This window comes from Urtica dioica, chromosome 3 (genome assembly GCF_054948205.1).
Source record: "Urtica dioica subsp. dioica isolate 48M chromosome 3, U.dioica_male_clone48M_v1_H2, whole genome shotgun sequence".
In the NCBI taxonomy this organism is placed as follows: Eukaryota; Viridiplantae; Streptophyta; class Magnoliopsida; order Rosales; family Urticaceae; genus Urtica; species Urtica dioica.
In genome coordinates, this window is record NC_142758.1 from 33,800,502 (window position 1) to 33,872,590 (window position 72,089).

Genomic DNA, 72,089 nt, shown 5'->3' on the forward strand with positions numbered 1-72,089 from the left:
AATCCCGTCGAGTTCCTCAAAGGGACCCTTGGCCGCCCCCCCAAAATCTGGGAGAGGGTAGGAAGAGTCAACCTTGGGATCATCAACATGGGAAAAAAGCTCACTCCTCATTAAAAAAGGGTAAAAAGTCGGCTGCCCAGAGGGAAATTTCAAACTCAAAGGAATTTTCCAATTACCCAAAGGCTGCCAGTGTGAATAGAAAGGGAGGGAGCTCTCCTATTTATAGGAGAGGAAGGAGCAAACCCTGCTCCTTCCCCCCCCCCCCCTCCCCCCCCCCCCCCCCCCCTGCGCGCGCGACACAAGGCCCGGACCGCAAGCTGGCATCGCGCGCGCGCCAGTCCGCCGGCGCCAGGCCGCGCGCGGGCATTGCTGCCCAGCCGGCCTGGCCTGACCCCCCTGGGTCCGGCCAACAAAAAAAAATGTGTGTGTGTGTTGCGTTCACACACAACCAAAGGTAAATGACCTCAACGCCCTCTCTTTTTTTAAAAAAAAAAAAGTTCACGACTTGCGTCCCGCGAGCCGTAAACTTGGGGGGCTAATGTTACCTGTCGTTTTCGGGATACCGAAAATTCAAAAACAATTCAAGACCGGCCAGGCTTCGCCGGCCGGAAGCCCAACGGGCCCTGGCCCACCAGGCCCGAGCGCCCTGACGCACCCACGGCCCAACAGGGCCTGCGCGCGCACACCTGCGCCCCCGGCCCAGAGGCCACATGCACGCGCACCCGCGCCCCCGGCCCAGTGGTCATGAGCGCATGCCCTAGCGCGCCTGGACCGCGCGCGCCCTGCGCCCCTGCCGTCCCGTCCCGGCCCGGTCGCGCTCCAGCGCCCCAGGCGTCCCGGCCCGCGCGCGCTCCCGCTCCCCGGCCGTCCCGGCCCGGTCGCGCTCCAGCGCCCCAGGCGTCCTGGCCCGCGCGCGCTCCCGCGCCCCCGGCCCAGTGGGCCTGAGCGCGCGCCCTAGCACATCTGGCCCGCGCGCACCCTGTGCCCAGGCCGTCCCGGCCCACGCGCGCTCCTGCGCCCCGCCCGTACCGGCCCGCGTGCGCTCTCGCGCCCCTGGCCCAGTTGGCCTGAGCGCGCGCCCTAGCGCGCCTAGCCCGCGTGCGCCCTGCGCCCCGGCCATCCCGGCCCATGCGCGCTCCCGCGCCCCGGCCGTCCCGGCCCGCGCGCGCTCTCGCGCCCTAGCGGGCCCTGCGCCCCGGCCGTCCCGGCCCGTGCGCGCTCCCGCGCCCCGGCCGTACCGGCCCGCGCACGCTCCCGCGCCCCGGCCGTCCCGGCCCGCGCGCGCTCCCTCGCTCCCGTGCGCCCCGGGCGTCCCGGCCCGTGCGCGCTCCCTCGCTCCCGGGCGCCCCGGGCGTCCCGGCCCGCACGCGCCCCGACCGTCTCGGCCCGCGGGCGCTCCCGCGCCCCGACCGTCTCGGCCCGCGCGCGCTCCTGCGCCCCGGCCGTCCCAGCCCGCTCGCGCTCCCGCGCCCCCGGCCCAGTGGGCCTGAGCGCGCGCCCTAGCGCATCTAGCCCGCGCGCGCCTTGCGCCCCAGCCGTCCCGGCCCACGCGCGCTCCCGCGTCCCCGGCCCAGTGGGCGTGAGCGCGCGCCCTGCGCCCCGGCCGTCCCGGCCCGCGCGCAGTCCCTCGCTCCCGGGCGCCACGGGCGTTCTGACCGGCGCATGCTCCAGCACCCCGACCGACCACCTCTGCTGCCTCGGCCGGGCGCCCCTGCTGCCCCGGCCGAGCGCCTCTGCTGCCTCGGCCGGGCGCCCCTGCTGCCCCGGCCGAGCGCTCTTGCTTCCTCGGCCGGGTGCTCCTGCCGCCTCGGCCGGGTGCCCCTGCTTCCTCGGCCGAGCGCCTCTGCTGCCTTGGCCGGGCGTCCCTGCTGCCCCGGCCGAGCGGTCCTGCCGCCTCGGCCGAGTGCCCCTGCTGCCTCGGTCGGGCACACCTGCTGCCGGGCACGCCGCGCCCGGCCAAGTCTCATGCCCTGCGCGCCCCGCGCCCATCCAGACGACGCGCCCTGCGCCCTCCTACGCGTTGTGCCTCGCGCGCCCCGCTCCCGGTCACCTGGTGGGCTTCAAGGGGGACGGCCCAAGGCCTCCTCCAACACTATAAATACCCCCCGTAGGGGGAGGGAAAGGCATCCATTTTTCATACACACTTTCTCATTGGGAAATCCACACAACACTTTTCTCCCACTCGAGAATTCTCTCATCTCCCGTGCTCTTGTGACAATCCAAGAGCGCGCGCTCCTCCTCCCTCGGCTCAAAAATACAAGGACCCCCTCCACGAGAGGGAGCGCGGTCCTTTTCTGCGACCCAAGCTTCTGCAATAGACACTGCTCTCCTGCTTCTTGGCCCTTGAGCTAGAACTCCGAGCTACGAGGCAAGCGACCCCTCTAAAGCCTTCACTAGAAGCTACGAGCCGGGTCCTACTCTAAAGCCTTGGATTCTCAAGCCTCTGAGCCCAAGATAGCCCCCAATACACAAATTGAACTACGTTCTGACCTGATCCCGACTAAAGGGTACGTAGGCAGCCAACCTTTGGCACGGTCACAACCCCCAAAACATACCTCAAGGTCTGGAGGGTGCAGCTCGGTCTACGAGCTCCCATTTTTGGCCCGGGCGCGGTCACTTGGTCCGGCCATGGATCGAACTGCCCGAGGTATTTAATCGTTGTTCATTTTCGTGCGACAACAGTGTAAAGCGGACCTATTTTGGTTTCTTAAAGAGAAGGTGTGGAACAAAGTTCGGAGTTGGAAGAGCTCTTACTTCTCTATGGCTGGAAGAGAAGTCATCATCAAGTTGGTCGTCTAAACGATCCCAAGCTACGTCATGCATTGCTTTAAACTCACCAAGAGCCTTATCTCTGACATCCACCGCAAGGCGGCAAATTTTTGATTTGGTGGGGGGGGGGGGGGGGGGACGAAAAAAACTTTGGGGTAATTGGGAAAAGCTATGCTTGTGGAAGGAACTTGGTGGGATAGGATTCTAGAACCTCGAGTGGTTTAATCGACCTTTACTTACGAAGACGGTGTGGAGAATCTTGAAATCCCCGTTTTCCCTTGATTGCCGAGTTCTCAATGCTAGTTATTTCCCAGAGACCGACATTTTGACATCGACTATGTCCTCCTAGCTTCGAGCCTATGGTGAGGATTGTTTTGGGGTCGGAGAGTCATTACGCTAGGCTCGAGATGGAGGATTGGATCATGCGAGACAGTAGATGCTCGTAGTGGAAGGTGGATCCCAAAATGGGAAAATTTCATTCTCCACTCCGGCCACCTCATTCCAAAAGTAGCAAGGTGAAGGATCTTAAATACTCGAGTGGTGAATGGAACGAGCCTCTTCTCTATGAGTGGTTTGACCCCGATGAGGTACTAGACATCATCCCCATTCCGATCGGGGGCTCCGAGAGATGAAAGACTCTTTAGTTGGAATTACATGAAAAGATGTGACTACTCGTTCAAGAGTGGGTACAATTTGTGACAAGGCCTGTAAAAAAGCTTCAACAATGATGAAACACTCTGTTTCAGGGTAAGGCAAGGAAATCCTCAATAAATTGATGGCCCAAGAAATCTGCGCTACGCGAAGAGTATCCTCAAACTCCGGGTAAGCATATGTTGTTGGTGATTAATGCACCTTAAATAACCAATTACATGCGGAAAAGAATAATTACGTTTACTAGAGCTAATTATTAACATGGTTATTAAACAAGATCTAGATTACTTAATTAATTAATCATAAGAAACTTCATCAAGCAACCATATCATATAAAAGACGAGTTTAAGAAAACTTACATTTTTTGGCTCACGAACCGAAAGCTTTCACAATCCGTCTTTGTCTTGAACGTCCAAGCCTCCACACGATCAGATCTGGAACTCCTCCTTCAAGGACTCGATATGTGATGACACCAAAGTCTTCCGAAACGTAATCTTCAAGGAAGATAAGACAAAAGAGTGGGCTTCGTTATATCTCACTAGATTTGGAAACAAGGTGTTTCTGATCTTTCTCTCTTATTTCTAAGAATGGAATTGAAGCAATTCCGAGGGGAAGAAGAAGCAAGAAGCTCACGGCAACAAGGAAGGAGGTGTGGGCATTTTTAGCTGTACTGCTAGGTTAAATTTTGCTTCACATCAGCTCTCTATTTATAGCAGTCTAAAAAAAATATCTTTATGGAATATTCCAGAATATTCTAAAATATATTATTTCCTTTTATTGTGTTCACACTAGTGGATTAAATCTCACCCCTTGGATCTCAATAAGTGAATCCTATTTTTTCTCTCATCCGTTAGATCAGTATCTAGGATTTTATTTAATACACAAGTATAAAATATTTGTTGTTGAGAAAATCTAGGAAATTATATTCTCCTAGATATTCTCCTAAATATCCTCATAATATTTAGCCTAAAGATTAGGAGAGAATATAGGAAAATATATCTCATATTTATTCTCCTATATTTTAGGAACAGAAAAACAGAAAAAATATTGGTTACCCACGTCAGTGCAAAAAACATCCAACACCGTAGGGGGTAGGCAATTTTTTTCTTTTTCAAGGTCCAATAGATTTAAGCCCATTAAACACTTATTTATTTGTCCAACAATAAATAATAAGTTTATTTACTTGATCTAGCGACAAATAAACAGCATTGCCATGAATATTTATTTAATTCCCAAAATACCCTTTTTGGAATTAATGTTGTCAATCACTATTACAGCAAGTGAGATTATAATAATAATACATACTATTATATTAGCGTTCTTATCCGCCTTTATCGAAGCCGAATCGAGGACGATGGACTTATTAGTAGAAGCTTAACAAATCCGATCAAAAAGACGAAATAGTCCTTTATCTTTATCGATCGATTTGTGTAATCTTAGTCAATACTCCACCGTGTAAGCTAAGACTTCACTCTCCTTTAATACTAGAATTATATTTACTCATCGTAACGAGTGTCCACGGATATAGTGAGTACGTGATCAAGATCCTCCAGGTTCAACCCGTATCGAGAAAAAAAGTCAATTATTCCGTTATACATTTCTCATACACATGAGCCCTAATCATTGTTGCTTCCCCGACAAAAGATTCAACCAAACATAAGTCAACTACGGAACTGTGCACAATCAATCGGTTCTGGAATCAACCCTTAGGTGAGAGAACATTAATCTTCTTTCAGGAAGGCTGGATTCCGTATCTGTAAAACACTTCCCTTCTACGATCATGTCCCGAGTTCCGAAAACATTCATTTATTCAACCTTCATTGGCCTTTAACGTGATGAATCAAAGAACCCGGTAACATGACCTAGAAGTCCATGTTCACTTCATGATTAAGATCAAGCGTCATTGTGACCATCACTCGTGACTCTGACTAGTGTGTCATAACCGTCCTCAAACGACACATCTACATGCAAGGTCTGTCCGGTCGCACACTTACCACAAGTGCAGAATGCTCCCACTATGTGATCAACCTTCACTTGTGTTCCACATATATGACTTTAGATAAGGCTTTCCAGGCACATAACAGTCATCGACCAAGTTTTAGTTCACCGCCCGATCTCAGATGCCCAGCATGCGATTCAGTTTGATACGGAGATTATGGATGATAGTTGTTATTGATTCTGAATGTTATCAGACCTCAACCCACTAATCATATGATGCTAATAAAGTAACTTCTTATCTTATTTAGTAATCATCATCTTCTAGTGGGCAATATTCCTAACAATCTCCCACTTTGACCAGAGAAGAGAAGTTACCATGAGCCAATTTATTCGTAGCCATCGTAAAGATAATTTCAGAAGTTTTGACCCATGATTGAGATTCCCATGGATTCTCAATTTTATCATACTCCACAAGTTATGTCGATTCGACTTATATCCCAAATATATATCCACAACCCATGCTAACATGCAAGTATTCTTGATTTACCTCTTAAGGTCAAGTTATTTTGTTCTTAGTAAATCAATTTACTTTAGAACAATCTAACACTTTACACATTTCAGACTATACACCAGACTTCATATCTAAAGATACAAAGTTACCGTATTCGTTGATGTACATCTATTGGTGCCTTCAACAATTTGCACAGTTGCATGCTCAGATCTCATCACCACTAACCATAGTGTGATTAAATATGTTTCAATAAGAACTTTATTGACTTCTTCCATTACTTAGTTATTTATTTTGCATCCTTGTTGGTCAAGTCATATTCAATATACATGACTTTAATGATTTACAATTAAATAATTAAGTATCTCACTATTTCCAAAATATTACAGTGTTCCAAATCACTTGTTTGCATTCTCGGAAATTTGATGTTGTCAAAAGGGCTATTTTATAGTCCACCTATTGCATTTATGGAACGAGTTTGTCGTTTTTACACCTTAAGTTTCATAAATTGTTTTAGCTCATCCAATCGTGTCATCATTAAGTCTATTACATAATGGTAATAACTTTCTCAATGACACGTGTATAATAATAACACATATTTATCATTCCAAGAATATCGATTATAACAAAAATCCAAGAGTCATCATTGATTATTTGTTCTTTTTAAATATCCACCTTTTAATAAAAGGTTCAGTAGTATCTAACTACTTAGATCCAAAGTCAACAGAACATGTTCCTCAAAGGACAGTTCATCTTATTTTAAATAAGATCCCAAATGAACTGGTTCGTGGTATGAGAGAGAAGAGCAATATCGTTGTCAATGTCTCTTCTCAAGGGCTCAATCCCTTAAGTACCAATCCGCTTGTTAGAACACATTCATTGTTCAATTTATAGATCTCTAAAATCCTTCAAGCTAATAGCTTGATAGGTTGATCTACTAAATAAATGTTTATTAACTTAAAACAAATTAGCTTGATCTTCATTATTAAAGATCAATACTTTCATTTAATGAAAGATTTTGTTGATGATTAAAGACAAGGATCCATTAATGGATGCTTTCTACTTAATGGCAAGTAATGCATACTTCCATTTATTGTACGATTTAATAGCTTATTAGATTCATTTAAGAATCTCATCATAGATGATGCATAAAATCCTGTGAATGATTAAGCTATTTTAAATTCGTTCAATAGTGTAAAGATTCTAATTAAAGATGCTCCCACTTATTAATTGATTATTTATGGCAAGTCAATAATTAATTACACTTCCATCAATATTATTGTCATGATAGCAAAATTAATCCATATTAAAGGATTCCATCATAAATGATGGTAACAGTCGTGTGAAGTACATTGCTTTCATTATATTGTTCAATAATGGCGATATTCTTATAAAGATGCTCTCATTAAATTCAATGAACAATCGTAGCTAGAATCCTCTAAAGGATGCTCCCACTCAATAATATGATTCTAGTGACTATGATCCAATAAAGGATGCTCCCACTTAATCAATTCTAGTGACTAGGTTCCATTCAAGGAAGCTCCCACTTAGTTATTGAACTAGAGTGTCTAGGTTCTTATAAAGATCCTCCCACTCAATCAATGTATCATCAACACTAACTTTAAAGTTGTGTTATCTTATTATCTCTTAATCACATAAATCATTTGTCGATATGAGATAATTATTTATACACTACCAGAGTTCTAAATAGTTCTTATTATTTCATAAAACACAATTATAATAGCAATTTTAATAAAGCAATAAAAGCTAATTAAAATTCTAACAGAGATTATTAACTCGGATAATATAATATTGTGCATCTATATAGTTAATGAACGGAAACACGGTCCTTCATATTCTATATTTATTTAAGGCTTAAGCATTTATGCATATTCAAATATCATAAAGGCAATTCATAAATGAGTAGAGAAATATTTAATGACACATTCATATGTTCATAAATAAAGTAATAAAACATAAAGAAAGAAAAGATTCATCCTATCTGGAATAGTCATAAAAGACTACAGTCTAGAAAACCTCAGATTATTTGTGACACAACTCTTATGTTCAAAAATAAATCCAAAAATGAAAACTAGCGGGAAATTTTAGATCATGAGCTGGAGCATGAGCTTCTCAATAATTCGGGCTTGAATCCGACATTGCTCAGCAAGCTCACCAACACCATTGTGTTCCTCTGGATCTATTCTGAAACAAGAATAGAAGTATGTTCATGAATAATTATCCTCAAAAAAAAATTTAGGATATCATGAATTTTTCGGTAAAATTACCAGCATTCTTCTTGTTCTTTTCAAGCTCGGCTATGTACAAAGGACAATTCCTCTTACAATGGCCTTCAGTGTTACAATGGTGGTATTTGCCCACCATTTCACGCTTCTTCTCTTTTCCTTTTCCACTTCTCTTAAAGTTTCTCGGACGTGCCTTTGATGACCCTGCTCCAAAAGACACGTTCTTCTTGGATTTTGGCAAAGAACTTTTGTCAGCATACAGAGCCGATCCTTTGTCTTTTCCTTGATGAGTGATAGACTCGAAAGTTTGTAGCTCATTCAATAGTTGAGGCAGTCCATACGTCAACTTATTCATGATATAGTTCGACGTGAACTGTATGAAATCACTCGAAAAGGAATTGAGGATAATTTCCACCCGAGTGACCTCATCAATCAAAGCCCCATGGAGTTAAGCTTCTGTGAAGTAATTAGTCATTTTCATGACATGATCCCTCACAGGAGTTCCCGCAATCATCCTAGTGCTAGTGCACTTACGGGTGAGTTCAATACGGGCTTGCTCGCTCTGCATCCCAAACATTTCCTACAGCGAGTCTAGGATCTCCACAGCAGTCTCCTTACCTTCCAACTTTGTTCGCAACACATTAGATATGCTCGCAAGCATGTAGGCTATGGCTTTGTCATTAGCCGCAGTCCATTTGTCAAAATCATCCTTCTGCGAGCGGGATGAATTTGATGTCGGAAAATGAGGTCTCTCTTCAGTGAGGATAAAGCGAATTCTTTCACTCACCAGCACAATATTCAGGTTATACTTCCATTTCGAGAAGTTCTCACCAGTCATGACGTCTTTTAACAACAAGACCATAATAGGGTTCGACATGATTAACAAAATATAAAAGCACACATATATTAGCAATATGAAAAGAAACAAGCTATCAATAAGATATAGAAAAATAAAAACATAATGCAGCCAAGCACGAGATAAAATACTAAAGAAAAAAAACCCAGTTTTTTATATTCCTCGGTAATCCACCAATAGCCACAGTCCATCCCACTATGGTGGCGTAACGGAGTGCACCTAGTGAAAATCGAGAACCATCTCAAATTAGTGATCGATCGTGGTTCATAACACTTCATAACTATGTTCACTAACTACCAATTAATTAGGAATCTTTGACCACGTGAGCAACCACCGGTTGGATTCACGAATGAGTCAACCCAACATTTCAGCAGAAAGAGTATCACCCAAACGTACTGACTTAGCTTGTGCACGCCGAACTCAACTCCCCCACCTATCACTAGAGACACAACCTTGTTATTGGAATCAGAAAAGTATGTCCTTAGGAGCAGATCACTATGTCTAAAAGACCGCCGATCAAGCAGGGATCTTTCATCCTTACGGTGTTGTGGCAATGTTGGAGGTCTACGACTCAATAGACTTTCAGTATTATTTTTTTTATCTCCTAGCATTAACTTTAATCTAGGTGATGCACTCGAATTATCTGATCATATTAAAAACTCGAGTGTTTCTAAGCTACCCTTAAAAAAAATTAAGTTTCGATATAGCTTAGTGATTAGGAGTATCGTGACATCTAGTCTTGATTATCCTAATAGCATTCCTTCACTGAAAAAGCTTCCAGCGAGGCGGGAAGACATTGTCTTTTAATAACCCCCAAGCTTAGCCTCTTATCGGCTTGGTGACAAAGCTTCTCCGATCCGTTCAACTCATTTATTAAAAACTATCCTAATCATATTAGATAAGTTACATATAATAAATGAAAGCCCATGATAACCCACAAAACAATTTTTCAAGATATATTATACATGGCAAAGCAATTAATTAAACAAGCATGACAAAGCATATTTGGTTTTGATTCGGATTGATCGTATCCTAATTGATTCTTATAAATCTAACTTGATGAACTCAATCACATTAGTTCATGGATTCTTGTTGAGCACATTCTATGTCTCAAGTGAAAAATAAATCAATGTCAAAGATTATTTATTTTTCCATAGTTGTCAAAAAATAATTTAATGATTAAGGCCCAATACAATTGGCCTTTGAAAAATAAATCGATGTCCTTGATCATTTATTTTTCATGTTTTAAATAAAATTTATTAGGGCCCAGCCCATATAATTAATTTAAATAAAACATTAAAATTTTTTATTTTTTTTATAAAATCGGTTTGGGCCGTTTGGGCCAAACCGGGCTAACGGGCTTTGACCTGGTAGAATCGTTGAGCCCACTTGCCAAGTTAGGGCTCAACAAGTTAGCTCGGATCAAGAGCCAAGGGGGCAAAAAATCCGAGACTCCTATCTAAGGGGTAGGCGGAATTTTGTGACAAGGATGTCACAAAATTTGTCTTCTTCGCCAAAGGTAGATCTCTGGAAATCCGATGGGGCTGTGCTTCGGACCATCATCTCATCTCGCAGTGAGTAGTCAGCCCTCCGAATTTCACAACGATCGGATTACAGAAAATATTTAAAATAAAATTACAAAAACCCTACACCATTTGAATTTCGGGTTTAACAACAATTCTAGAAAAGCGAGAATCAAATATCTACGATCAACCACAAATCACAATTCACATATCATATCATACTGAATTGAATGAATAACATATCATAATATAAATTCATAAAAACCATATTAAAATTAATTACTAGAACGAATCGATTAATTAAGTAATAACCTGGCTCTGATACCACTTGTTGGTGACTAATGCACCTTAAATAACCAATTAAATACGAAAAGGGATAATTACGCTTACAAGAGATAATTATTAACATGGTTATTAAACAAGATCTAGATTACATAATTAATTAATCATAAAAACTTCATCAAGCAACCATATCATATAAAAGACGAGTTTAAGAAAACTTACAGTTTTTGACTCACGAACCGAAAGCTTTCACAATCCGTCTTCGTCTTGAACGTACAAGCCTCCACACGATAAGATCTGGAACTCCTCCTTTAAGGACTCGATATGTGATGACACCAAAGTCTTCCGAAACGTAATCTCCGAGGAAGATAAGACAAAAGAGTTGGCTTCGTTATATCTCACTAGCTCTGGAAACGGTGTGTTTCCGATCTTTCTCTCTTATTTCTAAGAATGGAATTGAAGCAATTCTGAGGGAAAGAAGAAGCTCACGGCCACAAGGAAGGAGGTGTGGGCGTTTTTAGCTGTATTGCTAGGTTAAATTTTGCTTCACATCAGCTCTGTATTTATAGCAGTCTAAAAATATCTTTATGGAATATTCCAGAATATTCTAAAATATATTATTTCCTTTTATTGTGTTCACACTAGTGGATTAAATCTCACCCATTGGATCTCAAAAAGTGAATCCTATTTTTTCTCTCATCCGTTAGATCTGTATCTAGGATTTTATTTTATACAGCAGTATAAAATATTTGTTGTTAAGAAAATCTAGCAAATTATATTCTAATAGATATTCTCCTAAATATCCTCATAATATTTCGCCTAAATATTAGGAGATAATATAGGAAAATATATCTCCTATTTATTCTCCTATATTTTAGGAACAGAAAAACAGAAGAAAAAAAATATATATTGGTTACCACCAGTGCAAAAAACGTCCAACACGTTAAGGGGTAGGCAATTTTTGCTTTTTCAAGGTCCAATAGATTTAAGCCCATTAAACACTTATTTACTTGTCCAACAATAAATAATAAGTTTATTTACTTGATCTAACAACAAATAAACAGCATTGCCATAAATATTTATTCAATTCTCAAAATATCCTTTTTGGAATTAATGCTGTCAATCACTATTACAGCAAGTGAGATTATAATAATAATGCATACTATTATATTAACGTTCTTATCCGCCTTTATAGAAGCCGAATCGGGGACGATGGACTTAGTAGTAGAAGCTTAACAAATCCGATCAAAAAAACGAAATAGTCTTTTCTCTTTTTCGATCGATTTGTGTAATCTTAGTCAATACTCCATCGTGTAAGCTAAGACTACACTCTCCTTTAATACTAAAATTATATTTACTCATCGTGATGAGTGTCCACTGATATAGTCAGTACGTGATCAAGATCCCCCAGGTTCAACCCGTATCGAGAAAAGGTCAATTATTCCGTTATACCTTTCTCATACATATAAGCCCTAAGCATTGTTGCTTCCCCGGCGAAAGATTCAACGGAACGTAAGCCAACTTCGAAAGTGTGCACAATTAATCGATTCTGGAATCAACCCTTAGGTGAGAGAACATTAAACTTCTTCCAGGAAGGCTGTATTCCGTATCTGTAAAACACTTCCCTTCTACGATCATGTCCCGAGTTCCCAAAACATCCATTTATTAAACCTTCATTGGCCTTTAACGTGACGAATCAAAGAACACGATAACACGACGTAGAAGTCCATGATCATTTCAGGATTAAGATCAAGCGTCACTATGACCATCATTTGTGACACTGACTAGTGTGTCGTAACCGTCCTCAAACGACACATCTACATGCAAGGTATGTCCGGTCGTACACTTACCACAAGTGCAGAATGCTCCCACTAAGTGATCAACCTTCACTTGTGCTTCACATATGTGACTTTAGATAAGGCTTTTCAAGCACATATCAGTCATCGATCAAGTTTTAGTTCACCGCCCGATCTCAGATGCCCAGCATGCGATTCAGTTTGATACGGAGATTATGGATGATAGTTGTTATTGATTCTGAATGTTATCGGACCTCAACCCACTAATCATATGATGCTAATAAAGTAGCTTCTTATCTTCTTTAGTAATCATCATCTTCTAGTGGGCAATATTCCTAACATATGTGATATTATACGCGCACTAATTTTGAGGTTCTAAGTAATTAGCGAGGAGAAAACGAATATAGACAAAAGTCAACGAGAGTAAATGAGACACTCTTTATTAATCCATATAATTATGTAGTCTCTTGTTAGAAGGATTTTATTACCGAGAGATATCTTATTTTAGAAGCATTAGGCCAACACAATTGCTCATATTTTTAGAAAAGTCGCATTTGGGGGGAAAAAACTTCACCAAAGAAGGATTCGTTGACTTGATTGACTCTTGGATCCCTGACCATCTAATTTTAAAGCTATCCTCGCCTCTCATACCATGGACTGAAAAGGGAGTTGGAGTTTAAAAATATTTTTTCTTTCCTTTTGATGTGTATGACATTATTAATATCTCTCTTAGTTTGAACTCAAGATACTCCGGTTTGGTTATATTACGGCTATGGTGTTTTTTATTGTCCAGTGAAATCTGTTAACTGTGTCACTTTTGAGGAATCCAACAGATGCGACTAATTGAAGCAAACCAACTCAACAAGTAGTAGAAGACACTGTAAGACCTCTACATTCCAAACAAAGGTTAGGTCTTCATTTGGCAATCGTACCATGAAGCTCTTCCAGCGACTGGGAAATATGATGTGGCATGGACTCTCCATAGAGAACAAACGTTGTCGGTGTAACTAGCTCAACCATAATATCTCACATATTTTATTAGAACGCAAAGAGTCTAAAAGAGTCTGGAGTCTCTTCTTGGTTCATCACTCGGTAAAGAAACTAGGTTCCTTTTATTTTTCTAATATCTGTTTGAAGATATATAGTTCTATATCTACTCCCAAATTAGAGCTCTTAGCGGTCATTTTTTGGTTGTTGTTGTGCGAATTACAAACGGGCTTCCTAGTTGAAACCACCACAAACCTACTAGGAAAATTACGAGCAAAAAATCTTCCCAACACAAACAAAGAGCATCAAATTGTTGGCATGTTATGTTGGCTGTTTTTTTTATGGAAAAAAATATTGTTTTATGTGATGGTGGAAACATCCTCCTGGAACATGAGGTGTCTGCTTTACACGTCATTATCGTGATGTGGTTTTCTGCTGGCAGATCTTTTTGTCTGAATAGCTTCCGCGTTGTTTCCAATCCTCCAATCAGCGTTCTCCAAGTGCATTGCAAAACCCTAGCCAAGGACACTACGCATGTATGTGTCTTATAAAAGGAACTCTTTTCCTTTTTGGTAGGGATTTTTTTTGCAGTCATCATCGCAGAAATACTGTGTCCTAGGTGTGCTTCTTACTCTGTTTTGTTGATAGCCATTGTTAGAGCTTTGTCAGAGAGTTTGCTTGTTGTGGATTCAGGTTATTGTAAACATGTATTGTTATACACATTGTTGAAATAGTGGGAGAATGTGAGTGGAAAGTGAAGCGAGTTCAAACACAGGGGGAGTCTGCATTAGAAATTGCTATGGTAGTTTGAAGTTAGAGGAAACCTAGAAGGATCATCCATGGTTGTCTGACGTTGTACTTACTCTACCATCTAGTAGAATTCTCCTTCCATCGGGAGTCACATCCTTCCAGAAGTATGCACAATTGGCCGAATTGGGTTACGATCTCCTGGTTTCTTTATTTATCATACTCAGCTGGCGATGGAGTTCATTGTGAATCTCCCCAAAAAGATTACAGACTCTACCTCTCTGGACTTCTTGAAACATGCATGTTCATGGGAAATGCATTGACTTCACTCCCTAAGTGATCAACACTCATCTTCGAAGGACTCCTATCTCTTCTGAGGATCCTATCTAATCCAAGATAGACTTGATCAAGGAGATCACATATGGCAAAGATAAGGATGTGTGGCCAACCAACGGTCTTTATCCTGCCTCGAAGTTGAGCTCAAAGTACTCTATTCTTCACAAGATATGAGTCAAGAATTGATCTCCCCCGTCTCACTCTACCGGGATCTCTCCCACTCTTGCTTAGTTCATCCATCAAGTGGGCACTGGGACTGCCATAGAATTTGGTAAATTCTTCTTTGAACATGTTATCAAGCATGCATGATGGATCGGGGACTATTAAGCTTCCCATTGGATATCCTTCTATTATGTGTGGATTGATCCTTAAGCAGCAACCCCATGCTGCGCAAGAAAAAGACCCGAAGTCGTCTCTCATTGCTCCTAGGAAGATATTGTTCAACTACAAGCTCTTCCAGTCTCATCATGCTGCTGACATCAGCATGCCTGTTAGTTTGTGTGCATCAGTCTTTCTCCTTGTCCATCGGGGCTCTTAAAGTCCCATATATGTATGCAGAGCTCAGGCTCTTGTTGTATAGACTTTGTTCAGTGAGCTTAATCATCGAGAATGAGTGATCTCTAAGGCCGCTTAGAGAAAGAAGGAGATTGAAGATGTCCTCAAAATGATGGTTCCCTCTTCTTCTGCCTCATCCCGACAACTGATGTTCCAGACGATGTCAAACAGGACATCACCACCAATTGATGTCTAGGTCTTGTCTCTTTTAGCACCGTATGAACAATTTCTCTTTATTCAGTCTGTAATATCCATAGCCTTTTATGTTTAAGCTTCAGTCCGAGACTAGATTTTTAGTATGGATTTATGGTTGCTTTTCTATCCCTACCTCTCTTTGACTTTCTTGAGGAAAATAGGGGGAGTAAGCTGGTTGTGTGTGAAACTATCTATTTCGTTTGCAGCTGATGAAGACCTCTTTGAGTGCCTCTCTGGATTTTGGACCCCTGTCTATGGTTGTGCTTCTTGGTGTGTTTTTCAGCTTGTTAAGTTGCTGAGATCCTTGTCAGTCACAGTGACATGTAGATCTGGTGAAGAGTTCTTAAGCCTTCTTCAAGCGTGCCTTTGGTTGAGTTGAGAGTTTTAGTGCTCATTGACCTAAGTGTGTTTTTCCTTCAAAAAGCCAAATGGGGAGTTTGTTGCTACGTTATGCTGGGTTTTTTTAACTGCCATACTATTTTTCTCTGTGATGTTGAAAACATTCTCCTAGGTGTCTGCTTTACACGTCATAACTGTAACGTGATTTTCTGCTTGCAGACCTTTTGTCTGATTCGCTTCCGCATTGTTTCTGATCATCCAATTAGCGTTTGTTGTCGCACGAAAATGAACAACTATTGAAAACCTCGGGCGGTTCGATCTAAGGCCGGACCAAGTGATCGCACCCGGGCCAAGATTGTGAACTCGAAAGTCTAGAGCTAGGCTTTCTATGATCAACCCGCCTCTCGGAAGAGGTAAGGGGTGAGGAGGATGAGTGACCGTGCCTTGGGTGTCGGCTGCCTACGTACCCGTGCGTGGGATCAGGTCAGAATGTAGTTCAGGCGTGTGTAGCGCAGTATGAGGCGTGGAGCCTTGGTGGAGAAGCGTGCTCAACGAAGGAGACGAGGCGCGGAGGAGTCCTCGGTGACGTCTCGGAACTTCGGAGATCGCGTGCGCGTCTAGCGTGTTAGACGCGCGAGGGGAACTCTAGTCGAGAACCCTAGGGGCGTGCTTGAGCACCAGGGGGCGTTCGGTCAGAGGGACCGACGTCCGGGAAGTCCCCGTGAGTGCTTCGGAACCTCTGAGAACGAGAGAGACTTGCGAGAATGCTTCAGGCCAAAAGTGGCATCAAAAGAAGCAGAAGAGAGTGAGAAATCGAGCGTATCGATAGGAGATGAAGGGATGCTTTTCCCCTCAGTGGGAGGGGATTTATATAGGTGTTTGAGGACCCTAAGGGGGTCCTTTGGCGTCCATGTGGGACTAGGAACGCGCCCTTTTTCAAGAGGAGGCACACAAAGGAGCAGCGGTGCACCATGCGCGGCGCACGGCGCACAACCCGCGGCACGTGGTCTGCGCCGCTCAGCGCGCAGCACGGCCTTGTCTGGGCGCGGCGCGCGACCCGCGGCACGCGGGTAGCACTGCTCAATGCACGGCGCGCGGCCCTGCCAGCGCGGCGCGCACTGGGCTTCATCTTTGCGGGCTTTTCACGATCGTCACGCTTCTGGGCCCGTTGAACTATTGTGGACTTGGTATTTCGGGTTTATGACACAAATGTTTTGTCGACGGATAACGCTCAAGCCGAGGCTCGATTCGAGGAACGATGCTCGACTCGAGGAGACCGACTCAAGGCCTGACTTGAGGAGCGAGGCTCGACTCGAGGAGACCGACTCAAGGCTCGACTCGAGGAGCGAGGCTCGACTCGAGGAGACCGACTCAAGGCTTGACTTGAGGAGCGAAGCTCGACTCGAGGAGACCGATTCAAGGTTCAACTCGAGGAGCGAGGCTCGACTCGAGGAGACCGATTCAAGGTTCAACTCGAGGAGCGAGGCCCGACTCCAAGAGACTGAACCAAGTCTCAACTCGAGGGGCGAGGCTCGACTCAAGGAGAAGACTCAAGTCTCTACTCGAAGGTTCCGCTCGAACCAAGGAGTCAAGAGTTTGGGGCGAGGATTTGAAGGCTTGCCACTCTTCAGGACCTCCGGCCTGACCATCGGCCCTTTGAGCGACGTGCCTTCTCGGTGTCTCGGGTTTTCCGAAAACGACCGACAACATTAGCCCCCCAAGTTCGTCGCTCGGGATGTTCCCGCCGGCGAACTTTTTGTCTTTCCCATTGGGTGTTTGAGGAAAATATTTTCAAAACCCCCATCGCCCAAGGAAGTCTTTTTTTTTTGGAGCAGCCGCGCGACGCGCATCCTGAATGGCGCGGCGCGCGGTCTGAGCGGCGCGCGGTCCTGGCGCGCGGCGTGCCCCGTGCGCGGGGCTGGTTCGCTTCGCGCGGGGGAACTCTGACTTTTTGGAGGTTTTCTCCGTTTTTTCTCTTTGTGGGAGTAGGATTTCGACTCCTACTCCCCTAGGAGTCTATATATAGACCTCCCACCTCTCCTCATTCTTCCACTTTATTTTTTTCTCTCTTCTCTACACTTTTTTTTTCTTTTCTACCGCTTGCATTCATGGATATTCCTTCCCTTTTCTCAATCGAGGGTCCCGAGATTGATTTCTCTCTCTTGTTTCAGGACTCTGAACATGTAGAGGACAATCTCTTCGCGGGATTGGGGGAAGTTCCTCTACACGTGGAAGAGAATCCAAGTGGAGTGGAGCAGTGGCTCGAAGGAGGCGAGTTGGGCGCGACCGCGCCCGTTCCTCAGCCTCAAGAGGAGTGTGCGCCATCTGGGCGCGACACAGGTGGGGAGTTTGATCATCCCACGTCCGGGGAACCTGCCCCTCGCCTCGTGATCAACTTAGTTGGCGAGGGGATTCGCGACAAAGCCTGCCTCGACGTGCCGCAGTCCGACTCGGACCCCAATGGCGCGCCAGGAGATATTGCGGGCGTGGATGCAGTGACTCCGCTAGAGTCGGTCCTCGACGAGATTGACTGCGTGGACGACTTTGGTCCCGAGTCTGAAGGGTGTGGGTCTCGGCGGAGGCTTTTGGCGATGCGCCGCTCCGGTTCGGTCCCTTGACTGAGTTTTCCGCTGACACGGGGGCCGATGATCTCGAGTTCATGAAGGAGATTCGGGGAATGTCGGAGGCTCGGAAGGCCGTCGAACGATTTCGTTCCCCTGAGCTGATGGCTTCCACCGGGTGGTTCCCGCTTTTTCCTCCTAGCCGTGGCGACAGTCGGCGGGCCGAGAGTTCTCCCAGTGCGGCATCGTCTCTCTCGAGCGGCGGTCTTCCAGGTATTTCGACGTTTCACTCTTTTTGTTTTTGTTCTTAGTCTAGGGTTTTGACTTTGTCGCCTTTGCAGTCTCTTCGGCTAGGGCGAGGGCTCTAGCGCGCTTAGCAAAGGCTTCTCGGGACCCGAAGTCGTTGGCGGTGGTCCGTTCTTGGATTGCCGTGCGGAACGATCGGGAGAAACCCGACCTTGGTCATCCGACGGAGAACGGCCCTCGCGCTTCTTTGAAGCGACCCTCCTCCTCGGCTCTACCAGACACGTCTTCGGACTCCAAGCGCGTAAACTCGATGGTTGACGTGGAGGCCGCGGAGGTTAGGGGAGAATGTTCCCTGGGCCTTGCTCAATCTTCGATGAAGATGTGGAAGAGCGTTGTGGCCAGCAGTGACGTGGAGTTATTTTGTCACGGCGTCTTTGACGCACAGAGGGTACGTTTCTCTCGCGTTCTTTGTTTAAGGCCTTGTTCTTTGCTGACTTATCCTTTTGCCTTCTCAGGTGCTTGCCCGAGCGACCCGGGTCGAGAAGATCCTTCACGACCTCATCAGGCGGATGAGCCGTGTCCAGGAGGAGCTTGCTCAAGCGAAGTCTCAGCTGGCCCACGCCGAGCGAGGTTCTCACTCAAAGGCGGATTTTGCGAGTCTCCGCGAGCAGCTTCAAGAGGCTTGCGTGGAATTGGGGGTTACCCACGGCAAGTGCGACCGTGCTCAGTTGGCCGTGGCAAAGATGGCTGAGGAGCTAACGACGGAACGTCAAGCTCTCGAAGTGGTGACTCGGTCGACGGAGGTATTCCGGAGTGAGGTGCGGGACCTTCGACGCCAATTGGAATCGCGCACAGAAGAGGAAAGCATTGTTCAGAGCCAGCTTACATCGAGTGAAGCTGCCTGTGATCGAGCGGAGTGTCTTGGCGGAGGAGGTGGCTCGGGTCACTGCAGAGAAAGCTGTGGCGGAATAGCTCGCGTCCGATCTTCAAGACGACTTCGACGTCGGAGTCGAAGAGGCGAGACATGCGGCGGTGGTAGAGTGTCGGGACGCCACAGCTACCGAGAATGCCTCTCGGGGGGTCACCTTCCACTTCTTCGACTCGCTGTTCCCACCACTCGACGGGGCCGATCTTATTGGCGACGATCCCGCCGAGTGACATGTTTTTTCTTTATCGTTTTTCTTGCGCAAGTGTTTAGCACACACTCTTTTTTAGGTTTTTCCATTCAGCGCACTTGTTTTAGCGCTTGCTTACTAGGATTTTTCCCTTCAGCACACTTGTCTTAGCGCATGCTTTCTAGGATTTTGAGGCAGTTGCCCTTTTCTTTTATGAGAAGTTATTTGTTTTTATGAACGTTTTTGCCATTCGTTTGTCATGGCATGTTTTGATAAGCAAGTTTTGTGTCAACGGTCTTGCTAGTTCTTTCATCTCAGCAGGATCTCACTTCGGACGCGCCAATCTCTTGGATGGTTTGCGTTCCGTAAGTTTTTTCAACTGTGAGTCAGCCATGCTTAGTGTGCCATGTAGGCATCTTAGGTTGCGCCAAGTAGGCGTCTTAAGTGCGTCTCAGGGACGACTTGGTTGCGCCATGTAGGCGTCTTATGTGCGCCATGTAGGTCTTTTTAGGTGCGCCATGTAGGCGTCTTAGATGCGCCATATAGGCGTCTTAGGTGCGCCGCGTAGGCGTCTTAGATGCACCATATAGGCGTCTTAGGTGCGCCGCATAGGCGTCTTAAGTGCGCCGTGTAGGCGTCTTAGGTTGTGCCATGTAGGCGTTTTAAGTGCGCAATGTAGGCGTCTTAAGTGCGCCATGTAGGCGTCTTACGTGCGCCATATAGGCGTCTTAGGTTGCGCCATATAGGCGTCTTAAGTGCGCCATGTAGGCGTCTTAGGTGCGCCATGTAGGCGTCTTAGTTGCGCCATGTAGGCGTCTTAGGTGCGCCATGTAGGCGTCTTAGTTGCGCCATGTAGGCGTCTTAGGTTGCACCATGTAGGCGTCTTAAGTGCGTCTCAGGGACGACTTGGTTGGGCCATGTAGGCGTCTTACGTGCGCCATGTAGGCGTCTTAGGCGCGCCATGTAGGTGTCTTAGATGCGCCATGTAGGCGTCTTAGGTGCGCTGCGTAGGCGTCTTAGGTGCGCCATGTAGGCGTCTTACGTGCGCCATGTAGGCGTCTTAGGTCGCGCCATGTAGGCGTCTTACGTGCGCCATGTAGGCGTCTTAGGTTGCGCCATGTAGGCGTCTTAGGTGCGCAATGTAGGCGTCTTAGTTTACGCCATGTAGGCGTCTTACATGCGCCATGTAGGCGTCTTAGGTTGCGCCATGTAGGCGTCTTAGGTTGCTCCATGTAGGCGTCTTACGTTGCACCATGTAGGCGTCTTAGGTCACGCCATGTAGGCGTCTTAGGTCGCGCCATGTAGGCGTCTTACGTGCGCCATGTAGGCGTCTTAGGTCGCGCCGTGTAGGCGTCTTACGTGCGCCATGTAGGCGTCTTAGGTTGTGCCATGTAGGCGTCTTAGTTTACGCCATGTAGGCGTCTTTCATGCGCCATGTAGGCGTCTTAGGTTGCGCCATGTAGGCGTCTTAGGTTGCTCCATGTAGGCGTCTTACGTTGCGCCATGTAGGCGTCTTAGGTCGCGCCATGTAGGCGTCTTACGTGCGCCATGTAGGCGTCTTAAGTGCGCCATGTAGGCGTCTTAGGTGCGCCATGTAGGCGTCTTCCGTGCGCCATGTAGGCGTCTTCCGTGCGCCATGTAGGCGTCTTAGTTGCACCATGTAGGCGTCTTAGTTTGCGCCATGTAGGCGTCTTAGTTTGGGCCATGTAGGCGTCTTACGTGCGCCATATAGGCGTCTTAGGTTGCGACAAGTAGGCGTCTTACGTGCGCCATGTAGGCGTCTTAAGTGTGCCATGTAGGAGTCTTAGGCTGCGCCATGTAGGCGTCTTATAAATTTTTTGGTGGAGCGTGTTCTTTTGAGGGTTTCCTTACCATTGCTAGCCCCCCCAAGTTTTAGGGTTATAAGTTAATTTTTGATAACCGGAAAACTTGACAAAACGAAATTTGAAACGGAAAACTCGAATTTTATTACGTTTGCAAAAAATTTGCGAGAAATTTAAAATCCTAAAACATTGGCTCGTAGGCCTTATTGAAAATGGGAAATAAAAGTGCTAAAAACGTGGGGAACGCTAGCTACTGGTAGTACTGCCTCAAGTGTTCCGCATTCCACGAGTGGCGAATCGGAGTTCCGTCTGTGTGTTCAATGTAGTAGGTCCCGTCGTGAATGACTTTGTGGACTCTATAGAGACCTTCCCTGTTCAGGCCTAGGACGCCGGCGCCTTGGACTTGTGTATTCTGGAACACTCGTCTGAGTACAAGGCTTCCGACGGAAAAGGTTCGCCTTTTGATCTTGGAGTTGTAGTATCTTTCGACCTTGCGCTTCTGTGCGGCGAGGCGTCTGAATGCTTCTGATCTCTTTTCGTCGATCAAATCCAGCTCCAGGCGCATGGCCTCATCGTTGTTCGCATTTTCGAACGTATCGACTCGGAACGTAGGTATCTCGGTTTCGATTGGGACCACAGCCTCGATCCCGTACGAGGGAGAATGGCGTTTCGCGCGGTCGTCCTGTAAGCCCATAGGACGAATGGCAATTCCTCGGCCCAGGCGCCCTTTTTATCTTCCAGCTTCTTTTTAAGATTGCCCTTGATAGTCTTGTTGACTGCCTCGACCTGGCCGTTGGCCTGAGGGTGACGCGACGAGGAGAAGATCTTGCTGATCTTTAGCTGATCACAGATATCTCTTACTCGCGCGTTGTCGAATTGGGCACCATTGTCGGTCACGATTGAGGCGGGGATACCGTGCCTGCATATGATGCTTTTCCATATGAAGTTTTTCGTGTTCGCTTCAGTTATTCTGGCAAGCGGCTCGGCCTCTACCCACTTAGTGAAGTAGTCAATGGCGATAATGGCATACTCGTATTGCCTTGGCGCTCTAGGGAGCTTACCAATGATGTCCACGCCCCACTTAGCAAAGGGACGTGGGACAACGATAGTGCTTAATGGGGTCGGGGGCTGTCACGGAATTTCCGCGAAGCGCTGGCATTTGTCGCAACGCCTTGCCCATTCGCAAGCATCTCGCTTCATGGTAGGCCAGAAATAGCCTTGCTTAAGCGCTTTGAGCGCGAGGGAAGTTCCAGCAGCGTGGTTCCCACAGATGCCCTCATGAATTTCGTGGAGGACCTTGGTCGACTCAACGCTATCGAGGCATCGGAGCAGCGGTGCTGAGTAACCGCGCTTATAGAGTACGCCCTCACGGAGCGTGTATTTGGATGCTAAGGCCCTCAGCTTATCTGCTTCTTTGCGGTCTTCGGGGAGTTCCCCTCTTCGCAGAAACTCGGCAATCGAGTCCATCCAAGTCGGCTGAGATGCCACCTCTATGGTCCCGATTTCGTCTCGGGAGACGGATGGCCGTGGGAGAAATTCAATGGGTACGGTCCCCAATCCGTCTTCGTCGATGTCAGATCCAAGGCGAGCAAGCGCGTCAGCCTCTGAATTTTGTTCCCTCGAGATTTGGTGAATCTCGAACCAAGAGAAGGCATCGAGTTTGGAGTTTTCCTTAGCCAGGTACGCAACCATATTAGGTTCCTTGGCGGTGTAATCTCCTTTTACTTGGTTCACGATCAACTGCGAGTCGCAGTGTATTCGCAGGTTACGGGAGCCGAGCTTCTGAGCGAGCTCTATCCCTACAATGAGCGCCTCGTATTCGGCTTCATTGTTGGAGGCTTGAAAGTCATAGTGGAGGGCGTATCGCAGCCTTTCCCCGCCGGGGTTAATCAAGACTATCCCGGCGCCAGCCCCCCGAGCATTAGATGCTCCGTCTACGTATAACTCCCAGATGGGACCTGTCGGTTCTACCTTCCTTTTCCGAGTTAACGTATCATCGTTTAGGTCAGTTTCCGCTCTTCCCATATCGGGAGTATAAGAGAATTATGCCATGAAGTCGGCTAAGGCCTGCCCCTTTATAGCCGTTCTTGGGTGGAACTCAATCCCGTACTCGCTAAATTCTTGGGACCAGATCGCCATGCGAGTCGATGTTCCCTTTTGAAGAGCTTTACCGATCGGATGCTCGGTTCGCACCGCGATTGGGTGAGCTTGGAAATACGGTCGTAGCTTCTTAGCTGCCGTTACGAGAGCCAGAGAAAGTTTCTCTATCTCGGTGTAGCGCGTTTCCGCGGCAAGTAAGGCTTTGCTCACGTAGTAGACCGGCCATTGGACCTTGTCTTCTTCGCGGACTAGAACAGCGCTTACAGCTCTATCAGAGACGGCAAGATATACGTATAGCATCTCGCCCTCTGTCGGTTTAGAGAGGAACAGTGGAGACCCAAAGTAAGCCTTCATTTCTTGGAAGGCATTTTCGCATTCATCCGTCCACTCAAAGCCGTCCGTCTTCTTTAGAGCTTTGAAGAACGGCTGACACTTGTCGGTGGCTTTAGACACGAAGCGTACCAGAGCAGCAACCCGACCGGTCAGGCTTTGCACCTCTTTGACTCGTCTTGGAGACTTCATTTCAAGGAGTGCCTTGATCTTTTCGGGATTCGCTTCTATCCCTCGTCGGCTGACGATGTATACGAGGAATTTCCCGGATTCAACCCCGAACACGCATTTGTTGGGGTTGAGCTTCATTTTGTATCGGCGGAGGATTGTGAACATCTCCCTCAGGTCGTGTACGTGATTGGTTGCCAGCAGGCTTTTAACGAGCATGTCGTCCACGTACACTTCCATCGTCTTGCCGATTTGATCGGCGAAGATCCGATTTACCAAGCGCTGGTACGTTGCTCCCGCATTCTTAAGGCCGAAATGCATGACCTTGTAACAATAGAGACCTCGATCGGTGACAAAGGTCGTCTTAATTTGATCGGGCTCGTGCATTCGAATTTGGTTGTAGCCTGAATATGCGTCCATGAAGCTTAGAAGTTCATGGCCGGCCGTGGCGTCCACCAGTTGTTCGATACGCGGGAGTGGAAAGTAGTCCTTAGGGCAGGCTTTGTTAAGGTCTTTGTAGTCTATACAAATTCGCCACTTCCCATTAGGCTTTTTCACCATTACCACGTTGGCGACCCACTTGGGGTACTTAGCCTCTCGGATGAAGTTTGCGGTGAGGAGTTTCTCGACCTCTTCATTTATGGCCAGGTATCGTTCTGGGTTGAACGTTCGTCTAGCCTACACCTTCTCGGCGACCTTTGGGTCGTCGTTCAATCGGTGCACTATTACTTTGGGATCGATTCCAGGCATGTCCGCATGAGTCCATGCAAAAACATCCTCGAATTCCCGGAGGAAGGCAGTAAGCTGAGTTTTGATGGCGAGTGGAAGCCGGGTGCCGACCTTTACAACCTGATCAGGCTTAGATTCGTCCAGGACGATTGGCACAAGATCGTCAGAGGTTTCTACCTTGAGTCTTTTGACTTCATCCGGGGGGTCAAGTTCTCTGAACTTCCTTGCGTCCCTAGGGTCGCATGGGTAATCGTCTTCCAGTTGGAAGATTGTGTTGACCATTTTTCCCGCGGATTTACCATCAACTCCTTGCACATAGCATATTCTGGCTTGGGATTGGTCTCCGGCCATAATGCCAATTCCCTCTTCGGTGGGGAATTTCACCAGTAGGTGGTACGTGGAAGTGATTGCCCTTAGCCGGTTCAACGTGGGTCGCCCGATGATTAAGTTATAGGGCGACTCCTGATCGACCACTAGGAATGAGACCATGTGAACAGCCTCAATTCCTCCAGGGGTCCCAAAGGTGACCGGCAGGTCGATGATGCCCTCGGTCATAACCTTTTCCCCAGTGAACCCAAACAATGGAGTTTGGGTCGGAGTCGGGTGCAGCCCCCCGAGCTTCATGCGCTCTAGGGTGGACTTGAAAATTATGTCGGCAGCGCTGCCGTTGTCGATGAGAACCCTTTTCACCAAGTTATTGGCCACTTGGGCTTTGAGCAAAATTGCGTCATTGTGTGGATGCACAACTCGCTTGGCCTCCTCATTGGTGAAATACATCGTCTGATGGGGCATGGACGGAGGTTCTTCGTACGTAAAGTTGACGTGCATAGCAGCGTCTTTCTGAGCCACGGCCCTAAGGAATTTCTTCCGTTGTCGGGCGGAATCTCCATCTTGTGGACCTCCCAATATGGTGGTTACCACGTGGAGCTGTGGATTGGCGTTGGCAGCAGTCGCGGTTCGGTCGACAGAAGCGGCTGTTCCACCTCCCTGACCAGACTGTTGTCTGTTCACGGTCGGGCCCGCAGCGCTAATCATGCGTAACACGAACTCCTTCAGCTCACCCCGTTGGATCAAAGCCTCGATTTGCCTTTTAAGGTTGTAGCATTCCGAGGTCAAATGACCGTATTCCCGATGGAACTCACAATATCTGGATCGATCGCGAGTCGCGGGATCCTTTTTCATTGGAGCCGGGGGCGTGAACTTGTCATGTGCCAGAGCCAGGATCCGTTCTGGCGCCGTGTTCAGCGGCGTGAACGACGAGTACCCTTTGAAGTTTTCCGCAAGTCGCGGCTTCTGGGGTACAGGGGGTTGGTTATCAGAAACATGATTTCCCTTGTTTCGTCTCTTACAGGGCTCGCCTTGCTCGTGGCTAGGTTCTTCTCGACGACGAGAGCTTTAATTGTTGCTCTTGCGGCCGTCAAGGTAATCTTCGACTCCCATGAAGGTCTTAGCTCGAGTCATTAACTCGGCCATAGTAGAAGGGACACGGCCGACGACTGACTTGAGGAAGTCACTTGTGCGCAAGCCTTCTATGATAGCGGCAATTGCGTCACCGTCGTCAAAGCGGTCAACCTTGTTCGACTCTTCAGTGAATCGGGCGAGGTATCGTCTAAGAGACTCGCCACTCTCTTGCCTGATTGACCACAGGTACATCTTGGTCTTCTTCTGGACCATAGACGTAGCGAACCGTGCTAGGAACATGTCTTTCAGGTCTTTGAACGAGTGGATGCTTCCTGGCCTTAAGTTCTTGAACCACTCAAAACCGGGTCCGGCGAGGGTCAAACTAAAAGCTTGGCACATGGCGCCAGGAGAAACACCCTGCATCGTCATCCAGGTTTCATAGTGCTGGATGTGGTAAGCAGGATCTGCTTTCCCATCATAGGGAGTGAGGTTCGAGAGTTTGAAATTCTCCGTGCAAACCTCGGCCAATATCTGAGCCGTGAAAGGCGAGGAGTTATCCTCAACGACCCCATAGGTTCTTCCACCTATTCCGTATTCTCGGAGATCTCTCACCTCATTCCGAAGATTGTGGATCATAGTGACCACATCGAGACCGGTCGTTGGGGTAACCCCCTATTCGGGAGGAGTTACCTGTCGCCATTCATTAGACCCTTGCCCTGCGCGGCGATTCCCGTTAGTTTGGGCTGCCAGCGGGATGTTGGGTCTAGAACTTAGTCGCTCTCTCAGATCATTGCCACGCCCCATGCGTTGAGCAGTAAGGTGGTCCCTAAGGTCAGGGCTGGTCGTACGGAGGCGCAGGCTTCGTCTGCGACGGCGCGCTCTCCGCGTGCCCTGACTTTCCGCAACATTCTCCCTCGGACCTAGTCGGTCGAGGGCTGAACGTCGGGAATTCCCCTCTTGAGAAGCTGTCGGCACGTCGCCTGTCCGGGGTAAGGGATTCGATGGACCGGCTTCAAACACTGCGGGGAGTCCCCCGTCCTTCGTGAGAGAAGTCTCGATATCCTCCGACTCACCAGTACCCTCGTAATCAGGGTCGCGGTCGCGGCTTTCCTCATTGAGGTTCTCAGGATCCCCGTTGGGGATTACCGTGTCACGCACAGGTTGTTTCGCAACCAGTCGGCTGTGGTACCTTGTGTTCCTCGCCTTTAGTCGGCGGATACTCTCCTCCAACTCCATGATGCGGTTGTCCCTACTATCAGGAGATGGAGATGGTGAACGGGTCGAGCTCTCTTCGTGGAGCGACTCTTCGTCACCATGCGCTCGGGAGCGCAAGAAGTACTTTTTGGTCTCAGCGACGTTATTGGGGTTGTTAATGCCCTCAGAACGTACGGGTGGCTGAGTACTCATCTTTTCTCAAGTTCGAGAAAGTTGAGTTTGTAGAAGAAAAGAAGAAGATGAACAGAAGGGATTTCGGGCTGAACAGGTCGGGAACTCCCCCTCCTTCTAGCGCCAAAATGTTGTCGCATGAAAATGAACAACTATTTAAAACCTCGGGTGGTTCGATCCAAGGCCGGACCAAGTGATCGCACCCGGGCCAAGATTGTGAACTCGAAAGTCTCGAGCTAGGCTTTCTCCGATCAACCCGCCTCTCGGAAGAGGTAAGGGGTGAGGAGGATGAGTGACCGTACCTTGGGTGTCGGCTGCCTACGTACCCGTGCGTGGGATCAGGTCAGAACATAGTTCAGGCGTGTGTAGCGCAGTATGAGGCGTGGAGCCTTGGTGGAGAAGCGTGCTCAACGAAGGAGACGAGGCGCGGAGGAGTCCTCGGTGACGTCTCGGAACTTCGGAGATCGCGTGCGCGTCTAGCGTGTTAGACGCGCGAGGGGAACTCTAGTCGAGAACCCTAGGGGCGTGCTTGAGCACCAGGGGGCGTTCGGTCAGAGGGACCGACGTCCGGGAAGTCCCCGTGAGTGCTTCGGAACCTCTGAGAACGAGAGAGACTTGCGAGAATGCTTCAGGCCAAAAGTGGCATCAAAAGAAGCAGAAGAGAGTGAGAAATCGAGCGTATCGATAGGAGATGAAGGGATGCTTTTCCCCTCAGTGAGAGGGGGTTTATATAGGTGTTTGAGGACCCTAAGGGGGTCCTTTGGCGTCCATGTGGGACTAGGAACGCGCCCCTTTTCAAGAGGAGGCGCACAAAGGAGCAGCGGCGCACCATGCGCGGCGCGCGGTCTGCGCCGCTCAGCGCGCACACGGCCTTGTCCAGGCGCGGCGCGCGACCCGCGGCACGCGGGCAACGCTGCTCAATGCGCGGCGCGCGGCCCTGCCGGCGCGGTGCGCGCAGGGCTTCGTCTTTGCGGGCTTTTCACGATCGTCTCGCTTCCGGGCCCGTTGAACTATTGTGGACTTGGTATTTCGGGTTTATAACACAAATGATTTGTCGACGGATAGGGCTCAAGCCGAGGCTCGATTCGAGGAACGATGCTCGACTCGAGGAGACCGATTCAAGGCCCGACTCGAGGAGCGAGGCTCGACTCGAGGAGACCGACTCAAGGCTCGACTCGAGGAGCGAGGCTCGACTCGAGGAGACCGACTCAAGGCTCGACTCGAGGAGCGAGGCTCGAGTCGAGGAGACCGACTCAAGGCTCGACTTGAGGAGCGAAGCTTGACTCGAGGAGACCGATTCAAGGTTCAACTCGAGGAGACCGATTTAAGGTTCAACTCGAGGAGCGAGGCCCGACTCGAGGAGACTGAACCAAGTCTCAACTCGAGGGGCGAGGCTCGACTCGAGGAGCCGACTCAAGTCTCGACTCGAGGGGTTCTGCTCGACCCAAGGAGTCAAGAGTTTGGGGCGAGGATTTGTAGGCTTGCCACTCTTCAGGACCTCCGGCCTGACCATCGGCCCTTTGAGCGACGTGCCTTCTCGGCGTCTCGGGTTTTCCGAAAACGACTGACAACAGCGTTCTCCAAGTTCATTGAGAAACCCTAGCCATCTCTTTTCTTTTTGGTAAGGTTACACATCTAGGTATCTTGTTGCAGTCGTCATCGCGGAAATACCGTGTCCTAGGTGTGCCTGTTACTATGTTTTGTTGACAGCCATTGTAAGAGCTTTGTAGCAGAGTTTGCTGGTTGTTGATTCAGGTTATTGTAAACACGTATTGTTATAAACGTTGTTGAAACATTGGGAGAGTTTGAGTGGAAAGTGAGGCGAGCTCAAACACAGGGGGAGCCTGGGTTATAAATTGCTAGGGTAGTTTGAAGTTAGAGGAAAATTGGAAGGATCATATATGGTTGTCCGGCATTATACTTACTCTACCGTCTAGTAGAATTCTCTTTCCACTGAGAGTCACATCCCTCCAGAAAGTATGCACAATTGGGCGAACTGGATTACGATCTCTTGTGATTCTTTATTTATAGTTTACGTTTATTTTTCTAAACTGATAAGTTATTTTTTAACCTGTTAGAACATCTTTAGAAGCATCGCAATAAACCGTAGATCTACCTTTTCACAAATAAAATGTAGTTGTTGTGTTTCATGCCAATGGTATTGATGTTGGACTTCATCCCCAAGATAACAAAAGAGGGATTCGGCCTAACACTAGGAAGTTGGCCCAAGCCCATGAATTTGTGATGATAGGTCCAAGAATAGTCCCAGCCCGATAGAAGATTCAAATATCAGCTTGAGATAACTGCTCCCCGAAGAGTCGCATGAACAAGGCCAGTCAGCCCGGACGATCCATAACCGCTATCCATACGAATGAGTCTTTAAACGACAGGTGTCCCAGAACATAGTAGTGAACTCAAACTGACATACGATTTGTCACCCGTAACCCGGGGCTCGCAATCTCACCTCCATTACTATAAATATAAAATAATTAGGCCTATGTCAGACACATTACTTTTTGTTCTCTTTCTCACTCTACGATCTTGCAATGTTGATATCCCAATTCAAATCATTGTACCACTTTGAGAGATTATAATAAATAGCCCCGAGCCTACTTTATATTCAGCTTTTTCTTATTTTTACTATATATAAAAAAATTTCCTGTCTTTCTGTTTGGTCTTGCAATGGAGATTTGAGGTCAAATTATAAATATAAATCGATCCATCTAATTGTCTAAATTGTCATGACTACTTTGATGTGATTTCTCACATCAACAAATGGCCTTTGCTTTCACAAATGTAGTTTTGAGTTTGTTTGGAATGGTTTGGTTTTGGCGTTGACCATCTGTCAAATAGTTTTATTTCGAAAAGGGGACAAGATTTTTCTAGACTAATGGTCGAATTCGGTTACAAAATGATCTTCCTTGCTGCTCAATCTCCACCTTGCCGCGATGCTATCAGTGTTATCGTTGACGGCATTCAGAATACGGAAAAAAAAAAAAAAAAAAAAAAAAAAAAAATTTCCCTTCTCTTCTGTGTTGAGTATATTAATCGCACTTATAATTAATTAGCTCACTCTATTGTTGTTGAAATCTTATAGTCCGTGTTTGAAGAGATTTTTTTGAGTTAATTCTTATTGGATTGGGTATCTTTCGATGTAATTTCAGCATTTTGTAGTTAATGAAGTTCAATGATTTCCTAAGACAAATAATATTCATATTATAAATTAGAAATAATACATTGAAATACTATACACTTAATCGGTTATTAAATATACAATTTTTACTAATAAATTAGAAATTTGTAATTTACTATATCATTCCAAACATCACGTTTGAAATATAGCTAACGTTTGAAAACTTATTAAAAAAAATAGCCAAATAGATGATGTGGCACTTGAATAAGCCATTTAAAATTTTCATTTTGTCCGTCTTTTTTTTTTCTTCTTTTGCTACAGTGATTCATCATTTTCTCTCTCATATAGTTTTTTTTTCTTTTTCTCATCAAAATTTCAAAAATCCATATATTCTTCATATGAACTCGAAATTGAGTGATTCCAAATCCTACGGATTCGTGGTGAGGAGAGCTTCAAAAATAGACCCATTGGGTTGGATGAAAAATCATGTCTACTACTGTAGAATTCTGTCGGAGTTCACTATTGGTACATTAATTGTCATCAATTGTCGAGTTTTTAAATTATTAACATTTTTTGGTTAATTATAACATGTTTAATATAATGATATTTAAGTCAAATATAATTGTCATATGCTATTTTACTAAACGTTTGCAAACGTTGGTTACATCCCAATTTTATAGTTTAGTTTTTACTACAAATCTACAATGCCCAATAAATTATGAATTTTTTTTAATGAATCATTCAAAAACTTGAGAATTAACTTGCTAAAGCTTTGAAATGGGGTAGAGTGGTAGACACACAATCATCATGCCATTTGGTAAGTCAATCCAAATGGAGAAACTATATAAATTACTTTGGAAATCGCTTAAATATGTTTGATTGGGAGTAATATTAATCACATTCTCGGTAATCTTAAGATTATTTTGTTTGGTTGAGGGTAATGTTAAAAAACATACCCGAAAATGTAATGATTTAGGTGATAAAATTACTTTAAAATGAGATAGTCCTGATATCACAAAATGTGTTATTCAGATTACGACATCATGAAAATTTGCTGTTACCATATTTTACATACATTTTAGTTACGTAAGGTTTTTTGTTTTTTTGTTTTTTTTAAACCGCTATTTTCTATACTAGCCCAACAACCCACTCATATTAGGAGAATAGCCAAAGTTCTCCTAAATTAAGAGAATAGCCCAACTAACCTAAATTACCCTTCTATACTCACGCCTAACCTAAACTCACCAAGCCGTGGGATTGAACCTCAATTTTCAGGATTTCAACAACATCGAGTTCTCTTCCGCCACAATCGCTGGCGCTGCTCCGACGATCGTCATTTCCGCGGCGTCGCCTTCCTTGATCCACCGGGACTTCGTCGTCCTCTGGCGGCAGCGTCGAGCAGTATGCGGCGATGGACGAGGGTCCTCTCTCTCTCTCTCTCTCTCTCTCTCTCTCTCTCTCTCTCTCTCTCTCTCTCTCTCTCTCGTCTGTGCACTTTGTTCCGGTGCTCACCCGACGTGCGCCTCCGACGCGAGCCCAGCGTGAATTCCGGCGAGCTCCTCTGCGCGACCTGACCTGCCTCCGACGCCCGCAATTCCGAGCTCCCTCCTTCACCAAGCTTCGACTGAGGAAGAAGAGCAACGAGGACGAAGTGAAGATACATCTCGGTCAAGTTAAGAGATTTGGAATCAGGGTTTCAGATTGAGAATAATTGGGGATTTACAAATTATAAGCTTGATGTCTGAATTGAAGTGATATAGAACTTGGTTTGGTCTCGAAATGTTGAGCTATTTTGTTGATTCAGTGCTAATTCGCGAATCAGTTAATTGATTAACTGACTGAATTGAGTTAGGTTAATTAATTAAACTGATTGGTTGAATTAAGAATTAGCTTAGGTTCTGATTTATTTTTTGTGAGTAAAGTTAATTTACTAATGGACTGAATTAGAAATTAGGTTAATTAATTGAATTCTTTGAATACGAATTGACTTAAGTTCTGATTTTTGTAAATTTTTTTGTGAATTTCCAATCCAAACATTCAGCTAATTAATTAACCTAATTCAATTCAGTCTGTTAATTAATTAACTGATTCGCGAAGAGTATAATTGTCTACTAAGAAAAAATGTGATATTTGCTTAATTAAATGAAGTTTGCACTATTCTCCTAATAAGAAGTATAAAATGGACTAGTGACAACAAATTTCTGCATGTAATTATATATAAATTATTATTATTATATATATATAAAGCAAAACCCTCATTTTACTGTTCATACTACAGTAACACTCAATTTTTTTAAAAAATTTCCAAAAATACTTATTTAAGTTTTAAAATTACATAAGTAACCGTATAACAAAATTCCAGAAACAACTTTAAAAAACGAAAATTCCAGAAACAACTCCAAAAAACGAAAATTCCATAAATGACTCTAAAAATGAAAATTCTCTAAACTAACTTTAAAACGATAACAGTTATTATTACAACTTACTATTTTTTTTTATATCTGAGTTATTATTTAATTAAAATGGTTTAAATATATATTAAAAAGTGGTAAAAAAAAATGCTAACTAACCAACAATTGCAAACCGTTCACATTAGTATCTAATTTAAAATTTATCAAGCCTCTCCGGGCAACGCCGGGGCCTATTGCTTGTATCATTATATTACATTATATAATGACAATAATTTGTACACGTATATATATATATATATATATATATATATATATATTATATAGTATTCTCATGTACGTTATACGTAGTTATAACTATGTAACTAATATATATATATATATATATATATATATATATATATATATTATATTGTTAATTAATTATTCTATATAAATTTTGTATTACTTATCATGGGTCTTTGATGATTGTCTATAGATGGTGGTGTTGTTTATATTGTACATTTTTTTATGTCGTCCTGCATTTATTGTATAAAAAAAGTTTAATCATCATAAATCTTTTTCATAAAAAAAAATAACTATTAATAAGTATTATAAATTATTATAGAAGACAGCGCATGAAAAATGAAAATTATTTTTTGTATTATATTAAATTATCACTAATAATATTACAACTTAATTTTTTCGTATATAAATTATCGTAAGAGCTTTTTTTTTTTATTAGATGTTACATTATTTTGTCAAACCAAATACAGTAATATCACATTCTCATAAATCTATTTAAATATTGATATGTTCTTGTTAAAACATTTTCTTAAAATTTTACTATTCATTTTTTTTATAAATATAGATGGCAATCGATAACTTTATAATTTTTATAAATAATGACCAAAATCGTAAATCTACAAAATTCAAAACAGTTTGTCTTCTTCTATGGCAAATTAGAGAGTATTAAAATTTATTTTAGGGAAAATTAGCGAGTATAAATAAAGTGAAACTAGTTTGGGTTTTTGCTTTTTAGAGAGACAAGAAAATGAGAATAATATAAATTAATAGATTAAAAAAAAAAAAAAAAACGTCGGCACGGAAAGATCAGTTTTGTGTTCAGCTCTGAGTCTCATTTCTCTTCGATCCTTCAATCTTGGTATGATTTTCTTCTACTTAATATTCTTTTATTACAGGAAGACTCGTAATTCTTTCAATACTATTAATGAAGATTTTATTTTTAATTAGATTGGTTTTCATTTTATCTGCGACAAAAATTTGAATTTACATGATCGAGACATAGAAGACTTTCTTGATATTGCATTTGAGAAATCAGACATTATTAAAAAATGGTATATAAGCATTTGGGTTTTTCCTTGATCGCGTAAATCATATGTATACAAGTTTATCGTCTCTTGCTTTGATGATCAATGCGAGAGCGAATTAGGTTTTTTTTTCCTCTTTTTGAAATGACGTAAGTCCCATTTGATTGTTAGTAACTTTGTGTAGGGTCGGTAGTTGGGGGGTAAAAAAAAAAAATCGAGATTCAAAATGATAGATAATAATATTTACTTTCTTGATATTGAATTTGAGAAATCGGAATTCTGAAGCCAATGTGACTCGTATGAGCGTTTGGGTTTTTATCCAAATCTTGAAAGATGAAATATGTATTATCTTTTGCTTTGATCTTTAATGAAATGGAGATTTAATTGCGTTTTTCTTTTGTTTGCAGTGATAGGTAGTTGGTATATATATAAATATATATATTAAAAAAAAAATTCATCGAAATGGTAGATAATCTGGACCAGGATTTAATAAGCGACTTGCCTCTGAGCATCGCAGAGATAATCCTAACCCGTTTGCCGATCAGAGATGCGGTGAGAACCAGCATTCTGTCGAGCAAGTGGCGGTACAAATGGGCTTCCATTTCGCAGCTGGTGTTCGACGAGAAATGCGTAACATTGCGAAACGACCGAGAGCTGGTCGAGAAGAGCCTCGTGGACTTCATAACCCGAGCCCTGTTCCTCCACAGCGGGCCGATCCACAAGTTCCAGCTGTCGACCTCGTACCTCCAGAGCTGCCCCGACATCGACCAGTGGATTCTGTTCCTCTCGAGGAACGACATCAAAGAGCTCGTCCTCGAGCTCGGCGAGGGGGAGTGGTTCAGAGTGCCCTCGTGCCTCTTCCGCTGCAAGAAGCTGAGCCGACTCGACCTCTTCCGCTGCGAGTTGGACCCGCCTCAGAGCTTCTCGGGATTCGCGGCCCTGAAGAGCCTCACTCTCCATCAGGTCTTGATCGCGCCGGACGTGATCGAGTCTCTGATATCGAGCTGCCCATCGCTCGAGAGCTTGTCTCTCTCCTACTTTGATAGCCTTGCTCTGACCATCAACGCCCCGAATCTCAAGTACTTGCTTCTCGAAGGCGAGCTCAGGGACATAAGCCTCGAAAACACTCCGCTCTTGGCCGAGATGTCGATCGCCATGTACATGACCGACGATAATGGCGAGCCGTTCGTGCAGAGCTCGAGGTGCAATTTTGTCAGGTTTCTCGGCAGGGTTCCTCTTCTCGAGAAGCTTATCGGACACATCTACTTCACAAAGGTAAGATTGAATTTTCTTTTTCTTTAATCGTTTCATTCAATTATTGATGTCTGACTTTTTTATTTATTTTAGTATTTGAGTATAGGGTATGAGCTGAAGAAGCTCGCAATTACATATACCAAACTAAAGGTGATTGAGCTAAACCAAGTTAGTTTCGAAGATATGAAGGAGATCTTTGTGGTTCTTCGCTTGATCATGAGCTCTCCGAACTTGGAAGAGCTTCAGATCTCTGTAAGTTTAACTTTCTGCTTTAAATCTATATAGTTTTATAGTTTGTTTAATTTCTAGCCTCAATTTTTTTTGTTTTTGATTCATTATTTTTATATTTTTTCGTTGGAAAAATAGGGATCCTCAAACGCTTTGGTGGCAGTAGAAGCGCCGGATTTGGACATGTGGGAGTTAGAAGAAAGTCTTACGCAATGCACGTTCGAGAAGCTGAGAATGGTGAAAATGACGGACATGTCCAGCGTTCCACACGAAATGGAGTTCATAAAGTTCTTGCTCCGCCGATCTCCTGTGCTCGAGAAACTGACGATCAACCCTTGCGTGTACGTCATGGACGGGCGGTTGAATATGCTCATTGAGTTGGTAAGGTTTCGACGTGCCTCCGATAAAGCCGAAATCTTTTTCTTACAAGAATAAGGATTTGATACAAAGTCATTTTGAGCTTGTTCGCTTCGCATTCACTTTGGTTACTGTCTCGCACTATGTATAGTGTTTGGTAACTTTGTATTAGAAATAAAAATAAATAAAAAATTTGAAGAAAAGCACGGCATTCATGTTATAACTATTATTTGTAATGCACAAAACATTCTGAGTTCATCGGCTTCTTTTGCAATAGTTGGTACCTTTTGAACAGGAAATAAAAATTGGAGAACATCGTGATGTTCATGTTACATGGATATTTTTGTTATGGCTATTCTTTGTAGGACTCTAAACACATTTGAAAAAAAATAATAATAATAATAATTCAAACTCCAAGCTATATTATTCATTATTTGAAACCCCAAATACATGTCTTAAACTAGGGAAGAAGATGCAAAAGAGACCACTATGGTCACATGTATTTACAGGTGAGTAAAACTAGCTCACCTCTTTCCTTAGAACTCCAATAATATTCTATCTATGCTATAATATACATCAACAGATTCGTCGACCCAACTGATAGTCATTGCGAAATCACATTATGTATGTAGAGGAAGAGTATTATTGCTCGGATTTTTTTTTTTCGTCTGCATGTTGAAGTCTATAAGTTATCACCTTGGTCCAGAAAGCTCCATTGCTTGAGTGAGCAAAGAAGAGTCGTCGGTGAGATCGGAGTACCTCTCTGAAGAAGAGAAGTCGTTGGCTCGGCACCGAGTCGACTCGGCTCTCTGGGTAGCTTCCCATTTCTCTGCCAGTCCATCTCCTTCTAACATCCTAACCACCTCCGACATTTTTGGTCTATAACTCGGGAGATACTGAGTGCATAATAAAGCCACTTGGATAGTCTCCTCGAGCTCGATTCTATCGTAGTTGTTCTTTAAGTCCTTGTCGACAATCGCATCTAGTTTCTTCTCTTGTTGAAGCTTTCTCACCTGCAATTAGAAAGTGAATTATGTAAGTCATTGTCAAGTCTTCAATTGGAGCCCAAATTTTCAATAATCCAAATGAATTAGTGAAGAAATATTAGGGCTAATATCACAGTTGTTTTCTTTATTCAGAAGCCAAGAAACTTGAAAGGGACAAAAAGCATAGAGCCTCTTTTTTTTTTTCCCTGAAAAGTTGAAAACATTAGGGAAAATCGGATTTCGATTTTACGCAGTATTTTTATTTTTATTTTTTTATTATTATTTTTTTAAATTCGTATTTTAGTAATACCTTCTCCCTCAATTTTTCATCATTCCAAACGACTAGAAAAAAACTCCCTTGTTCTCTTGCTCTTGCATAGAAGATAAACCCTTGAAAGAGCTCTGTGATTAATTCTTCTTACCCATTCAAGCATCGCTCCTTTTTGGTTCGCTGCTTTCCCAAAATCTAGTGCTCTGTGGCCAGAGATGAGCTCGAGAAGAAGGATCCCGAAGCCGAAAACGTCTGTCTTCTCGGAAGATTGGCCGGTGGAGAGGTATTCGGGGGCGATGTGACCGACCGTCCCTCTCACTGCGGTGGTGACGTGAGAGTCATGGTGATCGAGCAGCTTCGCCAACCCAAAGTCTCCCACAATGCCCTCGCAATAGTCGTCCAACAATATGTTCGCAGCCTTGACGTCCCTATGAATGATCTTAGGGTCGCATTGCTCGTGCAAGTACAATAATCCTCTCGCGGCTCCTAGGGCAATTCTCTTCCTTGTACCCCAATCAAGCGCTGGCTTCGCTGCATATTCAGAGCGACAACAAAAAAATGTTACTGAATGAATAGCCAGGGTTGAACCGAGAAACTATTGGAAAGTCTGGCAGTGTTGTCTTGAGCGTATTTAATCTTTTTCAAAAACGGATTTCAAATGGATTTTCGGAAGTTGAAGCGAGACAAAATGAGAGATTGGTGGGAATAACATGAACTTAAAGGGTATACTTAGAAAGATTACAGTCGACGTTTTATGGAAATTTCAAAGGTCAAACCTTTAAGGCGAGAAGCGACACTGCCGTTTGACATGTAAGGGTAAACGAGGAGCCTCTCGGAGGCGGTCATGCAAAAGCCGTAGAGGCGGAGGAGATTTCGGTGCACCGCCAGGCTTATCATCTCGACCTCAGTCTGGAACTGAATCTCTCCCCCGATGGCGTTTCCGTCTTTTAGCCTCTTCACCGCCACCACCGACCCGTCCCTCAGACACCCTTTGTATACGTACCCGAACCCGCCTTTCCCGATTAAGTTTTTCCCGCTGAAGTTGTTCGTCGCCGACTGAAGCTCCCGGAACTGAAACCTCTTCAGGTTCCCGAGGCACATCTCTTCGGGGTGTTGCTCTGAGAAACATTTCGAATCAGCCAAAAAAAATTGGTAATATCTAAAGTGAATCGTCTTTTTTTTTTTTTTTTTTGACGAACCATTGATGTCGAAGAAGATTTGCTGGTTGTGTCGGTATCTCCACCAGAGGACACCGAATCCGAGGATCAATAGACACACACAAGCAGTGCTTGAGGCAAAAGCCAAGATGATTGTGTGGCTTCTTGAGGAATTTCCAGATGGTTGAGAGTCTTCGCAAAATAAAAATATAAAAGAAGTGTAAAGTTTTTGGACCATTGCGACAAGTTATCACAGAGAAAACACGGCATGAGAAAATAAGTTAGCTTGTACAGGAAGTTAGCCATAGATTTGAAAGAAAAAAAAAAAACAGAAGAAATGTTTCTGAGCAAGTTTTGAGGGTAAATTACTTTGCGAGTTGTTGGAGAAAAATATTGGTTTCATCGGAGCGGAAACGAAACAGGCTTGTTCATGTCCGGTGGCGCAAATCTGAGGATTTCCGTCAATGCTATGTCCAATTCAAAATATAAAAATAAAAGGTGTCAAAAGAAATAAATACTTTTCTATAATAGTATAAATAATATAATAATAATAACGTTGCTTACTTAAAGGTCTTTGCAGAAGATGAGGGCACTGGACCACTGAAATTGTTGTAAGACAGATCTCTAGATAACGAAGCAGAATTCATCAAGAAAGTCAACACTAAAACATAATTTAACATTTCAAGGTTAATTTTAATTCAGAGAAAATGATCAAGAAACAATTACAGAAAGGCAAGCTGGGTCATGTTAGCCAAGGCTGGAGGAATTGTTCCACTAAGGCTATTATTGCCCAAACGCCTGAACAAGTTTCATTGTTAATAAGACAAATCGATTAAACTCATTTTAGGGACGAAAACAAAAAATCAAGTAAAATTATAATGATAGATACTACATACAGATATTGGAGGCTCTTGAGGTTAGTGAAATTGCTAGGGATTTGGCCAGTGAAGGTATTATTTGAGAGATCAAGTGTGACAAGCTTTTGTAGCCTCCCAATTTGAGTTGGGATTTGTCCTGATATATTGTTATTCTGCAACAGCCTGCAAAAATAAAAAATAAAAAAAAAAAAAAATAAATAAACATGGCATACACAATTAAAAATAAATAAATAAATAAATGAATTATTATTTTACTTACACAGTCTGGAGATTTGTCAAGTTTCCAATGCTTGGTGATAAAGTACCCGATAACTCTTGGCTTTGAATTCCTCTATTGGAAAAAAAAATTATGTTGGTTTCGTGATATTTATTTTAAATCTATGGTGATGATAAATAAATAAATAAAATAGTACTTACAGGCTAACAACAAAACCTTCTTGAGAGCAAGAGACCATAGTCCAACTGCATGGATCAACTGCAGTGTCATCCCAACTCCCAAGAACATTCCGAGGGTCTTTAAGAAAAGACCTTATTCCCATTAATGCTTGCACTGCCAAAAAAAAAAAGAAAGAAAAGATTTCAAATTACTGTAAATTGAGGCACAAACAAAGAACGTGAAATAATACTATTACCTTCATAGTTGATGCCTTGGGCAGAAAGCAAGGCTTGTGAGGAGTGACATAACAATAAGCACAGTAGAGAAACTATGAAGAATTTGATCACAAACTTTCTCTTGAATTCCATTTTTTCTTTTGCCCAAAATGCGAAACACCTTTCTTTCTTTTTTTGGTTTGGTTGATGATGAAGTGAGTGAGTAAGAAGTTGGTAGAGAAACGGTTTGTTTTGGTTTTGAACGTTTTTTTTCAAGAATCAATGTACAACCAAAAAACTCATGACATAATAGTTCAGTTGATCATGAATGAAGAGCTTTTTACATCACAGGTAAAGTGGTCAGTTTTTTTCTTCTTTAGCTCACGCTTCTTCAAAAACCAGATTTTATTTGCACTCACTCACTCACTCACTCCAAGATAAAGACAGGTTTTTGGGGGTGAATAGAAAATGAAAAATATTTTATTAAATAAAGTTAAGGTAAAAAAAAGAGAGAACCTCTTTGGTTCAGTAAAGAATAGGTAAATGAATATATATATATATATATATATATATATATATATATATATATATATATATATATTCCTTTGATCATGGATTGGGTTAGCGAGGAAAAGATGTTGGGGAATTTTCGTTCCAATGTTTCACTGGTTATAAAAGATTACATAAAGGCATACATAGTGAGGTATTATCTGTTAAGCATTTTGATTTTTCTAACAGCTAGAAGACAATATAAGAATAGGAAATTAAGTGCTTTGGAATTAGGTTCTTTGAAAAGTATATATGTGAATTTTAATATAAGCACATTTAATTTTTTAATTATCTTATAATCATTCTTATAATGTATAAAAGACAAATTACGATAAAAATTTCAGGATGAAAAAAAAATTAAAACAATTCAAACTTCGAGTATTTTTTATATAGTTACAATCAAAATAAAATTTAACTTTAATTGTTAATTAATGCACATATTTTATACATTTTATCGTGTATTTTTAAGCTCAATTCATATTTAGTTTATATTTTAGTTTTTCATGTTTTTTGGTGATATTCAAGTGTTTGGAACTTAATTGAAAGTTTTCAAACATTACAGTGATTTTTTTGGACAAATTAGAGGGGAAAGTGAAATTCTCTTCAACATGATTTTGAGATGTAAAATCAAAGACTTATGAAAGTTTCATTGTAGCATTAAAAAGAGCTTTCAAATGCTTATTTATTTGCACAAAATTGAACATAGAAATAAATAAGAAGTTACAATCGTTTCAAGCAAAAACGATCGGCGCATATATAATATAGTGTGCCCAACGCGCTTGGACACGTGCCGTAGTGTCCCATCAGTTTACGAAGGGGCGAAGAGTTCTTTTAATCATCATTTACCACATCACCTTTCATTTCTTTTTTTAGCATTGTTTAGAGTTTTGGAGAGCGAGGGAGAGCTTGTTTTCACCTTCAAACTAGTTTCCTATTTCCCTTCTCTTTAATTTAGTTTCTTATATTGATTTGGCTTTTGTTCATTTATTTTAGAAGTACGTGTTTTTTGTTACGATGTTGCTTTAATTAATTTGGCGTTGATGTTTCGTTTATAAATTTAGTCTAATCCAATTTCCATTTTGTGATTTCTTGCTTTTTTTTTTAAGTATTCTTCATATCCTTTCATGTTTAGTTACGTTTGAATTGTTATTTAAGATTGTTTAGGGATAGAGATGTGATAAGTAATGGCGCGTTGTTAAAATTCACATAGAATGATCTAATGTTATGAATAATCTTTTAAATTCTTATGCTAGGTATTGAAACCGAGAGGTAGTAGCTCGACAATTAATTAGATTAACTAGCAATTCTAGAGACATCGGCGATTATAAACATGTGAATTTGATGAACAACAAAGTAGGAAATTAGGCAGTGGTAGTTTATTCAGGATAATTTCATAGGTAATTTGCGGTGAAGTTGGACTCTATTTTCTCGCATTAGAATCCCGTGTTATTGAATCGTTCTTTATTTCACTTTTGCACTAAATCACCGTGATATTGCGTTCAATTTGTTAAACTTAAGTACTAAGGTAGTTTTTAATCCATAAATTTAGTTATTGTGAGCTCGAGGGTCATTTTTTTTTAATAAATTTATATTAATCTACAGGATATGTACTCTTGTGTGGTATGAATTTCGTATTGGAGTGACCGATCTAGAAGAGAAAAAACTTTTATCAAATGACTGTTTACTCCAAAAACGTACACGTTTGATGAATATAGATTAGAAAAAAGGATGGCTTGAATAAACACTTTAGTAAATGTACTTACTGTTACTTGAGTATTTCTCCTTACAATATAAATAAAGTTTGATTCTTTATGTTGTATATAATAAACCATAGCAAGCATAACTTTAGACTGAAAATAATAATAACAAATAAAAAAGTGAAGACGAGTCATTATGCTAAAGCTTCCAGAATTGCCCGTGGAATCCAACATTCCTTATAAGAAGGCCACCCAAGAAAGTGTTTCAATAAATTAATATTCGTACCCAATTCCAATCATGTATCTATTACTTACTGTAAAAGAATGGTGACGCAAGATGATTTTATGCTGCCACGTGGCGTTTCTAATTTTTTATTTTCTTTTTTTTGAAGGAAAGGTGAGCTTATTTTTTATTTTCTTTAATCCATGTTCTTACTTATTTGAGAGACCCAATACTTAATGATATTGTCACTCCCCAACTATTCATGTTAATCTCTCTCTCACACACTAATGTATGTATACACACACACACACACACACACACACACACACACACACATCACTTTCAATTTTTTCTTCACTTGTTCCATTGCAAAAACATGTTATTGTTCAATTACCTTATGTCACTTTTGCATCAATGACTCATATTGGGATCGTTAAATACTCAAAATCTCTTATTTTCTTATTCTCAAAAGTGTTTTTTTATCCCATCTTTTAAATTCGAAACAATTAACGAAGAGGATTATTGGTCCGGGTAATCTTCATCGTGGTCTTTTCAACTTGAATGTTCCTCATTCGAATTTTATTTTTTTCTTTTCGGCTTTAGAATAATTTTGACCTTTGTCACTCTCGTCTTGGTCACCCCTAGTAGTTCTTTTAAATTTCTTGTTAATAAATTTCCGGATATAGATGTTTGCCCACAAACTGAGCAATCTGTTGATTCTTTTTCACAAAGTGTATCTCCCTCTTTTGTGTGTTTTGAATTGCTGCATGTTGATGTTTGTGGACCATTTAATGTTCCTCTAAAAATGGTTCACGTTTTTTCTCACCAATGTTGATAATTATTCAAGATGCAATTCGATCTATTTAGTCAAATGATAAGAAAAAAAAAATTGCAATCAAGTTAATAGACAATTTAGACTGTCAATCTCTACAATTCATTCTGGAGATGGTGGTATTTTTATTCCACAATTTCAAGCTCTTCAATCCAACAATGGACCTAATTTTCTTTCATTAGAATTTCAAAATTGGTTTCATTCTCATGGTATAATCCATCTAGAAGTTGTGTAGCCACTCCTCAACAAAACGGGAATGTGGTACGTAAAGATCGACACTTACTTGATGTTGCCCGCTCACTACGATTCCAAGTTGCTAATCTCCCTCTCTAATTTTGGGGCGAATGCATTCTCACCGCAGCATTTTTCATAAATAAATTACCTACACTACGTATTCTTAATTCAAGTGTCGTAATGAAATTTTATTTAGAAAGGCCCCGTTTTATTCCTCTGTACATGTGTTTGATTGTGTTTGTTTTGCCAAAATATGCATATTAAAAATAAATTCGATGCACGAGGTGAACTACACATTTTCGTGCTCTATTCTTACGGCAAAAAAGGATATTGAATTTATGATCCTTCTTCTCATTGCATAATAGTCTCACGCGACGTTATTTTTCATGAGTCGGTCTTTTCCTACAAAAATACTTCAGAACATCGTTCTAATGAAATTTACATCACACCTCTAGATGATGATTTACCCTCATATCAAATATAATTTCAAAATAATTCATCCGTAACAACTGATATTCCTTCATCTATTTCGATTGAAAATCTGATTGAAAATAAATCTTCCAATCTGATTCACGCAGAAAGTAGTGATTCAAATTGATAAAATATTTAAAGTTAAACTTACAATTTTTTCTCCACTGAACTTCATGTGGCTCCGCTAGTGATTAAAAGGCCTAACTTTAAATAGTCCATTAATGATAACATAAACGATATTTTAATCTATAAATAAATTTATTTGAGCATAATAATTATCAAATTATTAATTTTAATTTTTTTTTCTAGGAACAATCATTTTTTTATTTATAAATCCATCGCTTCTTAAATGTAGAATATTATTTCCAAGATAAGTAATTCCTTAATTTTATATAAAAATAATTAAATAATATAATTATAAACATTCTTAGAAAAATTGAACTGTTCAGTGAATAATTTATTTTAATTTGTTTTGACGATCAAATATATATTTTTAAAAATAAAATATTACAGAAATAAACAGCTATTTTTTTAGGATAACATTCAAGTAACCATTTAGGACTATTTACTTTTAAAAAGCCATAAATTAAGAGAGCGTCCATGGAATTCCAATTTCGACAGATAGCTGAAGATGTGATCTTTATCTCAATATATTTCTCAAGGTCCCCACATATTTGGTGAAATAATTGGCTCTCGAAACCTCACCTTTGGATCATGAAGATCGAAAGGCTCAAAATAATTTATAATTACGAGGTCAAGCACTTCAAGTCATCACACAGCTCGTGTTCGCATAGATACACGTGCATGTTAGACCCACTAAACAGTGTGGAGTCAAAGAATTTCCTTAGACTAATCATCTAAATAAAGATTGAAACAATTAAAGATTGCCCAAAGGATTACAAAGCATTTTCCGCGAGCCCATCCCCGTTCTCAATTGATTAATAAATATTGTACATTAATTTCGTAATTACGCGGGAGTAAGATGTTCAACTAATGAGTGTAACAAGTTTTAATAAAGGTGATAAACAAACAAACAAACAAACAATCAAATTAAAAAAAGCAATAAATGACACACGAGAATTGGTAACTATGTTCGGCGATAAACTACATATTTAGGTGGACTGATACGTACGAGTGAAAGCAATCTACTATATCAATCAGTCAAAAGAATATGAATATTAAGTTTGATGACTCCCTCACAAAAAACTCCGTCTTTGGCTCATCCAATGGATGTAAATTAGAGTCCCCCTCAGATTAGAGACTCCATTTCTATGTTTCACCCAATCTTCTCCCGAAGATTATCAAGCACGTCAATACAAACACACTCACTCACAAATTAAAATCAAAATAGAGATCACATAATTGCAAGTACCAAGAGCTAGTTGTCGATGTAGATCTCTAAGCCAGAGAGACCAGCTCAAAGTTTAAGGCGGCGTGAATTTATCCTAACAAGATTGTATAACCTAATTCGACGACAAGGAGCTTTATTAGGTCAACACACAAATCTCTCGTGAATCACATAGAATCGAAAACCAAATATCCGATAATATATACCCAATATATTCTTAACTGAAAACTGGGAAGTTTCCAGTTATATTCGCGCGATAGGTCTTGAACATCTTCTTGTAGCTTCGTTCGAATAACTTTAACATAATTGTTTTGTCAAATTAAACCATGGCATAGAGGATCCAACAAATGTTTTTAGTCACAAATGTTATTATATATATATATATATATATATATATATATATATACATATATATATATATATATAGGCTTTTAAATTGAGTGTTACTGACCCTCAATGATTTAGCTTGGGTGGTAAGATCTCTTGTCTTTGAGGAGACCTCTGCGAGAGGGCGAGGGTTCGATCCCCTAAGAAACGCAAAATTGACGTTTGAAAATTATATCTTGTGCTTAAATGTTTAACGTGTTTGTAATAAGTATGCTTTGCTTACGTGTAAATATCTCAGCTGATGGGTAAACAATACAAATGCCAAAAACTCTGTAATTGTCAAATCATGGAAATCATAATTCAAATTATCTGAAAAGACTTTTCCCTCTTTTCTCTCTTCTCTTCTTCTTCTTCATGGTATCAGAGCCTTTCTAAGGTTCAATACCTATTTCAATGGCGAACTCAAATTCGTCAATCAATGTCAAAGCCAATGGGACCTCTTCCTCAATCTTACAATCTACACCGACTTTCTCGCCTCACTTGATCCGCTATCTCTGCGATTGGAGGTCTCAAGTTCTTCTTGCGGTTCGTGCTCATGGATTTGAAGAAATCTTACTCGTAACTGCTACGATTCCATATCAGTTCGTTGAAACCAGCACAGTTTCAAATCGCTTAGCTCCACAGCCAAATCCAGAGTTTCAGAATTGGCTCTCGCTTCGATTCATGAAACTCAGCTTGGACATGTGAGCCATTATCAGACACCTGCGGAGATCTGGCATGCGATTGGAAGAATCAACTCAAGTTAGTTCAAAGCTCGTCTTCTTCAACTGCGACTTCAGCTACAAACGATGAAGAAAGGATCTGCGTCGATTAAGGAATACATTTTGAAGATGAAAAACGTTGTAGATGTTCACAACACGTCAGGATCCATAATCTCTTATGATAAACTCATTCTCTACATCCTCGGAGGTGTTGTAACATCCAGGCAAGGAGATCTAAATCTTCAAGAAGTGCAGTTCATGCCTCAGTCGCATGAGATGCGAATTGAAGCCAATAATGTTGCTCAAGGTCTAACGAGTTACATGACTGCAAATTATGCTTATGCTAGAGCGAACTGAGGTCGTGGAGGTGCAAATTGAGGCTCAAATCGCGGTGGAGGAATAAATCGTGGAAGAGGAGGTAGAGGCCGTGGATCTGGTGGCAGAAGACGTCCTTACTGTCAACCATGTGGATGTGCTGGTCACACAGCAGTGAAATGCTAGCATAGATTTGATCAAAACTTTCATGGTGCAAATGAAGAACATCATTCTCAAGCTCATCAAAGTCAATTCAACTCGGATAGTCAGTCAAGCTTCGATCAGTCACAATCAAGCAATGATGAAGCTTTGTACAGTCCTTGCACACATGATCACTCGAGTAATTCAGTCCATCCACAAGCTCACACATCTAGCTCTTCATCGGCTTCATGCTATCTTCCTGGCAAACCTGAATAAGTGTGGTATCCAGAAAGCGGAGACATAAATCACGTCACTGCTCAATTTGACAACCTATCAGTTCAGTCAGACTATAAAGGAAGTGGAAAGCTAGCTGTAGGTAATGGTTCTCTACTTGACATTTCTCATATTGGTGACTCACTATTGCATTTTCCTACCACTCAATCCAAACTCAAGCTTATCCAATCTCGTAGCACGAAGTTGTTTTAAATTCATCCGTGATAATCGTGTCGTTATTGAATTCCATAGTGAATTGTGTCCCATCAAGGATGAATGCACTGGACGTGTCTTATTGAGAGAAAGTCTGAGGAATGGTCTGTATCAATTATGTCTGTCTCCTAGTAAAGTTGTGCAAGCCAAAACAAGTCTCAAAGCTCATAAATTCTGCAATCTTAGTGTTCAAAATAAGTCAAGAAATTCTGTTCAATGTAAAAACAGTGAAACTTTACTAAGTCAGTTTCAAATCTTTCCACGAATTCTATTTGTGTGTAAGAATGAGATTGAGTCAAGTTCATATGATGTAATTCTTTGGCATAGAAGGCTTGGCCACTGTGAGACCCGACTTTTGTACACGTCAACTTCTGTAAAAATTTCCTCTTATCAATAAATAAAGGAAATTTTCTTCTCTCTCCGTGTTGAATGAATTATAAGAATTCACAATAAGGAAATGGTGAGTTTTGATAATCCGAATATAAGGAAAGAGATTTTTGAAAGCACTTGAATGTTGGAATAAAGTTAAGTGCTTGAGAATGAAGGAAATAATATTTGAGGGTGACGAAATTTCGGAATAAAGATATTCGAGTAAACCGGATATTACTTTCTGAATAAAATTACTCGGAATGTACTCGGAGATTTAAAAATCTCAAGAGTGAAAATAAATTCCGAAATCCCTTAAATATATTCAAGGTAACAAGAATTAATGAGAATTTTCTCGGTTATTTTTCGAGATTATTTTCAATTAATCAAGGACGAAGTTGTGAAGTTTTATTTTGAAAGGACTTATGTGCAACGTTTTGAGGGACGAAACTGGAAAAAAATCTTGCTGAGGGGTTGTCTGGAGAGATACGTGGCCATCAGGACGTGGGCCACATGTCTATATGTGGCTCAAGAGGGACTTGCCACGTGGATTTCATTTCCTTCTCTCTCACTCTCATTTTCGATCTCTCTGTCTCTTTTTCCCTGTTCTTCTTTGCGTCACTCGGCTGAAAGAACCAGGCAAAGAAAAAAAAAATTCAAACCGCCGCTGCTCACCACCATCCCTCACCGCTCGGTCACCACAACCACCGTCACCTCTCTCTCTCTCTCTTCAGTCCTTATCCTTCCTCGCTTGCGCTCGTCCAGCTATCCCGAGCCCAAGCTTCGCGCGCGCCATCCAGCCAAGACCGAGCGCGCGACCGCCGCGAGCCGCCGAGAGCGCCGCCGGCGAGGAGACATCGGTGAAGAGAAGATTGAACCTCGGAGAGTTCGATTCCTCCAAAAGCAAGGTGAATTTCTTTCACCCAGATTGAAATCCACGATTAGGGTTTCATGGGATTTTTGGGGCTTTTGCTTGATTCGAGTTGGTTATGAGAAATTGTTTGGTTTTGTGTGTTTATTGAGCTCAATTGATGGTGTTTATGACTTTAATTGGAGGTTTGAGTTTGAAATCGTTTGGTTTGGTTGATTATTGGCCGTGTTTATGTCTTTGCCGTGTGAATCTCTTTGGCTGGGAATTTTGAGATGATGAGTTGAGGTTTTTGATTTGATTCTGGCGTTGAAAGTGTGTATTAACTGGTTGTTTTGGAAATTTTGACCGTGTGTTTGTTTTGGCCGTGGGCTTGGTTTTGGCTGTGTGTTTCGGTTTGATTATGTTGTCACAATTTCTGAGCCTCGGATTGGTTTTGGTTGTGTGTGAACGTTTTTGTGTGTTAGCGTTTAGTTACTCGGATTCGTGTTACGTTTGCTTGAATGGATTCGGGTTTTGGGTTAAGGTCGGGATTTGGATTTTGGTATTGATAAGAATTGGAATTAAGAATGTTGACTCGTTATCGGATTTCCCGACTTGATTACAGATTTAGACGGACGAGCGGGAACCGGCAAAGTCGAAGGCAACGAAGCCGGAATTTGGAATTTTCAAGAAAAGAGTTATCGTAGTTAAACCTCAATAAACTCGTGAGTTTTTTAAATCGCTTAGTGCGTTTAAATACTCTTGGATTTGATTATGTGATGTATTTCCTGTATTTAAATAAATAATTTATGATTATTTATTTAATAACGTTTAAGAATTTGATTTGATTCGCTTTGGAATTATCGGTTACTTTTTATTCGGATCAATTTATTTGAGACTCATAAGCATGTTATTGGATTTTAATTCGTATTATTCTCGATACGAAAAATACGCGAGTCTTGAATAAGTTTGACTTCCGAAAAACCGGAGAATAATGAATTAAATTCTCGAATTCCGAACCGACTCGAATCTAATCCTGACAACGACCATTATCTTTTCAAGTAGTTCGATAACTAACGAAGTTTCAACTTCGGATTCTAGTTCTCTCGACGCTCCAGGACGTGCTAAAGGTCTCGGGAAGCGTGTAAAGCAAAGTGTCCTCCGGAATTCATCAAGTTCTCTGACGAACTATTCCGGGTAAGTGGGATTTAAGTTTGAGGCGCCAAATGAGGAATGGTGCGTAGTAGAATAATTGTTTATGTTTCTTCGTTTAATCCTCAAACAAAGAGAAACCCTCAGTTAGATAAGATGACTGAATAAGGCTTCGGCCACTAACTAATAAGATAATAAAATGGTAGGGTTAAACGATTAGCAAGTTAAGAACCTTGAAGCCTTTAAAGCTATGTTAAGCTTCTGTAATAGGTTTTACCCCTTCGTCCTGATGAAGTGGACAACAGGAGGAGGAAAGACGGTGTCCTCCGGATTCAATCCCGAGAGGAACTGTTCTAGGAGAAGGTCCAGCCTCACAGCTGTCGACAACTCCTTCTAAAATACTTAAAGAGCCATACAATGAAATTAATAATGTTAATGACGGGCTTTATCCCGATAAGATCTCCTCCTGTAGTAAGATAGACAGGTAGGCTGTAGACAGCTCTTGTAAAACATAACGAACTCTTGTCGGCAATGTAGCGAGTGGCATTCCCGAAGGCCCTTTAATGGGAAGTCGATGGGTGGCTTCAGGTAAGTCGATGGGTGGCTTACCTGTCCTGAAGGAAATATGAACCCTGGATCGACCAGGGATTGGTGAGGGTTTGCTCCCCTCTACCATACGCGCGTCAAGGCCCTCCTACATGTGCTAGTGGATCCCAGACATTAAAACTTCGGCCTTCTGAGGGCTAGGCTCAAGTTCTCAGAATGGTTTACTCATCTCTCATGAACGGCTGCGGACTGAAGTGTTGATTGGCCAGTCCACTGATGTAAGGCGTCGGTATGAATGAGATGGATGAGTTTCTAGGAAGACGGTTGTTAGCCGGATTCCTATATGATTATGTGTTTGATTGTTTTAGAACGGGGTTCTAAAACTGAATATGTCTGTATTGATTGAATGAGATTTTTGTTATCCTGATTGAATAATGGAACTTCTTTATTCTTCTGAATCTATTATCTGCTGTCATCTGCATTTTATCATCTGCAACCATGCATCTCATGTAGTGCTAGGTTAGATATCCTGCTTACTGAGTCGGTGTGACTCACCCCTTAAATCCCTCTCCTTGTAGATAAAGGAAAAGCTCAGGCGAAGCAGGAGTGCTAGTCAAGGTAGATCTCATGACGACCTGTGGCATAGGAAATGTCTTTTTGGGAAATGGGTATCAGGTTTTTGAAAACCGAGCTTATATGCTCGTGAAAGTTTTATATAGCTTTTGCAAGAACTTTTATTATATCATAACGTTTAGATAATTTGCCCCGAACCTCTTTTTACGTTTTGAAACTCGGTTAGCACAACTATGGGCCTATGCTTATGGATAGCAAGCTAGGGTAGTCCGCATTTTTGTAACCCTTTTAAAAGCGAAAAATTTTACCGGTTTTTAGCGGACTAGCTCTAGAAACCTTTGTTATTCCTTATATGTAAATTAAATTTATTTCCGCTGTTGTTCAATAAACGTTTTGTAAATGACGTTTGAAAATGTCTTATGTTCATTTCGTTTGAAAATATAAATGGTTATGAAAATGTTACGAGTAAGGTCGCGATCCGAGGGCGACGGGTGTCCTGCGGGTCGTGACAGCCACCCTTCTAGTTCTGTCTTAAAGCTTGTAACTCTTTTCAGTCATAAAGAAATAGCAAAGTTACCTCTATGTTCAGGTTGTGCTAGAGGAAAATTACATCAGAAACCTTTTCCAAAGTCTATGTCTAAGTCATCTGTTTCTTTTGAGATTGTACACTCTGATCTTTGGGGACCCTCCCCTAAAATATCTCGTGATGGCTATAGGTACTATGCTGTGTTTGTTGATGATTTCACCAGGTTTACCTGGCTCTTTCCTTTGAAATTAAAATCTGAAACCACACAGATTTTTCAACGCTTCAACACATTCATAGAAAGTCAATTCACATACAAAATCAAAGTTCTTCACACATATTTGGGTGGTGAATATCGTCCTCTAAATCCTATCCTAAACAACCTTGGTATCAAACACATATTCTCGTTTCCTCATATCCATCAACAAAATGGAATTTCCGAGCGAAAACACCAACACGTTGTTGAAACAGGCATGTCCCTACTTGCTCAGTCAAATCTCCCATTTCATTTTTGGTGGACTCCTTTAGCACTTCTGTTTCCTTGATCAACATTCTACCTACCCATGTCCTTCACAATAAGTCACCTTTTCAAATGCTTTATCACAAGCAACCAGACATGTCAAGTGTCAAAACTTTCGGATGTGCTTGCTATCCATTTCTGTGACCATAAAATCCTCACAAGTTTGATTACCACTCTTCAAAATGCTTGTATCTGGGTCCAAGTTCTCTCCATAAGGGTCATAGATGTCTACATCTAACAGGTCGCCTCTATGTTGTTCGTGATGTCATTTTTGATGAATTTGACTTTCCCTATGATATCTTGTTCTCTAAGTCAAGTTCTCTTGTTTCTTCCACAGTGCCTCAGTCAAATTGGATTATTCCAACTCCTTTTTCAATAACTCCTCCACTAAGTGCTTCAACTCAAATCTCTAGCCATTCCTATAGCTCATCACCAAGCCTGTCTGGTACCCTGATCCCTATCTACAACTATCCAGTGCAATCTAATCCTCTCACACCAGACTTTCAATCATGATCTCTTTCTATACAACCACAATTACCTCATCACCAAAATCAACCCCAACAACCAACTCTCTCCATACATGTTATTCCACCAAACCAACCTGCTCCTTCAGCTCACTAAATGGTCACAAGATCCAAACTTGGAATCTTCAAACCAAAGTTGTTTCTTGCTGACTATTTCACACTTGACATACCTATTGAGCCATAGACAACCACTGAAGCCCTAATTATACCCGAGTGGAAAAAGGCAATGCAATGTGAGTTTGAGGCTCTTCTCAAGAATCAAACTTGGGAACTGGTGCCTCTAGAACCATATATGAATGTCATTACCACAAAATGGGTGTTCAGGAACAAATTTTAGGTAGATGGTGCTCTTGACAAGCACAAGGCGAGACTGGTTGCATGTGGATTTCAACAAATAGCTAGCATTGATTACTTTGACACCTTTAGTCAAGTGGCCAAGCACTCAACAATCAGGGTTGTCTTTACCCTTGCCACATTTTTGGCTGGAACATTCAACGAGTGGACATTAACAATGCCTTCTTAAATGGTGTTCTTCATGAAAAAGTTTTCACTGAGCAGCCACAAGGATTTGTCGATGAGATTTTTCCCAACCATTTTTGTCGTCTCAAGAAGGCTCTCTATGGCTTGAAGCAGGCTCCGAGAGCCTAGTTTGACCAACTCAGCTCTGCTCTCACCAGGTTTGGTTTTTCATCTTCTACTTTAGATAAGTCTCTTTTCTTCAAGGACATTAGCTGTGACATAATTATGATTCTTGTCTACGTTGACGATATCCTGATCACAGAGGATGATAGTGCAGCGATCAGAAAGCTTGTCAACTCACTGAACATTCAGTTCACTCTCAAAGACTTAGGTCCGGTGAACTTTTTCTTGGGTTTGAAGCAACCAAGGGAGAGGATGGCTATTACATGACACAATGCAAGTACACAGTGGTTCTCCTCACAAAGACAAACCTGCTCAATGCAAACTCTAGTCCCTTTCCAATGTGTCAAAACAAGAACTTGACGAAGGAAAGTGAAGTTGCATTCGAAAATGCTCAGCTCTATAGAACCACTGTGGGAGCTGAGCTCTACAATATCTCACACTAACAAGGCCACGCATAGCCTTCCTAGTAAATAAATTGAGTCAATTCATGCAAGCTCCAACGAATGAGCACTGGTGTGCCTGCAAAAGACTGTTGAGAAACTTGAAATGGACTCTTGATCGTGGCATTCAATTCAGTCGTGTGAGTGCAATGGATTTAGTCTATTTCTCAGATGCAGACTATGTTGGCTCTGTGGATGACAGACGCTCAACAACTGGGTATTGTGTGTTCTTAACATGGTGTTTAATCAACTGGTGTTCATAGAAACAAATTAGGTGGTATCCAGGTCCAACTGTGAAGCTAAGTACAAAGTTGTTGCAAAAGCTGCATCTGAGTTAACATGGCTGAAACAGTTGCTCAAGGAACTGAGCATCGAAATTAATGGCCAAGCTATTCTCTGGTGTGATAATGTGGGAGCTGCTCAACTAGCAACAAATCCGGTTCACCATGCTAGGACTAAGCATGTTGAAGTAGATGTGCATTTCATATGAGATAAAGTTATGGCTAAGGAAATTAAAATCAGATACGTCCCATCAACTCAACAAACAGCATATATATTTACAAAAGCTTTTCCCATTCCACGCTTTCAAGAACTATGAGACAAGCTTACCTCTACTTGATATGGAGCAAGCTTGAGGGGCTGTGTTTGTAATAAGTATGCTTTGCTTACGTGTAAATATCTAAGCTGATGTGTAAACAATATAAAAGCCAAAAACTCCATAACTGCGAAATCATGGAAATAAGAATTCAAATTCTCTGAAAAGACTTTTCCCTCTTTTCTCTCTTCTCTTCTTCTTCTTCATAATGTAATCGATGATATGATGTATGATGTAAAATTGAACTTTTTGTTTTTAAAAAAAATTGAGTGTTTGTCTTAACCAAAATTTTAAATACTTTGGTATACCGATAAATTAATCATCTCGATGAAAAATTTGACCATATACCAAACTATTTTATAAAATATCTATGGTTACCGCTGATGTACCATTTTTTTATTAAAGAAATTGACGTTATAACAATTTTGAAGAGAAAAACTACCGCTAATATATTGATTTTAATTTTTTTTTTAAATTCACAACAATAAAACATAGCCACAACCGAAATTAGTCACAACCAAATAATGGGTATGTTTGGTACAGATTAAATTCTCCTGTTTTTTGGTTTTAGCAGAAGCTAAACCGATTTTTGGCATTTGGTATAACTGTGTTTAGGAAAAACTATAAAATCGCTTTTGGAATTTGTACAAGATTCGGAAAAGCTACAAATCGTAGCTTTTTTAAACAACGTTTTTAAAACAGCAATACAATTACTGTAATATCCTTAGTCAAGTTTTGAAATCCCTAAATTATCTCCCAAGCTTTCTAACTAAAGAAACACAGTCGAGAAGAAAATAAATACATGTTTACATAAATTAGTAGTATCTTATTATTAATGAATGGCCTTTAAATAGGCTGCTTACAATTGAAACAGAATATAAACTACCTTCTATAAAATAGCAAATATTTGAACTGATCTTATACACGAGATTTACTCATTCAGATTACACTACACAGAAATAAATACCCTATACATGCGTATTTACTAATTGACTAAGCTAATTTGTTCCTAAAAATGTGATACGCAGATTTGACTTCACACTTTAACACGTCCAGTTTAAATATGTGGAAAAATTTGCTGTTAATTACACAAACCTGTGAGGAAGAACGCAGTTGAAGCAAGGCGCTCTTTGTTTCATCCTCTGCATATATACGTGTTTTGGGGAAGAAACTGAAAAGAAAAAGAAATTGAAGAGGAACTTATGATGAGTGATTCCACAAACAAGGTAAATTATTTTCCAATTCAATCCCTTATGTTATCAGAAGAACTCCTTTTTTATTCTTTTCAGTTTTAGATAATAGACAGAACATCAACGTTTAGTTGTATTAAAAATAGGTGCAGTGAAATAAAAAAGGTACCAAAAACTCAAGTTAGATGTTAGACCTAAAACAGAGTCCAGTAAATTACATTTTCTATTAGGCAATTTGTTCAAAGATGAAGATAGGCAGCATATATATAAATATATATAATATATTTATATATATATATATATATATATATATATATAACTGAATAAATTTATAAATATAATTTCCTGGCCTAGCTTGGGTTTAACTGATCAGAAATGGTAGACAAAGAGATGAATGATTTCAGGCCGGCCAACAATAAATCATGCCAAAACTCCCCTACCGATTCCTTCTCCCAATTCACCTTACACTACCTAGCTTCCACAACAGAAAAAAAAAAACAGTCCTACTCGCGGGCCCCGGAAAATCAAATCATAAGCTCAACACTAATCCGGGGCGTCGAGATAAGCTATGGCTAATATAAAAAAGAAAGCTCAAGAGCCAAACCCCCAAAAACTACAAGCGATGAAATCTATTTATCAAATCGAACCTCGTCCAACTCGGAAACCCTATATTCAAATCAAGAACCAAAACCCCCAAAACCAGAAATTATAAATTTGCAGTGAAGAATATGTTGATCGCTTACCTCCGCCTTCGTTTCGCCGGAGCTCTGTGTCTCACGCTCTCTAAAGCCCCCGAACCCCCCAGCTGACCCAAACCAGAAAACCTAGAAATGTAACAACTAAAATATCAGCTCAACGGAGTTGAAGAAAAACCTAGAGTGAGACCGATTGAAGAAAAAATATCTAAGAATTGCTCTGTAAGAACTGCTCGCTTCGAATCGCTCGATCGCTAGGGTTTAGAATTGCTCTCTCTCTCTCTCTCTAAAAATGTCGATGAAGATAAGTCCACCGAGTCATCTTCCTTTTAAGAATAAAATCTGGTTCCTAAATTATTAATGTTATTTACTAGTGTACAATATATTCATTTATTTTCTTTCTCTTACCATTTTTATTACCGTATATATATATATATATATATATATATATATATATATATATGTTGTCGCACGAAAATGAACAACTATTTAAAACCTCGGGCGGTTCGATCCAACGCCGGACCAAGTGATCGCACCCGGGCCAAGAGTGTGAACTCGATAGTCTCGAGCTAGGGTTTTCTCCGATCAACCCGCCTCTCGGGAGAGGTAGGGGGCGAGGAGGAGGAGTGACCGTGCCTTGGTTGTCGGCTGCCTACGTACCCGTGTGTGGGATCAGGTCAGAACGTAGTTCAAGCGTGTAGGACGTTGTGTGAGGCGCGGAGCCTTGATGGAGAAGCGTGCTCGACGAAGGAGACGGGGCGCGAGGAGTCCTCGGCGGCGTATCAGGACTTCGGAGATCGTGAGCGCGAGAGAGAATGTGTGTTTTCTCTCTTTTGGAGACGTGGAAGACTCTAAGTCAAGAGTTCCTTGTTGTGGCGGAGATTCCAGACGCGTAGGCGATTCCTACTTGGAAATGCCGGACGCGTAGGTCGCGCGTGTGTCTAGTGTGTTAGACGCGCGAGGGGAACTCTAGTCGAGAACCCTAGGGGCGTGCTTGAGCACCGGAGAACGTTCGGTCAGAGGGAGCGACGTCCGGGAAGTCCCCGTGAGTGCTTCGGAACCTCTGAGAACGAGAGAGAGAGGAGAGAGACTACTTCAGGCCAAATATGGCATCCAGAGAAGTAGTTGTGAGTAAGAAATCGAGCGTGTCGATAGGAGATGAAAGGATTTATTCGATGGCTTTCCCCTCAATGGGAGGGGGTATTTATAAGTGTTTGGGGGCCTTAGGAGGCTCCTTTTTCGTCCATGTGGGACTAGGAATGCGTGTGGCATCAAGTGGAGGCGCACGGCGCGCGCGGCGCACAAAGTGCGGCGCACAACGCGCGGCGCGCGGTGCAGGGGGCGCGGCGCGCGGGTCACCAGGCGCGGCGCGCGATGCGCGGCGCTGGATGTGCGGCGCGGGATGCGCGGCGCGGGCGTGTCATCGCGCGGCGCGCGGTCTGCCTGGCGCGGCGCGCGGCCTGTCTGGCGCGGCGCGCGGGCTGCTGCGCTTGGTTGGCCGGCGCGGCTGCGCGCGCGGTGCATGGCCCGTCTCGTCGGGCTCTTGCGGGCCTTTGAATACCATTCTTGCCACATGAAATATGAAGGTTTCCCCTTGGCGAGAGTGACTCGTTTCGAGGAGCGACTCGAGGCTCGACTCGAGGAACAACTCAAGGCTCGACTCGAGGAACGACTCGGGGCTCGACTCGAGGGGCATGAGGATTTGGCACGAGGACTTGTCAGTCGACTCGTGAGAGAAGGCTCGCCGCTCTTCAGGACCTCCGGCCTGACCATCGGCCCTTTGAACGGCGTGTCTTCTTGGCGTCTCGGGTTTTCCGAAAACGACCGACAACATTAGCCCCCCAAGTTCATTGCTCGGGAGGCCCCGGGCGGTGAACTTTTAGTTGTTTCCGCCGGGTGTTTGAGGAAAATAGACTCCCCAGAGCTTCACTGTTGCGAAGCCTTTGTGGTTATAAAGAATACTTTCACAATTGTAAGTGCTCTTTCTCGTTTTTTCGTCTTTCTCGACACGAGTGTATGATCGACACGTGGAGGAGGATCCAAGCGGATAAGAGACGTAGCTCGACGTGGACGAGGCAAACGCGCTTGCGTCCGTTGCTCTAGCCCCGGAGCAAATGGGATACGCATGCGCAAGTGGGGCGTGCATTTGTGTAGAGGCGTATCGGCACGTTACGGCCAGTTGATTTTTGGGCGAGGTCATGCCCAAGTCTTTCTTCGATGGCGTTTTGTTTGATGATATCATCAACCCGGAGTCCATGGGACTCGACGGTGACTAGCAGGGTGACGATCGTGTAATCGTGACCTATTAGGGGAAGATCATGGCTTCCGTCTCGGCCAGCTTGGAAAGCGACTACACTTTTGCTTTTTGCAAAGGCGTGCTCATTCCGAGGTCTCGAAGACGGAGGTTGATGCTGCGGGCTGATGCTTCGAGAAGACGGAGTGGCACCTGGCGGAAGGCTCTGCCGCACCGGAGGGCTTCGACTGCTTGGGGATAAACGCTAAAAGTTTGACCACGCATCAAGCATAAGTCGGCCTCACGGGGCATCCGCCATTCCCGCCTTGGTGACGCTTCTTTGTCTGCGTTCGGAAGATCGGCCCTTATTCCCCAGGCGCGAGCGCGGGTCTCTGCTTTGGCTAACTTGTTCTTCAGGTTGTCGCATGTGCTTGCTCGAGGAGCGGGACTCGACTCGAGGAGACTGACTCAAGGCTCGATCCGAGGAGCGAAGCTCGACTCGAGGAGACTGACTCAAGGCCCAACTCAAGGAGCGAAGCTCAACTCGGGGAGCCGACTCAAGTCTCAACTCGAGGGGCTAGGCTCGACTCGGGGAGCCGACTCAAGTCTCAATTCGAGGGGCTAGACTCGACTCAAAGAGACTGGCTGGACATTAAGGAATATGACTCTACTCGAGGAGCGATGCTCGACTCAAGGAGTATGACTCGATTCGAGGAGCAAGACTCAACTCGGGGAGAATGACTTGATGAGAGGGGTGATGTTCGACTCGAGGGGGATGACTCGAGGAGAGTGACTCAACTCGAGGAGCATGGCTCGATTTGAGGAGGGTGTCTTGACTCAAGGAGCGAAGCTCGACCAGAGGAGAATGACTCGTCTCAAGGAGCAGGGCTCGACTCGAGGTGAATGATTTGACTCGGGGAGCAAGGCTCGACTTGAGGAGAGTGACTCGACTCGAGGAGTAAAGCTCGACTTTAAGGAGAATGACTCGACTCAAGGAGCGAAGCTCGACTTCGAGGAGAATGACTCGACTCAATGAGCGGGGCCCGACTCGAGGTGAATGATTGGACTCGAGGAGCAAAGCTCGACTTGAGGAGAATGATTTGACTAAAGGAGCGAAGCTCGACTTCGAGGAGAATGACTCGACTCAAGGAGCGAAGCTCGGCTCGAGGAGAATGACTCGACTCGAGGAGCGGGGCTCGACTTGAGGAGAATGACTCGACTCGAGAAGCGAAGCTTGACTCGAGGAGGTTTAGGTGTGCCTTGTGGCGGCTTCAAGTGCATTGCGATTTAGTCATCACATGCAACACCTTGCGGTGACTCGGAGCGCGTCGTTTAGCCGTCTAGGCAAGTCGCGAGGGATGGCCTAGATATGCCATGTAGGCTTCTTAAGCGCGCCATGTAGGCCTCTTAGGTGCGTCGCGAGGGACGACTTGGCTGCGCCATGTGCGCATCTTAAGTGTGCCATGTAGGCGTCTTAGGTGCGCCATGTAGGCGCCTTAGGTTGCGCCATGTAGGCGTCTTATAGGTTGCGCCTTTATGCGTCTTACGTGCGCCATGTGGGCGTCTTAGGTCGCGCCATGTAGGCGTCTTACGTGGGCCATGTGGGCGTCTTAAGTGCGTCGCGAGGGACGACTTGGTTGCGCCATGTAGGCGTCTCACGTGCGCCATGTAGGCGTCTTAGGTGCGCCATGTAGGCGTCTTAAGTGCGCCATGTAGACGCCTTGCGTGCGTCGCGAGGGACGACTTGGTTGCGCCATGTAGGCGTCTTACGTGCGCCATGTAGGCGTCTTTGGTGCGCCATGTAGGCGGCTTTGGTGCGCCGCGAGGGACGACTTTAGCCTGCATCTCTGGGATGTCTCTTGGGCGCGCCGTGGAGGCGTCTTTAGCCTGCATCTCGGGGATGTCTCTTGGGCGCGCCGCGGGGGCGTCTTTAGCCTGCATCTCGGGGATGTCTCTTGGGCGCGCCGCGGAGGCGTCTTTAGCCTGCATCTCGGGGATGTCTCGTGGGCGCGCCGTGGAGGCGTCTTTAGCCTGCATCTCGGGGATGTCTCTTGGGCGCGCCGCGGAGGCGTCTTTAGCCTGCATCTCTGGGATGGCTTACGGCGCGCCGCGGAGGCGTCTTAGCCTGCATATCTGGGATGGCTTATGGCGTGCCGCGGAGGCGTCTTAGCCTGCCTCTCGGGGATGGCTTGTGGCGCGCCGCGGAGGCGTCTTAGCCTGCATCTCGGGGATGGCTTACGGCGCGCCGCGGAGGCGTCTTTAGCCTGCATCTCGGGGATGACTTACGGCGCGCCGTGGAGGCGTCTTACGTGCACGTTTGTTCCCATTTTATGTTCGCGTGTTTTGTTTTGATGGAGCGTGCTTTCTTTTTGTGGAGCGTACTTTCTTGAGGATTTTGAGCGTACTCACCATTGCCTATGGCACTAGCCCCCCGAGTTTTGGGTTTACAAGTGTAATCTTTGATGATTGAAAATCTTTGATAAAGTTGATTTTGAAAGAAAAACATCGAACTTTATTAATATTGCAAAAAATTTGAAATCCTAAAACGTTGGCTCGTAGGCCTTATTGAATGTTTAGAAAGCAAAGAAATAAACTGGGGGGAGCGCTGGCAAGTGGTAGTACTCTCTTCAAGTGTTCCGCATTCCATAGGCGGTAGATCGGTGTGTCGTCCATGTATGACCTGGTAGACTCTGTGGGGTCCCTGATGAGGACGCCGTTACCTTGCACTTAGGTGTCATGCAGGTGTTTTCATGGACTTTGCGGAGGACCTTGGTCGACTCGACGCTATCTCTGAGCTGGGAGATTGTGTTAACCGTCTTCCTAGCAGTTTTTCCATCGATTCCCTGGATGTAGCATATACTGGCTTGGGATTGATCTCCAGCTATGATGCCGATTCCATCCTTGGTAGGGAACTTCACCAGTAGATGGTATGTTGAAGTGATCGCCCTTAGCCGGTTCAACGTGGGTCACCCAATAATTACGTTGTAGGGGGACTCCTGGTCGACCACTAGTAATGGGACCATGTGAACGACTTCAATGCCTCCGGGAGTTCCGAAGGTGACCGGCAAATCGATGATGCCTTCGGTCATGACTCTCTCCCCAGTGAACCCGAATAGAGGCGTTTGGGTCGGAGTTGGGCGTAGCCCCCCGAGCTTCATGCGCTCTAGGGTGGACTTGAAAATTATGTCGGCAGCGCTGCCGTTGTCGATGAGAACTCTTTTCACCAAGTTATTAGCTACTTGGGCTTTGAGCACAATCGCGTCATTGTGCGGATGCACAACTCGCTTGGCCTCTTCGTTGGTGAAGTACATCGTCTCGTGAGGCACGGACGGAGGTTCTTCATAGGTGAGGTTGACGTGCATAGCAGCGTCTCCTTGGGACGCGGCCCTCAGGAATTTCTTCCGCTGTCGGGCTGAGTCTCCATCTTGTGGACCGCCCAGTATGGTGGTCACAACGTGGAGTTGTGGATTGGCATTGGCAGTAGCCGTGGTTCGGTTGGCAGAAGCGGCTGTTCCTCCTCCCCTGCCAGACTGTGGTCTGTTCGAGGTGGGGCCCGCAGCGCTAATCATGCGTAACACGAACTCTTTTAGCTCACCCCGTTGGATCAATGCCTCGATCTGCCTTTTAAGACTATAGCATTCAGAGGTCAAGTGACCGTATTCCTGATGGAACTCGCAATATTTAGATCTATCGCGAGTCGCGGGATCTTTGTTCATTGGAGCCGGGGGAGTGAACTTGTCACGCGCTAAAGCTAGGATTTGCTCCGGCGTTGTGTTCAACGGTGTGAACGACGAGTAGCCCTTAAAGTCTTCCGCAAGTCGCGGCTTCTGGGGCATCGGAGGTCGTTTATTAAAAGTCTGACCTCCTCTGTTTCGCCTTTTACGGGAGTTTCCTTGCTCGTTGCTAGGCTCGTCTCGGTGGTGAGGGCTTTGATCATTGCCCTTGCGACCATCGAGGTAATCTTCGACTCCCATGAAGGTCTTGGCTCGAGTCATTAACTCGGCCATGGTAGAAGAGACACGGCCGACGATGGACTTAAGGAAGTCACTTGTGCGCAAGCCTTCAGTGATGGCGGTGATTGCGTCTTTGTCGTCAAAGCGGTCGACCTTATTCGATTCTTCAGTGAATCGGGCGAGGTATCGTCTAAGAGACTCGCCATCCTCTTGCCTGATTGACCACAGGTACATTTTGGTCTTCTTTTGGACCATAGACGTAGCGAACCGTGCTAGGAACATGTCCTTCAGGTCTTTGAACGAGCGGATGCTTCCCGGCCTTAAGTTATTGAACCACTCGAAGCCGGGTCCGGCGAGGGTAAGACTAAAAGCTTGGCACATAGCGCCGGGAGTGACACCCTGCATCGTCATCCAGGTTTCATAGTGCTGGATGTGGTAAGCAGGATCTGCTTTTCCATTATATGGAGCGAGGTTCGGGAGTTTGAAATTTCCCGTACATACCTCGGCCAATATCTGAGCCGTGAAAGACGAGGACTTCTCCTCAACGACCCCATAGGCACTTTCGCCTATTCCGTGTTCTCCGAGATCTCGTACTTCATTTCGAAGATTGTGGATCATTGTGATCACATCGAGACCGGTAGTCGGAGTAACTCCCTGTTCGGGAGGAGTCACCTGTCGTCTTTCATTTGACCCTTGACCCGTGCGGCGGTTCCCGTTAGTTGGGGCTGCTACGGGGACGTTTGGCCGAGAGCTTAGTCGCTCTCTTAAGTCATCGCCACGCTCAATGCGTTGGGCGGTGAGGTGATCCCTAAGATCGGGGCTGGACATACGGAGGAGCAGGCTTCGTCTGCGACGGCGCGCTCTCCGCGTGCCCTGACTCTCCGTAACATTCTCCCTTTGACCTAGTCGGTCGAAGGCCGAGCGTCGGGAGTTTCCCTCTTGAGAAGCAGCCGGTGCGTCGCCTTTCCGGGGTAGGGGATTCGAAGGACCGGCTTCAAACACGGCGGGGGGTTCCCCGTCCTTCGTGAGAGAAGTCTCGATACCCTCCGAATCGCCAGTACCCTCGTAATCAGGGTCGCGGTCACGGCTTTCCTCGTTGAGGTTCTCAGGATCCTTGTTGGGGGTTATTGTGTCATGCGCGGGTTGCTTCGCAGCCAGTCGGCTGTGGTACCTCGCGTTCTTCGCCTTTAGTTGGCGGATACTCTCCTCCAGCTCCATGATGCGGTTGTCCCTGCTATCAGGAGATGGAGATGGTGAGCGAGTCGAGCTCTCTTCGTGTAGCGACTCTTCGTCACCATGCGCTAGGGAGCGCAAGAAGTATTTCTTGGTCCCAGTGACGTTTTCGGGGTTGTTCACGCCCTCAGAACGTACAGGTGGTTGGTTACTCATCGTTTCTCAAGTTCGAGAAGGTTGAGTTCACAGAAGAAAAGAAGAAGATGAACAGAAGGGATTTCGGGCTGAATAGGTCGGGAAGTCCCCTCCTTCTAGCGCCAAAATGTTGTCGCACGAAAATGAACAACTATTTAAAACCTCGGGCGGTTCGATCCAAGGCCGGACCAAGTGATCGCACCCGGGCCAAGAGTGTGAACTCGATAGTCTCGAGCTAGGGTTTTCTCCGATCAACCCGCATCTCGGGAGAGGTAGGGGGCGAGGAGGAGGAGTGACCGTGCCTTGGTTGTCGGCTGCCTACGTACCCGTGTGTGGGATCAGGTCAGAACGTAGTTCAAGCGTGTAGGACGTTGTGTGAGGCGCGGAGCCTTGATGGAGAAGCGTGCTCGACGAAGAAGACGGGGCGCGAGGAGTCCTCGGCGGCGTCTCAGGACTTCGGAGATCGTGAGCGCGAGAGAGAATGTGTGTTTTCTCTATTTTGGAGACGTGGAAGACTCTAAGTCAAGAGTTCCTTGTTGTGGCGGAGATTCCGGATGCGTAGGCGATTCCTAGTTGGAAATGCCGGACGCGTAGGTCGCGCGTGTGTCTAGTGTGTTAGACGCGCGAGGGGAACTCTAGTCGAGAATCCTAGGGGCGTGCTTGAGCACCGGAGAACGTTCGGTCAGAGGGAGCGACGTCCGGGAAGTCCCCGTGAGTGCTTCGGAACCTCTGAGAAGGAGAGAGAGAGGAGAGAGACTACTTCAGGCCAAATATGGCATCCAGAGAAGTAGTTGTGAGTAAGAAATCGAGCGTGACGATATGAGATGAAAGGATTTATTCGATGGCTTTCCCCTCAATGGGAGGGGGTATTTATAAGTGTTTGGGGGCCTTAGGAGGCTCCTTTTTCGTCCATGTGGGACTAGTAACGCGTGTGGCATCAAGTGGAGGCGCACGGCGCGCGCGGCTCACAAAGTGCGGCGCACAACGCGCGGCGCGCGGCGCAGGGGGCGCGGCGCGCGGGTCACCAGGCGCGGCGCGCGATGCGCGGCGCTGGATGTGCGGCGCGGGATGCGCGGCGCGGGCGTGTCATCGCGCGGCGCGCGGTCTGCCTGGCGCGGCGCGCGGGCTGCTGCGCTTGGTTGGCCGGCGCGGCTGCGCGCGCGGTGCATGGCCCGTCTCGTCGGGCTCTTGCGGGCCTTCGAATACCATTCTTGCCACATGAAATATGAAGGTTTCCCCTTGGCGAGAGTGACTCGTTTCGAGGAGCGACTCGAGGCTCGACTCGAGGAACAACTCAAGGCTCGACTCGAGGAACGACTCGGGGCTCGACTCGAGGGGCATGAGGATTTGGCACGAGGACTTGTCAGTCGACTCGTGAGAGAAGGCTCGCCGCTCTTCAGGACCTCCGGCCTGACCATCGGCCCTTTGAACGGCGTGTCTTCTTGGCGTCTCGGGTTTTCCGAAAACGACCGACAACAATATATATATATATATATATATATATATATATATATATATATATTTTAATATTGATTACAAGAATGGAAGTTAGAAACTCTTAAAGAAAAAAATGAAACTTATAATTATCAAAATAGGTATGGACATAACACATTTAAGTGAAACTTATTTTCAGGTAGATATTGATTTTTATTGAGCTTTTGATAATTTTCTTAATACTTATTTTATAAAATATTATAAAAATTGAAATTCTCTTAATTAAATATTTACTTTATTTATATAGTACAAATAATTCCTGTTTTAAATATTATTTTATTATTGTAGTAAAAATTATATAAATTCAATGTATACTTGTAGATGCCTGAAAATCAAGAACCACGTCCTCGAACAAAAGCAGTCTGGGATAATGATGCGGTTGATAGTTTATGCGACGTATGTATTGCGGAGATTGAAGCTGGAAATCGACCGGGAACAAGTTTCACCAAAATAGGATGGAAGAATATGGTGAAAATATTTCCGAGAAAACACAAAGAGGATACGATAAAGCTCAATTGAAAAATAAGCTGGAGTTATTGAAAGGTGAATGGAAACCCTGGAAGCAATTGATCGGAAAAGAAACTGGCCTTGGATGGAATGGTAAATACCATTGACGGAAGTGAAGAGTGGTGGCGTAGTAAAATAAATGTTTGTATCAAAAATCAAATAAATTTACAAACTTGAAATTTAAATTATAACTAAGATAATACTTTTTTGTAGGAGAATAAAAAATTCGGAAAATTTTGCAAAGAAGGTATTTCTCCCGATTTTGAAGATAAACCGGATACGATGTTCAAGGATATAGTTGCAACTGGAGTGTATGCATTTTCATCTACAACTAACCCTTCTCTTTACGATGGTACTGAGAAATTTCATAGTGTTGACATCTCAGAAGAAAGAAGTGATAAATCGGAGGATCCTATATCTCAGCCGAATCCTCAAAATAATGTGAATAACAACAACAAAAATCCACTAGACATCAATAATTTTCCAAAGTTCAAAAAACTGGTGGAAGGAGCAAAGTTAGGGGAGCGGCTAAATTATCTTCTCAAATCGAACGTCTTGTGAAGGCGACGGAAGAGCGAAGCGACACTATATACGTAGTACGCAAAGACTTGCCTGGTTCTAGTATCGCTGAAGTAATGGAAGTTGTTTTGTCACTGTCTCGTATTAATGTCGGACATCAATTGTGGCTTTCTGCGACCGGACTATTTCAGAGTCGCGAGAAGAGAGAGATATTTGCAACGATGACAGATCCACATATTAAAAAATATTGGCTCAATTACGAGTATAATCTAGTTTATGGCTCTACTTTAGGAGGAGATCCAAATGTCTCGAGATTTCGAATTTTTAATCCATTGTATTTAATAAGCGTTCCTATATGAGAACTACATTCATTGTTTGCATTTGTTGTTTATTTTGTTTTACTATAATAATCAAACAATACGAGAACGCTAGTCTCGTTTATATTCGTCGGTTACTTACTTTTTTTTTACACACTAAGTTACGTGTTTAGTACTAATAATGATTTCATCGAATGTTACTTAGTCTTACGATATTATATATTTTTTTCAGGATCAAATGGATATCACATAAGATGATGAGTTCGAAATAATTGCCAAAAAAGAAAATAACGAACGAATTGTCCTTATATGGAAAACTGCTCATTTGATGCAAATTTATTATGATACATATATACATAAAGTTCCTTGTATGGATTAAAAAAAACGGGGCATAGTTTCCTTCAAGAGCTGTTGAGGGGAAACGGAATTCGGTGCCAAAGAATGTTCTGAATGGAAAAAGAGGTTTTCATAAGTTTGTGCAATAACTTGGAAACAAGTTACGGATTCAAAGGTTCAAGACATATGACTTCTTTGGAGATTTTAGGAATGACTCTACTGATTTTAGGACATGGTCTAGGAAACCGGTTAGTGCAAGAGATGTTTCAACATTCTGGTGAGACAATAAGTCGATATTTTTCGGAGACGTTGGATATATTATGTCTCATGGGAGTCGACGTCATCAAACCTAATGATCCAGAATTTAAGAGTACTTCCAAAGAAATAGCAAACGATCCAAGATATATGCCACATTTTAAGGTATTATAATCATATTTTTTTATTTATTTCTTTTCATCAATACTTTGTATAAATTAATTGATATACTTGTTTTTTGTTTTAAAGGATTGCATTGGTGCTATAGATGGTGTTCACGTTTCAGCTTCTTTACCTCAAGCAGATCAAGTACCGTTTATCGGTAGAAAGAATATTCCTACTCAAAATGTTCTGGCTGTATTTGATTTCAATATGAAATTCACTTTTGCGTATGCTGGTTGGGAAGGTAGCGCGCATGATTCAAGGGTATTCTCTGTCGCTCTTTGTGATACTGAGATTAACTTTCCAAAACCGGTATGACTTTAATTTTTTTTGTAGCTTTGTCCTGTATACAGTTTAAAATAAATCATTATATTCAACTTGATATGTCACAGGAAAGTATTATCTGGTTGACGCTGGTTATCCTAATTTGCCTGGATATCTTGGTCCGTATAAAGGTCAAATAAACCATCTGGAACATTTTCGTGTGAGAAGAACTCAACCTACTACAAGCAAAGAAATCTTCAATCGCGCGCATTCTTCTCTGAGAAGTGTCACCGAGCGTAGCTTTGGAGTGTGGAAAAAAAGATGGAGAATCCTGAATGTCATGCCGAGTTATCCATTCAAAAATCAAGTAAAAATAGTTATCGCAACTATAGCACTGCATAACTATATTCGAATGCATGCAAGACAAGAGATGGATTTTGAAATATTCGACAAGACAGAGGGCGATGGCGAGGAGGATGAAAACGACACAACTGAAGATCAAGATGAAGATTGTCAGACTTCTTCGAGTAGTATGGACAAGTTAAGAGATGAGATTGCTGCAAGTTTAGTAAAAACGATAAATTCGTAGTTTAAATTTTTGTCAATAATTAAAAAACTTTATATTAAAAATAAAATAAATTTTTGTCGTCTATATTTTTCTAGTTTGTAATTATAATTCATATATATGCATATACATAAGCATATTAATAATTATTATTTAATTTTTAAGAACATGTCTATTTTAGTCTTTTGACCATAATATATTTATTTTACCAAATGCTAAATCAGATTTTGTTATCAGCAATAACTTTTTTATATAGAGTTTACCAAACATCTAACAGTTAAAAAAAACAGTTTTTATAAAAAACTGAAACTAAAAACACTTTTTTTAAAAACAAAGCCATGCCAAACGGACCCAATAAAATACCGCAAACCCGCACCTCCGATTTTACTCATAACTTACATACTGTATGGTGCATACCACAGTTTTTTTACTAACATTAATGCTATACAGAGAGATGTTCGGTGATGTAAAAGAAAAGCTCAAATTTGTTTCTTGTGCATAAAATGAAAATATAAACGAGGATGGGCTATCAATATCAAGAAAGTCCTACACAAAACCGATGATGAGATTCCTTAACAATTTGCCATTCATGACCATTATAAATGTCATTTAACTAAAAGACCCATTGTTGTTAGGGGAATTGACACAAATAATACCATCTCAATGTCACTTACCATATTTAGCCCAAAACCAAAAAATTGACAAAAGTAATACCAAAGTTTAGTGAGAGAAATAAATATTGACCCAACTACCCCCAACCCTATTCTCATTCCCTAGAAGTTCTCACGCTAAAAAATTGAGACCCATTTGTTTTCCTTCTTCTTTCTCACGCCCAAAAAAACTGAGATGATATTTTTTTTTCCTTCTTCTTCCTCTGAAACCCATTTGAAACTCAACGTTTTTCTTCTTCTTCCTCGCCGGAATCTGCACACGTTGTCGCCGGAATCTCTTCTTCTTCCTCTGAAACCCATTTGAAACCCAACTCTCAATGTAATAATGATAAACTTATCTAAAACCCAAGCTTGAAGTTTGTTTTCTGAAAATCAAAAGTGGTTGTTCAATATTAAAGATCCAAGCTCATCTTTGTTCAAATCAAAGATCCAAAATTCTTCAAACAAATTTTGGTAAGTTCTTCCTATCTTTAACATACAAGAACATGTTTAATTGTTTTGATTCATATTGAAAATGGTTCCATTGTGTTTGAGTGTGATTTGTTTGTCAAAATGGTGTTTTTTGTTGAATTCCCGATTTTTCCAGGGTGTCACGAAGTGAATGAGTTCGTGACACTAGTGTCACGAAGTGGATCCAGTTCGTGACACTTCCCGATTTTTCCATGGTGTCACGAAGTGAATCCAGTTCGTGACACTTCCCGATTTTTCCAGGGTGTCACGAACTGGATTCACTTCGTGACACTAGTGTCACGAACTAGATTCACTTCGTGACACTAGTGTCACGAACTGGAAATAACAATTTTACCATGTTGTTGATGTTTTTTATTCTATTCTTTCAGAATTAAATAACAGTTGATACAATCACGATGGAGTCGAGTGATTGCAGTTCGTCAACACGTCGGAAGCCGCGCGTTTTAGGAAATATAGGAGGTGGTACCGAGCGTCGACGACCTCCTCCTTCATGTTCGTGTGGTCTAAATGGAGTTGAACGAACTTCCTGGACTGCTGATAACCCTGGAAGACGATTCTATGGATGCCCCGAGTATAAGGTTTGAATATGTTTCTCGTTATCCTAGAAACCGTATAGAAATCTTATAAATAAGGAGAATCGTGTTTGTAAATAAATATTCTTTGGTTTATGGTTGTGATAGATAAAGAAATCAAATGGATGCGGGTTTTTAGAATGGATTGACCCACCTATGTGCCCAAGATCGATTCAAATCATTCCAGGGCTACTAAGGAAGATAAATTCATTGGAAAACCAGATACCATCTTTAGTCGATGAAGACTTTAAACACGAAGAACCAACTGAAGCCAACGAATTGGAACAACTGATTGTATCTGAATTATTCAAGATTAAAATGCTGGTTGTTGTTGTTTTGTTCATAGGTATTGTGTTATTGTTCAAAATGAGTCGGAGATGTATTGAATGGTTTAAAAATTGAAATTACATTTGATTTGGTTTGACTTTTGTTGGACTCGGCTGTGTAATGTGATATTGGAATTGTGATATTTCACCTCATGTGTCACGAAGTGATCTCAGTCCGTGATATTGAGTTTATTGTTAAGAATGGTTTATAAAACACAACTGTCACGAAATGAGATCACTTTGTGACACATATTAATTGATGTCAAGACAATACATAAAGTTCTAAACTAAGAAATTGATGTCAAGACAATACATAAAGTTCTAAACACACATATATACAGTTATAAACACATACATACAATCATAAACACATAATTTTAAGTAGCCTCAACATTGATATTTCCACGCGTATGTAGTTTTAGCGCTCCGTGTCGGTATAATTCGGTGGTCATCTTCTGTCGATACATGAGCATGTCCTCCTGTTTCAAATCAGACAATGGAAGGTCGTGCGCCAAAAACTCGGCAGTCTTGATCATAAACATGCCATGATCATTTCTGAAGGAACAAAAAGTGCATGCTTTAATTAAAATAGGTGACACATCTGTCACGAAGTCAGCGAGTCCGTGACACATCTGTCATGAAGTCAGCGAGTCTGTGACACATCTATTACGAAGTGGGTGAGTCCGTGACACATCTGTCACGAACCAGGATCAAAATGAGTTTGTGACACTCACATTTCGGGAAATAACAGTGGTAGGACTCTCCGAGGCGGCCGCAACACCCAAGTATACACACGAGCCCGAAACACACACAAATACACACAAACACACCCTCGCCCAAACACAAATACACACAAACACCCAAACATCACACCCGGCCATTACTTGTAGCTAGCACAACAGAACATCACAAGGCTAACCAACGAAACAGCCAGCAATACCATTGAACCAATTTCACGTCCAACCCCAAACATTCACAAACGCAAAACAAGGAACAGCAATATCAATTTCTCAAACCACATAGTCGGCCAACAGCGGACAACGAGGAACACAATGGAGAACAGAGCATAATATCACTGTTGGAACTTTGGAAGGAATGGGAGACAAACATTTCAACTACTCTTGACATCAAAACACATAAATCATCATCGAATCGCAGCTAGAACACCCCCAAATGAAAACCCCCAAATCCAGTTCCAAAACCCTAGAATCCGAATTAAGAATTGGGGAAGAAGAATTTCCTTACCTTGCTTCCCCGAAATCTGGTCTCCTCGGCGGCCTCTCCCTCTTTTCTCAGCGTCTCTTCTCAATCCGAAGTCCTCGGCAGCGCGCGGTGGTTCTTTTCCTCAGCTGAAACGCGCGCGCGAGTGATGCTCGGTCTCGGTTTCTCCGCCTAGCTCTCTCACCGAGCTTCCTCTTCTTTCTTCCTTCTTCTTGGTTTCGCTCATTCCTCGCCCTCTCTTTCCCTCGGTCTCCTTCTCTCGGCTCCCTCTCTCTCTCTCGTGTTCTCTTCTTCCTCTTTTCTTTTCCTTCTTTCTCTTTCTTTTCTTTCTTTTTCTTCTTTTTATTTCTTTCTTCCTGTGGGCTGGTGTTTTTGGCTGAGTGATACTTTTTTACTGAGAAACAATGGGGGGATCGTGCGAGAGAGAGAAGATGGGGGGGGGGGGGGGGGGGTTGGAAAAACATGAAGAATAGCTGAGAATGAGTTTGCATGCGTTTCAAAGATTTCTGAGGGTGTAATTGTCTTTACATAATGACCTAGGTACTACACGTGTCAATTTTTGATTTTGGGCTATATTCGATAAGTAATATGGAGATGGTATTATTTGTGTCAATTCCCCTTGTTCTTAAATCTCGAGTATAAATAATGGCTCATCCATAGACTATTTTTTTGCCACATAAGCAATAATCATTCCA

The 72,089-nt window shown here is 43.2% G+C and overlaps 2 protein-coding genes across 2 annotated transcripts; one reads left to right on the forward strand and one right to left on the reverse strand.

Moving 5' to 3' along the window:
* Positions 1-34,146: 34,146 nt before the first annotated feature.
* On the forward strand, positions 34,147-36,615 carry LOC149402628 (F-box/RNI-like superfamily protein). Its single transcript, XM_089609706.1, has 4 exons — positions 34,147-34,272; positions 34,846-35,713; positions 35,786-35,944; positions 36,059-36,615. Exons 2-4 carry the CDS (start codon positions 34,901-34,903, stop codon positions 36,353-36,355), a joined length of 1,269 nt encoding a protein of 422 aa, XP_089465832.1. The 5' UTR covers positions 34,147-34,272; positions 34,846-34,900; the 3' UTR covers positions 36,356-36,615.
* Positions 36,616-36,676: 61 nt separating this feature from the next.
* NIK2 (NSP-interacting kinase 2) lies at positions 36,677-40,689 on the reverse strand. Its single transcript, XM_089609705.1, has 11 exons — positions 40,202-40,689; positions 39,987-40,119; positions 39,829-39,900; positions 39,588-39,731; positions 39,418-39,489; positions 39,256-39,315; positions 39,061-39,158; positions 38,734-38,883; positions 38,311-38,652; positions 37,686-38,065; positions 36,677-37,290 (listed from the first exon to the last, which is right to left on the reverse strand). Exons 1-11 carry the CDS (start codon positions 40,311-40,313, stop codon positions 36,970-36,972), a joined length of 1,884 nt encoding a protein of 627 aa, XP_089465831.1. The 5' UTR covers positions 40,314-40,689; the 3' UTR covers positions 36,677-36,969.
* Between the last annotated feature and the right edge of the window lie 31,400 nt (positions 40,690-72,089).

Coding starts and splice junctions, on each gene's coding strand:
- LOC149402628 (XM_089609706.1), top strand. CDS start 34,901: ATGGTAGATAATCTGGACCAGGATTTAATAAGCGACTTGCCTCTGAGC. Junction 35,714..35,785: donor GACACATCTACTTCACAAAG/GTAAGATTGAAT, acceptor TATTTATTTTAG/TATTTGAGTATAGGGTATGA. Junction 35,945..36,058: donor TGGAAGAGCTTCAGATCTCT/GTAAGTTTAACT, acceptor TTGGAAAAATAG/GGATCCTCAAACGCTTTGGT.
- NIK2 (XM_089609705.1), bottom strand. CDS start 40,313: ATGGAATTCAAGAGAAAGTTTGTGATCAAATTCTTCATAGTTTCTCTA. Junction 40,120..40,201: donor CCAAGGCATCAACTATGAAG/GTAATAGTATTA, acceptor TTTTTTTGGCAG/TGCAAGCATTAATGGGAATA. Junction 38,653..38,733: donor AATCTTCTTCGACATCAATG/GTTCGTCAAAAA, acceptor AATGTTTCTCAG/AGCAACACCCCGAAGAGATG.